Source organism: Glandiceps talaboti, chromosome 23 (genome assembly GCF_964340395.1).
Source record: "Glandiceps talaboti chromosome 23, keGlaTala1.1, whole genome shotgun sequence".
NCBI lineage: Eukaryota > Metazoa > Hemichordata > Enteropneusta > Spengelidae > Glandiceps > Glandiceps talaboti.
Window position 1 is genome coordinate 3007566 of NC_135571.1, and position 72089 is coordinate 3079654.

Below are 72089 nucleotides of genomic sequence, written 5' to 3' on the forward strand. Positions count from 1 at the left end.
ACAATACCGACGCGAGTCTGAAATATTGACTTTTGTGAGTCACATATAGTTTTTCACGGTTGTGTTTTTTTTTCAAATTTGTAAAGTTTTTATCAATTTGAAAATATTTAACATCTTAAATTTCGCAAAATATATTAAGTTGATTGTGAATTTTATCAATTTGGGTATTATGGATGATAGGGTGGGGTGGCTACAGTGTAGTTCAGATTTCTTGAGCAAGACTGGGCAGTTCTGTCCCCAAAGGTTACGAACATGGCCAGAAGTGTGTTGTTTGTACATTTTCTGTGAGAGGCTTAGCTATCTGACCTGACAATGTCTTTCGTCAGAACAACGAAGATCTGATACCTTCATCTTGCTAGCGCAGAAATTAAATCTTTTCTAAATTTGACAAGGCACGTAGTTAACCTACAGTTACTTTACCAGAGGGACGATTTTGTGTGCATGTATCAAAACATCAATACACATGAATCACGTTCGTTCACTTTTTCTTTGTATGTTCGATTCTTGTTTCATCATCAGAATTAATTATTAAAATCATTATCGAGACATCAACGTAACTATATAAATGCTAGCTACGTCACTGAGTCACCGTGAACCGTAAAGTCACTTTGTCATCACCATAGGCTTCAAGCTACAATTCTACTTATAATGCCAGTAGGCTGTCGAATTGAAAGACGCCAAGCGGCAGGATTTATATATTTGCCGCCAAATCCAAACTCGAGCTGCCGACCCGACTGCCGATACCCCGCCACCACGTTTAAACTTTCAGAAACAAAACAATCATTTATATAGATAAATTATCAAAACATGAAATATCCCATAGTTCTGAAATAATTGACGAGTTAGACTCTACGGACGTACATCATGAGTCGGCTGAGCAGTAATCATCACAGACAAGTAAAAAGATTGCATGTAAACTTCGGCGGGAGAGTGTAAACCTTGGATGTATTACTAATACATCCATGTGTAAACTCGGCCCCGGGGATCGGGGACTAGGATTCGAACTCATCTCCCGTACGTGCGTACGATAGAGGCTCAGAAGGAAGCATACAGTGAATGAATTTAACGCTAGATATCATAACCTACTATGAATACTGGGTGAAAAGTTATAGGAAATAAATCAATGCGCACCTGTTTTCAACGAGAACTTCCCGTATTGCCTATCGATTGTTTACCGTAGTTACGTAAGTAAGCGAACACTGTTGATGCCACTTGACCTTTGACACGACCCACAATACATCGCGGTTCTCAGATTCGTGATTCTTGACTACTAGGATTCTTGCCCCTCCAGAGGGCGCCGTGATCACTGCGTCATAGAACTACGTCCATTTTTCCATCACCCACTCATATCCGGATTTTTTTTTTAAGCAAATCCATTTGGCATCTTTCCCCCCCCCCCCGAAATCTTCCAAGCCCCCCCCCCCCCGGCCCCCAGGATATCAAATGGTCCACCCCTTACATGTACACACGAAAAAACTTACCGCTACAGATTTGTTTTCTCCACATTGTATTCTCGTCATCCACTGTTGATCGTTTCAACTCCAAATACAGGCTGTGAAGTTGTAGTCAGTTTCAGTGTTGAAAGGTGAACGCTAGGCCTATCTGAAAACTTGTACTTCATGGATAACGGCTGCCATCTTGCTTTTAGGACTTCTGACTTTCAGCGAATCAGCTTGCTTCCCCTGTTTCGAACACCAATCTCGCAACCTGATTCGCTCGTCGAAATGGATTTGGAGAGAGGTCTCGGCGGCGACAGTAGGGAGCCCTCCACGACGCTCTCAGGAGAGGGAACTAGGATTCTGGATTATTCTGAACGCGTTCGAATTTGAAATTCTTGAATGCATAATGAAAGTAACCGATTTTGTGTATATACTTCAATGAAGTTTTCAAACAATTATCTCATATTATCGAAAATCCTCTAGAAATTTCTTGTTTCCAGTTATGAAACTTCTAAAAAATATTATTTGCTTTGGTTATGAACGTGTTATTTTAATATTTAATAGTTGCAACAGAAAATTAATATGTTTCAACTCTTACGTAATAAGTCGTTTTGACACTGCAAACTGACAATTGCATGTTTTTTGGCATTTGTGGAGAAAGATACTTTGATTTGATAATGTATGCTGCCATTTACAGGCGACCTTATATTTATCATCGCCTTGCTTAAGCAGCGCTGGAGTCAAAGTTCGCTTCAGAGCCAAAAATCTTCAATATGCTATGCATTATTTGGCACTGGAAAATGGTCTTTTACCCAAAGTTGCTGTATGTGTATGCACACACACACACACACACACACAAACATACACCCATCCATATAAAGCATACACACACACACACACACACACACACACACATACATACATACAGACAGACAGACAGACAGACAGACAGACACACACACACACACACACACACACACAGCTGATCGACAATTCTTTTATTATTTAGCATAGACTTTATTCATAAAATTTCACCTAGCATACATACATTCATTCACACAGCCTGTATTCTCTCAGAGCTATCCTCACTATACAAATATCATCTCAACTTGACCGGGTGATTAAATCAGACCCTGTCTGATTAATAACACAATTGCTGTATTTCATACCTACACTTTTCAATTGTATATAATAAAGTTCATCTGTATTTTAAAGGTCTTGTGAGTCATTTTTGTTCCATTTTACATTAACAAAATTGTACTAAGTTCATTTTCCTTACATCAAATATTAATCCAAAAATAAACCAATCGCATGTCATATCAAAAAATAATACCAACATGCTCGAGTGCAATAAAATACATTATTGACCCTTTCCCTGCATAGTTTTCATGTAATAAAATTATTGTCGACTTTCCTCTTATATTTTGTATTGCCTAGCTAAACAGCTGCCTGTTATATAAATTCTTATATTTGTGGTGTGCAATAATGTAATACTGTCAACACAGATATGTAGAGAGAGTGATATAGTTTTTTTTGACCATCTGCAAAAGAAGAAAGAATTTAACCAAGTGGCCTCGAGTGGGCGCACTTTGGAATAAAATCAACAATTGCACAGAAAAGCAAACTTTCTTGCAAGTTCACTTGGTTATTTTATATATCTTACAAGTTCAGTCGATTTAACTAAAAAAAAGTCATTTCATGTTTTTTTTAAAATAAAGATTGTCAGATAGAATTTGGCAAATAATTACGTCCAGTACTTTATATGTGTATGAAGGTTAAGATTTCCAACTTGTTTTTCATTCTACAAAATCATACAACCGATTTTTAAAAACAGATTGTACGAAAAGGCGTACAGGCTGTGTGAAACATGACTGATATGCAAATCAAGGTGATGTCAAACCAGTGAAAAGTTCAGGACTTGTATGTATGTCTCCTAGCAACATGGAACGCAGTGAGTTGTCTACCATTTGTTTTTGATATTCAATTGTACTTATTTCAGAGGTTGAGAGGTTATGTCAAAAGTCACCACCCTCCATTTTGTTTTTGATATTCAAATGTACTAATTTCAGAGGTTATGTCAAAGGTCACCACCCTCCATTTTGTTTTTGATATTCAAATGTACTAATTTCAGAGGTTATGTCAAAGGTCACCATCCTCCACTTTGTTTTTGATATTCAATTATTTCAGGGATAAGGTCAAATGTCAGCAGATTAAACTGTCAAACTTGGATTTAGATAACTCTGCGACTTTAAAAGATATAAAATGCTGAAAATATATAAATTATTTTACATGTCAATGTAAAAAAAATTCAGCAATATAGGTTTCAAGCTACGCAAACAAAGTGCATGTCTCCATTTTTATGTGGTCATTATAGTTGATATAACCTTAGATTTCAGTTAAACATCTCATTGGGATGTAAACTTAGGACCAATATAGAGTATTAAGCTAGTAGGTTTTGTAGGAATCTTGTGAAATACTAACAAATGACTGCTGTAAACTTTCTCTGCAATCAACAGTGCAAATAAATATCACACTTTCAATACTTTTGACGACTGGCAGTCATCTTTATCTGGAAACGAGGCCCTGACCCCCCCAAAAAATTTCTAAACTTTTTGTAGTAATTTGAAAATTCTATAAAATATCAAAGTAACCATTTAAGGAGGTAATACATTTTGTTTCTCCTTGCCAATATTTTGAAACTTGACCCCTCTATGTGGAGTGTTCACGCTATTTTATTTTTGACTGATCTCGGGAAAAACCATACAGGATCACTTCAGTCAGAACTTTTCTCTTATTTTTGGTAGTAATTTATTGATGTCTGTTACTTCATTTCATAAAAATTCAAAAAATAAATATAGTGTGTTTCAGTTTGTCTTTAATCATGTTTTCATCGGAGTACATACATTTTCAAACCCTGAACGTATCACTGGTTTTCACAAAAACGTCGTTTTTGATATGTGAAAACTAGCTTCATTTTATTCACGTAGATAATATTATATTCTAGATAGATTCTTCAAGAAGATAAAAATCAAGCCTAGATGCATGTTTTTCAAATTAGTTAATCTTTTTTCGCTAGATGTTGAGTTTGAAAGTAGATAATATTCGTTGTCCTAGACGTGTTTTCAGAAATTTGTTAATATAACCTAGTTCGGTTATCTAATTTTGATAACCAAATTCCTTGGCATCGTCATCGGTAAAGTCACCATAGCGCCATAAATTCAACTGAAAAAGAACAGACAAATGCAAACATTAGTTTTAGATGCATTCCTCAACTTAATCTGGAAGCCAACGTGGTTTCTAAACCACCAATGAGATCTCTAAACCACGTCTGGTCAAAGTCCCTTATTCAGCACAAAAAGTTGTTGATCTATTTAGTGAACCCTAACTATTCAAGTGATGTAAACAGTGTATTAGTAGCACCTTGAGCTGACAAATATACCATTACATAACTGCCCCAATAAACACTAACTCTATGGGGGACTGTGTTATTGGTTAGAATTTTATGACTGATTAACAAAGACATGATGTTAATGACAGTGTGTGGGTGGCTGTGGATGAATTTTCAATTGCATCTCATGCATTTCAGGACTTCTAGACTTTGACTATACGTGAGTGCAGATGTAAATCATAACGATTTCATATAGGGACTAGTCTATTCTCAAGTATACATTGGATAGTAAAATACGGTTCAGCGGCTCTGTTTGAATCAACTACACAGAACTCAATAAACTGGCCATGCTACACTCTAATAGCAAGATCGCAATTTATTGCTACACTTATATACACTTATATTATGTTACTGAAATAAACCAGTTAAATCGAAGTACTGCAACAAGATGAAGACATGCAGCCACCAATGTTTTGATGTCTGCATCTGATTGCATAGTGGCATGACAGTGCGTTTCTGTTCGACAAAATGTTGCAAGAAACTGTATTCATTCAATCTTGCTATCTGAAAGTCTAGCATGTGTATTTTCTTATTAGTTTCTGTGTGATTGTATCAAAAAGCACCGCTGAACAGCATTTTGATATCTGTTGTATTAAAGATGTAAGGCATGTTTTTGAAATATTACAGGTTGTAGATCCATGTAACATATAAGACCCATAGAATATAAACTAGTCACAGACTTTCTCATCTAGCGATCATACTCAGTACGTACAATGGTGTTTTTTAACACAACGTTCTGAGCTCAATTTTAAAAACCCACCATGAGCTGTAAAACTGTAATTGATTGAGACATGAAAGATACATTCTTCTCAGCCTGAATATCTGAAACACATAATTTGACCTTTAACCTTTGACACTCACCCTAGCTTTGCGAGCCACCTCCTGGCTCTTCTTGTACTCTGAGACAAGAGGCTGCAAACGTTTCTCACGTCGATTCTCGGCCATCAGCAGACCTTCCGCAACCAAACCCTTCACAACGTCGTCTTTACTTTCTGGGTGTATCATGGATACAAACTCTAAACCACCAACACGGTATTCAACATTTAGCAAGAAATTGTTGTTTATAACTTCTCTCTTGAAGGCTTCCCTGGCTTCCACATTTGCTTCAGGCTGGAAAGAAGAACAAATTTCTGTGTTATGCCATAGAGGGCAAAATATCCAGATTTAATGAAGACATGTATATAAAGCTCCTCATTTTGGTATATCTGACAGAGATTCAGCTTACACTTTCACTTGAATGTAAAGAAGAAAGAACTGCTATGTTATACCATAGAGGCTGCAATGCCATATTGTCACCAAAGAAATAACTGTAGTCTAACTTAGCTTCATTTTGTGATTCGTATTTGGAAAGAAGAAAGAATTGTCATCTTACACAATAGAGGGCACAATGCCAGGATTTCACTACTGCAAAATTCTAAGCATACAAAGTTGTTGGGTCTTGAACAATACTTATGAATAAATGTATTTGACTTTGTCATCAGGGAAATATTGATAATGTGTAAGTTATAGTGAAATCATTGATAGTTCGTAACAACTTACATCCTTTGGTAAGGTGACACAGGCCAGAGCATAGCGATGTGCTTGGGCTGGTAAGCTGTGGTAAGATGGTGGTAAAGTTGCAATATCTGCAGAACTGACGAATTCACTCTGAAATATAAATATCAAAAATAATGATTACAATCTTAAATCAAACGACTATCTCTGATTTTTCTGATAAAGAAGAATTTACAGGATCTAAGCAATCTTGTAAGATCACATATCAACATATACACCTGGTTATCAGAGATATGACAGCAAACATTGATGAACAGAACCTGTTACAAACAAGGAAAGTAAACAAAATGAATTAGATAAACAACACTTGGCACAGCATATTGGAACAGCAGAGACTTGTATTACACACCATGGTTTGATAAGAGCAGTTTTATTGTCTCTTTATGTTTGAATGATATGCCAGGGGAACTTCTAATATGTTTGTAAACGTGAACTATTGTGGAAAGAGGCCAGACAGCTGTTCTTATCAAATAATGAAATGTAATAGCGAAGCGGAGCGGCCATATAGTTACTCAATGGCTAGTACCCCATGCGTGTCCTATATACTATGCAATGTTTTTGGTGGTTTTACCCAAGGATGCATTGCAGTGCAATGCATGTGCGTTCTATATACTATGCGCATTCTCCATGCGGAGGGTGCTATCTACAATATCATCATGAGGCAGCCAGTTACAAATGAATCTACCCTGCGCGAGCTTATCGGCTTTGCCTAGTTATGATATTACAAGTCTACGTACTTCCAACATGCTATGCCAAGTGTTATTAATCCAATTCAGTCACAGGTCCAATTTTTCAATGGTCTGATGTCAGCAGTTGCAAAAGATTTCATGGTTTGGCCACTAGTAGTGCTGTTCGCAAGTCATTTTACATCCAAAGGGGAGAGTCAGAATAGTTGAGTAGTGTAGTATAACGACAACAACTGCAGCATTCAAAGTAACAGCTGAACAATTCTCGCTACCTGCAATACAATTCTACACATCACTGTGGAGTCAAATGGAATGAAGTCGCGCGACAACGCTTTCTAATGTCGACAACTACACTTCCGGTCGGCTATGCTAATACACATGAATGTTTCTTTCCCATTTTCAGTTGTAGACATCTCTTGTAATTTTGCTCTGGAAAGATACTGTACATATTTAAATTTCCCACCTCCATAATTATATGAGCTTAAAACTTGCGTTTATCTTATTTGTTACAAATTAAACTGTTTGGAAGAAACATTCATGTGTATTGACATAGGCGACCAGAAGTGTAGGTGTCGACAAATGCAAGCGCGGTCGCGAGACTGTGTTCCATTTGACTCCTTAGCGATGCATAGAATTGTATTGCAGATAGCGAGAATTACAATCTTTTACTTACATTTCCATAATCAATATAGAGTACATGAGCCTTGCCAGCAGTCACTTTATTAATTGATGCTCTGTACCAATTACCATCAGCAAACTTAGCGGCAACTAATTCACCTTTCTTTGGTGTGTGAGAACCAGGTAATGGTGGGGATGAACTAAACTCATTGTGAAGCTGTTCCATTAACTTCTCTAGCTGTGGTCCTTTACGAGAAAAAACACAGTAATAAAAATTAATATAGTCCAATAACAGTGGTGTACTATAGAGACTTTCTGTAATACAATCCATAACACCAAAGTAAAGCGTTTTCTGTTCTACAATTGTTTATAGCATCCATACAACCCACAACACCAAAGTAAAGAGTTTTCTGTATGTACCACAATTATTTATAGCATCCATACAACCCATAACACCAAAGTAAAGCGTTTTCTGTATGTACCACAATCATTTATAGCATCCATATCAAGTACAACCCATAACACCAAAGTAAAGTGTTTTCTGTATGTACCACAATCGTTTATAGCATCCATACAACCCATAACACCAAAGTAAAACATTTTCTGTATGTACCACAATCGTTTATAGCATCCATATCAAGTGTAAACATGAGTATAGCATATCGAGAAAGTGCTTTCCTTTAGTGTTACTTATTAGATTGAAGCTGTAGTGAAAGCTTCACTAGCAGGAACTGCAGTATAATTTTTTCGATCAGACAAGCAGCAATATACAGCTATTCACTGGAATTGTTGAAATACTGATCATTATTGTCATTAGACGTGAATGAGGGATCTATTTTATCCACAAGTACTGAAATCATGATCACATTGGGGTTCTGATTTTAGGATGCAGACCCAAGTTCTGCTTTGTAAACGCTTGCATGTCTCCTGTTGTATTTATATAGTACACTCATTCGTTTACCTTCCCTGTTTGTCACAAGTTCTGTTTGTTACTGATTGCCAGTCTCCTGTTGTATATGGTACACTCATTTGTTTACTTGCCCTGTTTGTCACAAGTTCTGCTTATTACTGCTTGCATGTCTCCTGTTGTATTTGGTATGCTGTACACAACAGAGACAATATCTTGCTAGAATTCCAACGAATCAATGACTTACCTGTATCAACACTCTGTGCATAGAAGTGACAGTCTTCTAATATTTCTGTTACTACAATTGCTTTGTAATTAGTTTTTCTTTCAGTCTCTTCAACAATGACAACATTCGTTGGTTCTTCAAACTTTTCCCACACCTGGAATTAATCAAAATGATGATTTTTTATTTTCAAAGAATGCACAGAGATTATTACGATATGAAGATTCTATTCCTCCATCCATCCCTCCCTCTCTCCTTTCCTCATACCCACAACGCACACACTCATTCAGGGTTTCTTCTACCCTCCTCGCCACTCCTCCCCTCATACCACCTACTCAAACATTCACCCTGAGTTTCTTCTACTTTCTCTTTCGATCCCCTCCCTTCCTTCCCTCATACCCCTACTCAAACACTCACTTCTACCACTTCTCAACCTCACACTCTCCTGTCATACCCCCACCTGAAACACTCACTTTGAGTTTCTCCTACCCCCCTCTCCCCCTTTGAGTTTCTCCTAAACACCCCTTCCCCCACCCCACCCCCACCCAACACCTCCCCTTACCATAACCATTACTGAAACACTCACTTTGAGTTTCTTCTTCTTAGCATTTTCTTCTCCTAGAGACAGATGTCTGGCATAGGGACTACGTTCGGCTGTGAAGTGAGTCATAGACAGGGCTTCTTCTACCAAACTAACAGACAAGTTAACACCTTCAACAAACAACCAACCAATGAAATTACCAGCTTTATCCATAGCTTCTACTTCCACCTCAACCTGAAAACAAAATAAAGTTTCATTTAGACTAGGTCTGTGAAACAACAGACTAGGAGAAATGAAGATGCCTTGGTGTTTTCCCTTATTGGACATGATGTGCTTACACAAAGATAGACACAATTCAACTCAAGACTAACAATAACAGAGACACAATAAACACAGCAGGATCCTTTGCCCAATCACATTGAACAGTGATAAGCATTGCTATTCTTTCACAATGCAGTAGAAACAGGCTTCTAATGAAAACATTACACATGGACTTCATGATTTTAATGATTTCAATTGTTTACTTTTCAACTGATAATCAACATTCCAATTTGACTACTTCTACATCCCCTACTGTACACAGCACCTCTATAATTCTTTCTTTTGCATTTGAAGTTATCTGTGTGTTTGTGTGTGTGTGTGTGTGTGTGTGTGTGTGTGTGTGTGTTTGTGTGTGTGTGACATCGTGTCTGATGAGTGAAGAACCAAGGCATCTTCATTTTTCCTGTAATATGACAGAATATGACAGACCCCCATGATGCCCATGTGCAAATGTTGCGTACTTTAAATATTTACATAAAACTCAACAGTGTACTCCATTTGCAGTCATCCTTTCAATGTTTGTAACAAGTTTCACTTGTGAATGCTTTCCTGTCACTGGTTGTAATCCTGACTGGATATCTTATTTTGCTGACCTAAATCCATGTACAATCTGTGAAAAAACACTGATGCATTTGCTCGCGTATGGTAAGCAGGAATGAGACAAGTTTCAATCTAAGACATATAACGTAATTAAGGTCAGTAACTTATCAAAGCATAAACACCACAGGAGACAGACAGAATCCCATAACTCTGTTTGGTGATAAGAGTGCTACATGTTAAAACAATTGAGAATGATTGTTAAATTACAACTTCCACAGATGTAAAACAAACTAATAAAATCATCACCTGAACAGACATCAGACGCACCCCTGTTGTTTTTGTATCAGTGTTGAGTTGTTGTTTTGTCATTGTGTGAAGTCTTTCCTTAGCTCACTTTATTTACACAAATGCACCAGTATTTTTTCACCAGTTGTATTTTGATGTCCTGTGGTACTATTACTTTGACACCAAACTTGCAGAGTTTCTTGTTTTGAAATTCATTGTAATGTGCTTGTAAATACTTACTTCTCGTTGTAAACACAATTCCTTGGTATACTGCAGTGCTTCTTCTGAGTATGGTTCACTAGATGCGGGACCACCAGGTCCAGTACGTGCCATACGGGGACAAGTTATACCTACAAAATATGAGAAAATGTAAACTTTACTTTTCTCTCCATACTTTCTGAAACATTTCATTTGCTCACCTAAATACCGAGGGTTCGTTTGTGCTCTCATGGAACAATCATCTCCAGAAAATTTCGAGGACAGAAATATCTGAGTACCCTTCATCTTTCATCTGAATGCACAAGTGAATTTTTTTACAATGTTTGCTTTTTTAATATAAAATTATGTATTATTAACAGAACTGTGTGAATGCAAGTGTGGGTGCTCAAGACATTGGCATTCATGCTTGTGGTGTGTTCTTCTATGCTTTAGCTCGCTACAAAAGTATGACTGCAGACAACATAGCAAGAAATTGAGCAATTACTTAGAGTATGTCATGCTAGCATTCATGGAGTTGCCATGGTAACTGCTCAAAATCCAAAGAGGGCTAAAGAGGGCGATGTTCAAGACAATCACTTTCTATCTGATGTGCATGTGCATGTGCATGTACATTTGTATGTAATACTTGACAAAGACAAGCCCAAGACTGGGTAAAAAAGACTAGTGTCAAAATACAGTATCATGTTTTCCCATAATATAACACAAGAAAATAAATACTAGTATTGTGTTTAATGTTTGCAGTTGTGAACGCCAAGAAAACACTAAAATGTCAGCTTGGTTGCTTAAAACTGCAACAACAAATTGTGAATTATACAAGTACTACATGGGGTGGGGTATTCTAAATTCTAAATACATGAACATCATCAGTATCTTTCATCAGCATTGGAATATTGTTGCAAAATGGAGTCACAAGAGAGAGAAAAACTTTTCCAACAAATATGGCCGCCATTCAGCCATATTTGATTCAAGTGTCATTCATTTGTCTCACATAGTATTTTATCTTTGTGACAGGTTTGGTTGAAATCCATTGGTGCATGCTGGAGATATGAGGGTGAACACATGTATGCTAGGATGGAACCCAATGCAATAGCCCCTCTGGGTGGTGCCCGTTGGGCCTAACTACCGAATTCAAGCAAATCTTTCACAAGTTTACTAGCAGGGCTGACATTTTACATACCTAGAGAGGGCGCTGTTTGTTTCAAATGGTCTATTTCATTGATACTTACCAGCCAATAGGAATGTGATAAGGCAAGTTTCCTTGGGTAGGTAGACACGTAGACGAGATCCACTAGCGACGAACTCTACAATTCCTTCACAGCGACCAGCACGTTGTAAAAATGGTAAGAACTGCTTGGCTTTTTGGGGTTCCTAATGATAGGATACACACACAGCAAGACTTGATTAGTTTTCATGATACCATGTACAAACCAAGATATTGTCTTCAGACAGAAAATATGGACAATATACCCTGGTTATTCTACGTCATAACACCCTGTGTCTACATCACTGATATGCCTTTCGGGGGTGTGGCTAACGCTATCAGTTTGAATGGCTATTATAACAAGCTGAGAGTTATCATAGCTATCACAGTCACATATCAGCACTCTAGACAGACTACCCTCTGTTATCAGAGTTCTCAAACCTTAGCAAAAATACTGAGTATATTTGTATTCACCCCTGACAAGTCTGCAACTCTGTGAATAGGAGGATCCTTCTTGCTGTGAAGTCCTTTACCATTCTTGAGAGCTCTGGCTTCTGCTGCCAGTAATTCATCAAAGTGGGCAGAACGTTGATCATCGTCAGCTCTATATCTTAGTACTGTAACAAATCCTTTACTGACCAGTGCCTCGGCAACATTGCTGTACAAATAAATCAAAAGGTGGAAAATCAGCACTGACCACTGTTAAACCCCAATGTTTGCATCCCATGTATAGAAAGGAAAATTTTGCTCAGAAGACTTAAAATTAAATCAAATCATGGAAACACTGAGTCACAGCAAGATCAGCCCTGATCGCAGTGACACTCCAATCTTTGAATCTCATGTATTGAGTAAAACTTTCCTCCTAAGACGTGCAAAGAAAATCAGACTGGCATTATTTCATTATTCCACTATTCAGAACATGTGACCTTGCAGTCCAGCGGGCCTAAAAAATTGTCATAGGTGCTTGGAAATGTGTATTCTACGTTCTTACATTAGTAATATCTTATAAGAAGAACTATGAGGATATGAGGTCTCTTTTTCAATAGCTCTGCAAGACAAATATTTATTCAAAACAAAAACTGTTTATTCTAGTCCAACATTGGCCTATAACAATTAAGGTAATAGTCTCAAGACTTTTTGAGTTTACTTACATGTTAGATATAGTTACTGTAGCACATGTTTTCTCTGGGAACCCTTCGTTGGCTGGTTTGATGTAGTCTACAGAAACATTCACTTTCTTACCAATTAACTTCTTACGTAAAAACTCACGAGCTTCAAACATGTATGGTATATCATACAATGGACGAATACGACGGTTGTCCTACAGGAATATACAATGAAGTTAAGAACAATAAGACAAACTGAGAACAGTTTTAATTAACATTAATAATCTAAATAATTAATGCAGAAATTTGAACATATCACTTATCTTTATGCCTTCCCGGTTGACGTCTTGATCCATCCTCCCTCCCTCCATACATGTTATACATCCACACATGCACATTATCCCTCCCTCCAAAGTCCCTACATCCGATTGTACATGTAAACACGTACACACACAAACACACACACACACACACTCATATACATCTGCAGTGTACAAAGCTGCACACATAACCATTTACAAATGCAAACATACTGTTATATACAATATGAATATCCATTTAAACTCACTCACAAACATATTAAAACACAAATACACACATGCTCTCCTGCTGTATTCACACATAATGTATGATTCAGTGTGACATGTGTATCTTGCCCTGACTAATGCAAACATAAAGTATACTGTCATATGTAACTACCAGTGGCATGTCTTAGTATTAAATGTCATGTGATCAGAACTGTCACAGACAATTACAGTGCACCTTATTTTGTGACTACATCAGTTATTGGTCCAATACCTCAACATTATTATAAGTACAAAAGTTTCTAAATTTGTTGTTGTTCATTTTTCTGTTTCAATTTTCAATACGGCGTATTCCGGTTATCGAACTTCCGGTTGTTTCGCAGGAAAGTATCGCGAGAGGGCGCACCATATCTGACAAAGTGAGGGCCAGAATTTTCGTCATGGCATCTAATAGTATGGCGATGTATGAAGCTGTCAACAAAATGGGCGTAAAGGAACCCCGTGCATTCATAAAAGAGTGGAAAATTACTACTTCTAAATCTACTAGATATCGCCAGAAATGCTGTCAACCTTGGTCTTGAAACACTAGAAAATGATAATTTTCTGAGAGAACGGAAGAGGAGACGAATAGTGGATGTCGGGCATCAAAAGATTACTAATCGACAGCGGAAACATTGAAAGTTGGACGGATGACCTTCGAAATATACCTGATGTAGACATGATAAACATATTTCTTTACCTTACTGGTGTCTGTTGCTGGACAAAAGAACGATTAGAAAATTACAAATCTGACAACAGCTTCCAATCTGATTAAAATCCGATGTAGATGTTGGCTGATCGTTCATTGCTATTTTACCTTCGTTATTTTGCCTGAATTGACCTTCTTGGTACATGTTTACATTTTTTAGCCTGCCTGATCGCCTCCTCTACGATCAGGCTGAAAAATGTAAACATGTACCAAGAAAAATAATATCAGGCAAAATAACGAAGGTAAAATAGCAATGAACGATTAGCCGACATCTACATCGGATTTTAATCAGATTGAACAGCTTCCAGCTACAGTCATTGCAATATTGAGAGTTCGGTCGACAATTACCAAGCCACATGTTTATATTGTAACTGATGTCGCCGCATACTTAGGCCTTTCTTGTTTATTAGAACAGTGGTGTAGCACCACGGGTGAAATCATAAAACTTTGTCCGGAAAAAAACATTTCATGTACTGGTTATAAGTTGGCATAAACATATGTGTATTGATATACTCAACTTTACTATCACACTTTGGTTAGCTTGCTATTCTTCATTCAGGACCATCAGTGTATAAAAAAAACCCATTGAAGTCGGCAACGAATCATAAATATTGTTATTGTGATTGATGTACCACACCGCCCACCCCTTCAATGAATTGGCCTTCCATGTAACGTTTACGTGGTTCACTCATCATACCATGTCTTATACCGATCTGATTAAAATCCGATGTAGATGTCGGCTAATCGTTCATTGCTATTTTACCTTCGTTATTTTGCCTGAATTGACCTTCGTGGTACATGTTTACGTTTTTGTCCTGATCGGTAGAGGAGGCGATCAAACATGTACCACGCAGGTCAATTCACGCACAATAACGAAAGTAAAATAGCAATGAACGATTAGCCGACATCTACATCGGATTTTAATCAGATTGGTTTTATACAAGCTGCAATAACTGTAGCGTATATTGTGATTTTGAAGGTTCTTTCCTCTGTTTTTGTACCTTTTTCCGTTCCGATGTTTGACTGGAAGCAATCACTACAATTTCTCCAACGGTAACGCAAATGGACGAGGTCACACTGAAAACGTGAGTGAGATGTCAGTGTACTACCCGTTTCAAAATGTTGCTACTTTTGGGTTTTCCTCACGTTCGAATTGCAGAGCCAAACTTACGCGAAATATTAGGAGAACGAGAGGTTAATTTGCTATTTCGTTATTTGATGGGCGATAATGCAATATTATAGCGTAAAGTTACGGGGAATGACAGACAATCTTTAGTCAGTGGTTACGATGCCTATAGACTCTATGCTTTGCAACAATGCTCTACAATTTCTGGCCCTCACTTCCGGTTCTAAAACAGCACCCCTAGTGGCCAAACAATCATATCTTTTATCTTTTCGGGGCTTTTTCGATAACCGGAATACGGCGTATTGTTTATTTTTTCTGTTTAAACATTACTGGGACAAGCCATTAGCCAAGCAAGTGGACTTGTTATCAAAGAGTACCAATATTTACACATGTGATGATGGGCTCTTACATAACACAAGTAAACAGCTGTAAAACCTCTATTCGGCCGTCTGCATGGACTGCAATTGAGGCAAACCCTATCTCCGTCTTATATCAGTTGTTATCAATTTATTAGGCTATTATAAGTAACGCTACAAACAGCTTTAGAGATGCAAACAACTTTTATGACACCCGTTTTCGCCAGGCAAGCCCGCGGGTTTGTTGCACTTGGACCGCTAATGGTTTGTGACTGTCATGATTTGTTGCTGTTCAATTTTCTGTTTACCTTAATTGGTGACTCGTCTTCCTTTCCAGGCATTGCTAGCTTAGGTGGTCTAATACTGGACAGTGTTATCTTACGGAATTCACCACTGCTGGTTTTAATCACCATAGCATCAGCATTCACCACTTCTACGACCTAAAAAAAAACCACAAAAACATTCAGAACATAGTTAGCTGAGGAGGCAGGAAAAAGTCAGAACGGGAAAGATAAAATTGTTGTATGTGTCTACATTTGTATATCTTGCAGAGGATGATTTATGTACATTGTAATACAATTGCCACATGTGTCTGTCTTTTTGTTGTTTGCTAGCTTCAGCATAACACACAAAGCGTACCTGTTACAACTTACTTAACATGTAATTTATATGTGTCTATCTCCCTCCAGCCACAAAGTTTACTTTTCTCATCTCTCACAATGTCACAATACGGCATGTTTTCTCACAAAAAGTAAAACATTGCAAAAAAAAAAGTACTAGTATTGTGTTTTACTGTATGCAGTTGTGAACGCCAAGAAAACACTAAAATGTCAGCTTGGTTGCTTAAAACTGCAAGAAATACACACAAAACAGCTACAACTTGACCTAAACTCGTAACCTTCCAGTGGGCTTTTCATCCTGGCCATTTCATATAATAATTGTGTTACACAACTTGCCAGCATAGATTTTATCCGAGACATTTCATATAATAATTGTGTTACACACCTTTCCATCATAGATTTTATCCTGGCCATTCATATAATAATTTTGTTACGAATACCTTTTCACTGTAGTTTTTATCTTGGCCATTTCATAAAATAATTGCATTACACACCTTGCCAGCATTGATTTTATCCTGGCAATTTCATATAATAATTGTGTTACACAAACCTTTCCGGTGTAGTTTTTATCTTGAATATCTATGGTAGGTGTACTGGCTGTGTAGTCCTTCCAGATTCTTAGTCTTTTGTCCTTGGCAAATCTGCTCATCAAAAAAGAGAAAATTTAGTCAGATTTGGAGATTCCCACCTCACCAAGCTCTCCCTCAGGCAAGGAAGTTGTTTTCAAAGGTTACAATGAGAATCTATCAAAAACATTAAACAGGATTAGGGTTATTGATAATGTTCTAACAAGACCTCATTAAATACTTCATTTAGCCAATGAGAATGTACCTTACTGTGGTTCATTTGGACAGTTCATGCAATCTTCCAAAGTTAACTGTAATATGGGATTTAATTGGCTATGCATACATGCGAGATTTATGAGAATTGGTCAAATGTAGGGACAGCGACCAAGAGAAAAACATGACATATAAACTAACAGTAATACAAAACAAAAACAAAGATAGTCGATCAAACCGAACAACTTGCTGACTACACATGATTTAATGAAATTGCTGCAACACTTTGTTAATTAAAAGTTTCCAACATCAGAAAGGTTGTTATCAGAGATCAATCGAGCGCTTACTTTTCTGCTGCCCTCAACTTTTCACGCCCTTGGGTGACAAGTACCATACTCCAATCAATACATCTAGCAAAACCTTCACGGACTAACAACTCAGCAATATTACCATTCTGTAAAAATACAAATACATCATTCATTTCTAGTCATATAGATATATACTGGGTTTACTCTCGCTACTACATGTTAGACTAGAGGCTTATATGTGGCTTTGAATCTGGAGATATCCTTAGTCTGTCTAGAGGACTGAGAAGTCATGGACCAAAAATTGTTCATGCAAATAAGTAAACCCCAAACTGTAAGAATGACAGTGTGTATGTATACTAATCTAGAGGCTATCAGAGGCTTGGAATCTGAAACACAACAGGATTCTTTGCCCAATCACATTGAACACTGATAAGCATTGCTATTCTTACACAGTGCAGTAAAAACAGGCTTCTAATGAAAATATCACATGGACTTGATGATTTTAATGGCTGCTTGACTTATTCTACATCATCACTGTGCACAGCACCTATGTAATTGTTTCTTTTGCATTAGAAGTTGTCTGAGGGTGTGTATTAAATGTCAAGTTACATGAATGAAACACCAAGCCTATAGCATCTTAGTTGTAAAAGAATTTCATTTTTTATCCTACATTGAACTATTCTAGATATATGATGATAGTTGATAGTACTTACTGGATGTATAACACTGCCGATAAAGTTCATATTGGACACTCCTTCTAAGATGACTTTTACATCTCTTTGTAAAAGACGACATTCGGTGAAGAATTTGGCTTCTTGAGCAAATGGTTCTGGCACTTGTTCAGTACCATTACTTTCTAACTTGAACATTGGACACTGCAAGACAAACAAAAATAACAAAGGCTTTATATATAAGTAATCATGATCGTGATTGAGCATTTTGTTAATAACCTTGTTTCCAGAAATGACGTCAGATTAATTACAATCATGATTGTGCAAATCGAACGCGCCCCTGCTCTATCCAAGGAGGTTAACCAATGTGTGAGGGTGCCCCATCAAGGAGTACCTTACAGACTACATGTACTAACCATAATGACTGTAAGATATGTCGTGTCACTCCGCCCTCACTGGCCTGCTCTATCCAAAGGGATTGACCGATGTGTGAGGGCGCCCTATCACTGCATACCTTACAGCCTACCCTCCAATGAAAGACTATCATTTTATATTTACAAGTGATCAGAATGCTATAAAAATCAATGGGTTCAAGAGAGTACATGACTAATATCACGTAGCCCTCCCTGAGATATCTGAACCAAACAACGGACTCACTGCAAGGAACTTAGGGGACCAGTAATACACTAGCACCCCTAGGTTAATTAACTGTGTTCACAGCCCAGCTAATGCTGGGTGCTGATTGGACAGATAAACACAAAGCTCAGAGAATGGATTAAGCAATTCTCATCATTTCACTTGTACTTCAAAATTTTTTTTTCAAAGTAGAAAAATTGTGATGTAACAGCCAATTTGCAAAACTGAAGCTATACTTAGGCCTGAAAAAAATTATTTGGTTACAGTTACCGAACCCCACCTAGTTTTTCACTGCTGACCCTAAACGTTTTTTACGTATTTGAAAAAAAAATTAAAAAATTAAAAAATCATAAAAACTATGAAGTCTCATAAGAAATAGTGAATGTGGAAACTGACATTAACTTAAAAAGACAATATAAAACTGTTCTTCCAATCTGTAATGGCTGTATATATAATTGAATGAAACCAACAACACAGAGACCATATGGAAAACAATGGAAAACATAACTACCTGAACTAGACACTCACATGACAAAAACTGTTTAAATTTTTTTTTTAAAAATTAAAAATCTACCAACCCCACCTATTCTAAAATTGAGTGTAATCGGAATCACACAATTTTTTTCTCAGGCCGTATTAAACTTCACTAATAATCCTATGATGGATACCCGGCAAAAGCTTTGTTGAGTTACAAATATTTGTTGGTGCAAAAATGAAGTTAAATTTATGAATATTTTATATGAATCCATTCATGTCTGATGGCTTAATACAGTTTACCATATGGTCTTATACACAGCATGCTTAGTTTATAATGTAGTATACGTATATGTTGTGAACCATCAATCTGTTTTGGATGTCAAACAAAATAAAACAACACAGTGACACCATTGTTGAACATATGGAAACTGAAATTTCACCACTTTTTATCCCTTTTTGTAACTGTGGTTCGCAAACATTGGCAAACACTGCAAATAGTGTAAACTTTACCACTAGACAATTTTGCGATTTTATAGTCTAAAGCTGGTTCACAAAGACTAATTTTTTACTAATTACCAGACTAGTGCACCATGTTCATGTACAAGAAGGTATTTTAATACAACCACTTATTTTTCCATTTTTGTTTTCCAACAAAATAAGTGAATATTAGTCTGAAAGATTCAGGCGTTCCTTTTGCTTATATAATTTGCCCTCTTGTGGGGTAGCGAGTGATTAAATAAGCGGACAAACAGCTGAACCTTTCAGACAAAGAGAAAATAAGTCTGTAGCGAAAAGGTCAAAGTTTACAGTATAAGCCATAGTCGGGAGACTATATACTCAACTACAGAGGTTGCTGAAGAAAACAAATCTACTGTACAAATAATACTGTCACTATTTTGAGACATGGGTATTATGTTTTTAAATTTGTATTGTTACATTTTTTTTCGTGCAAGTCTTAGAATCCGCTGACCGTGTATACCTTCATTTTAGTTCCTGTCTATATTTTCATATTTTTATGATTATGAACTTCATCTCAAAATAAAAATTATTGCAATTATTGCATAAAAATAAGTCTATTGTACAGATAACAATACTGTCATTATTTTGATACAAGGGTATTATGTTTTTTTAAATTTGTATTCTTACATTTTCTTGCTTACAAGTCCCAGTGTCTGCTGTGTATACATTTATTGTCACTATTTTCATAATTTTATGCCTATGAACTCGTTCTCAAAACAAAAAGCACAGCTGTTATAATATAATTTAATTAATATCATCAGTAAAACGGAGTAGTTGTGAATGTCTTACCTTAATACCTGACAACATAATAGTCACTTGGTGCCAAGTATCCAATAAAAATACCCTCATTGTACATCCATCACGAACAAACTCAACAACAGCTGAAATGGAACAAATACTCAGTTATAATACTTACTAATTAATATTCAACTTCCATAATTAATTTGGGTGATCAACAGTGCAAAGCGTGTCACAATTTCCTTTAAAAAAATAGGATTATTTGGGGGAAAATTGTGGCATTTCAGTTATTAGAGTGCTAGGTTTCACAAGCAATTTTGATTAAATAATAATAATAATAATGTTAGTTTTGATATAACGCTTTCCACACTGTGCTCAATGTGCTATTACTACCCCACTAGAACAGATCTACATGTACACATGTATAGAGGCACAATGGCCCCCGTTAAGCCCTTTACTTTCTCAACTCATTAGGGAACATACAATCCATTGTAGCCTTTATAAGCACATAGGATGAATTGCATTTACAATGCAACCTCTATTGTATCTTGCCCAAGGACTTTAGCCATTCAGGAACAAACGGCTGTGGTGGCAATGCAACCTGCAGATTCCAAGCTGACCACTCTAACCATTACACCATAATGACTTCACATTTATCATAGTTTTAGCATGTCGACAGAAACGTTATCAAATGCACATTGCAAAACTAGTCTGATTTACTGGAATCACCAAACCACCAAATATACAGGAATGCTCTCCTTTGCATAATGTGAAATTATCAAATAATACTTACCATCTAAAGGTTGTTGGTGATGTGAATCAACATAATTCCTTGGGTTGTCACACAACCATTTGATGTCTCTCACCAAATGATTATCATCTTTGCTCCATCTACCCTTCCCAGCATTCTTTGCAGCTTCCTCTAACTCAATCAGACGATGTTGTGCATCACTAAAACAAAACAAGGTTTATGTATCTGATTTGTAGTGATGGTCAAATTACAAAACTTATCAACACTTTCTGAGAATGATATAAAATAACAAGGAACAAAGATTCTTAAATCAAAATAACATATATGTAGGTTGGCGATATTCCATTCAAAGATGTGTACGTAATTAATTCTGTTTTTCCCCAACTTGTAGTTTATTGTGTGCAATCAAATCCCCCCCCCTCCCCCCTCTACCCCACCCCACCCTTATCCCCTTGGTAGAAAGAGGATTAATGAGTTTAAATTTAATGATATCCTGTAACGGTAGCCATTGGATCTCTATACGCCATGGATATATCAGTGACCATATGGATGAGGATTTGGTATGTATTTTTGATAATCTAAAAACAATTTTATCATGGCTTCCTATTTGGGAAAGCAGTGTGAAACAACATATGCCAAGTCCTTGTTTGTAACTCAATAAATTGCAAAAGATTACTAAACGTGTAAAATGTTTGTTACATTGTATTGTATGTACAACAGCAAATTTTTTACACATTTTTTTTATAGCTTTTTTACAATTTTTGGGGGTCAGATAAGAGATCTCCTCAAGAAATCTAAAACATTTCAAAGGTCTTCAAGACGTGACACTTACTCATTAGCTTTGATGCCTCCTCTTCTTACTTCAACTAAACCTTCTGCAACGATGGATTCTGTCACATTTTCACCGGTGGTGTCTAAAAATAATCATATCAGGTATTGGACCACACACACTTTGGCTAAATGACAGTTTTCAAAGTTCCAATTGTCTACGGTACATGTACATATGCACTGTCATTTCAGACACAGTGTGCCCGCTTTGCCAATTTGATGCATGCATCACTGACACACAGTAAGTTATTGTAAGTTGTAACACACCAAACTTTGGCATTCCTAGATACCTTATTCAAGTTACTGCATGTGGTTACTTATGAAAAATCTTCATTCGTTTTCATTTTTAACTACCAACGCTGTTATTACATTTAAAACCAGTCTCTGTACAATGCTTCCATTTGAAGTACAGAAAATGTAACTAATGAATAATGAACAATTCATCAATGCTACATGGAATTGATTTTCTTCAAAGTCAATCCTATAGTATTCCATAGGATATGCTAAAATTTGATGTTGACTTACCTTTACCGATATAGACGATGCCATATTCACGGCCACTGCCAGGAACACGGTACTCAATAGTGAAACACACCTCTTTGCCAACTAGTTTCTTGCGTAAAAACTCACGAGCTTCCCATGCCCATGGCTGATTACAAAGGTATACAAAATTGAGTTTGTTAGAAACAGGCTCTACCTCACAAATACCACTGAATTTCAACCAACTCAGTTGATCAAAATGCCACGTGAGATATAATGACCTTTTCTTTTGAATTGAACCTCTAGCATGAGGTAGAATAATGTTGCAAGTAATTCTCCAAGGGACATACGAGTATCTAAATTTGTTAAAAATCTATTTGTCCCCAAAACACATCTCATTACGAGACTCTCAGATACAAGTTTGAAAATTTACTATCAAATCTTCCCTAGCTACAATGTAGGTAAGGAGAGAGTGAAATATCATTATTTATTCCTCTATTTACTACCATTCATTATCAATCAACCTATACAGGATTATTTACAGGGGCACAAGCTGAGTTGATACATGTACAATGTATTTGGGGCGTAGTTTTTGCTGCATATTTAAAAGGTACTCACAGTATTAAAGTGGCCATATGGATGAGGATTGGGTATTTATTTTGGATTTTGGATTTACAAAACAATTTTATCATGGCTTCCTATTTGAAATTTCAAAGTGACACAACATATGCCAAGTCCTTGTTTGTGGTTCAATGAATTGCAAATGCATAATAAATGTGTAAAATGTTTGTTACTGTACATACAATAACAAACATTGTGACATTTTGTGGCTTTTTGCCATTTATCAAGTGACAAACACAGGCTTAGACAATTGATTTTTCAAGTAGGACGCCATGATAAAATTGTTTTTTAAATTAAAAATCTAAACTAAATACCCCAATCCTCACCCATATAGTCACTTTAACCATCTCTCTCAATTAACTGAATTCAAACCTGGTATCAAGATATAACTCATAAACAATCCAATGACATAATTTATCATACTGTACGTATCAAAAAATGTTCAGGAAATCTCTATAAACTATTCTAACGATGCCAAAGACAATTGCAATGTTATAGAAGATATGCATCAACATTAACAATATCCTGGAATGTGGTTTTATTTATAAAGAATTTTCACTGCAGTAATATGCTTACAAACACAGCTTGTGTTATTTCAACAATTAAGATATTTCTAACACACAAATCAAACCGAGTGAAAATATTCTGGCTCATTAATTTGTAACTTACTTCATCTTTTGTATCAACTTGTCCTTCGATGTTAGGGTTGGCACGTCGTGCCATTCGAGGTGCAGTTACATTGGACAGGTTGAGTTGTCGTTCTGGTGGGGGTCCACCTTTGGGTTGGCCTCGGATGATAACAGCATCACCCGATAGAACCTGTAGAGTTTAAACAAACACATTTTATCAAACAACTCTTGGCCTTTACCAATGAATAACAGTGCATGTACATGTATGTTATTACTCTTAAAATGGACTTTGGAACTGACAGCTGTCAACCCCTAGTACACATGTGATTGATACTAGTTGATGCTTTTACAACCACATGGAAAATAGCTTAAAATTTCTTGGACATTCATTGCCATTAATATCAATATGAAAATTATTAAATTTGATGGCTGTATTTGATGGCTGGCATAAATACAAAACAAAGTGTGCAAATAATTTAGTTACTGTATATAATTAATTACTTCTGTATACATATATTGTATATATATATATGGTATATATATACATATACATGTATTGTATATATATAATTGGTATATATATATACATACATATAAATACACAATGTATATACATGTACATGTATATGTGAAAATAACATATAACTTAAGTTACATTTTGTATATGTGGGAAGTGTTTTTGTTAGTGTGGCAAGTACATGTAGGTAAAATCACCCAATTTCTCTGTGAGTTTACATGGTTCCCTACCAATATTTTGGTATAGAATGTATGGAGAACTATTCCAGCTTTACCAGATTTCCCCCTTCCTGTTACCAGGGTTCCCAGCCCTTCGTACAAACACCGGGGAAATGTACATTCTGTTTTTGTGGCATTGGGTATCCATTTACACCATTTAAATAAAGTCCAAAAACACATGCATGTAGTCACAAAGTTTATTGTTGTACATGAATACATTGTAATTTGTATCCCAAAGTCATTTAGATCCTGGTCTTAACCTTATTCACAATTATCATAAACTCCTTTTTTTCTTACAATATCAAAATTATATTTGGGTATGAATGACAACCATTTTTTATACAAAGGGAAATCTAAATGACACCGAGAGGGATTTCTGGAAAACTTCCAAATTATGACCTTATTCAAAACACCCACCCACATACATGGAATGCCTTCCTGTTTCCAACATAAAGGAACAGACTTCCCTATTATCAATATTTTTTCATTTAAAAAAGACAAATGTTTCAAAGAATGATACATTTAGTGTAAAGTTAATAGTCGTTTATTAGCTGATAATAATTTTTGCTTTTGCAAATGTATGTTCTTTCCTTTTATCAAAATCAAACTGAACCAAAGACATTGATCATTACATATATTATTTGTATATAATTTTCAAAGAATATTCAGAGCTTGTGAAGTCTGAAAAGTATCTCCTGGTGGTGAAAACGGACAATCTTTTGAAATACAATAACACCAACTTCTGTGATATGAACATTAACTACACATGTATAACTTAAGTCTTATAGTAAGTTGAAGTGTTTTGAATGGCTTCATTCATTCATTTATTCACTGATGATGCGGGGAACTGTATTCACGTTTGAAGAAACTACAGTTTCCACTCGTGACGGAAATTAAACTTCTCCAAAAATAAGAACCGATATTTGAGCAATTCTCACTTACTGTATGAAATATTTGGACGAGGATCAAATACAAAAATAGAACTCAAGGTCAAGTAAGTGACTTGATGAAGTTGTCTTTTAAATTTTAAAGAACTTAATTTCAACCATATGGTACGCAGGAAACGAGGAAATGTGCCATTTTCGGGAAGATTTTCGTTTTTCAAACAGGTTTTACTGTTAATGTGGTGTTTCTCTTTCCAAAGACATAATTTCAGTATTAAAGACAGTACTAATTTGATTTCTTACCTGTTTTACTATGCCACGTTGTACGCCTGTTGGTGCTCCTGGAGTAGCCATTTTGAAAAGACCCAAGCCGCGCCTTGCATGCTGGGAAGTAAGCTCGGAGTCATTTTTTGACCCCAAATCATTTAAAACAGAGAAAAATATCTTTACAAAATTTAACAATAGCTGAAAAATATTTTTCAATTTTAATTGGAGTCTAATATATTGTAAAATATGATTACATTATTTCGTTTTCGAGATTTATGGCAAAGTGTAAAGGTCAGGGGTTAAATTCCAAGATGGCGGTTCAAGCAAACAGAGGTAACGATAATTTATCTGTGCAATTTTATTCCGAAGTGTTCTTCTAAATACAAATCTTCTCATTAACCATTACGGAGAGCCGTGTTTCTTTTACAGTGAGTTGTTTGATCGCTTCCCCTGATCTTTAGAATTAGTCGGTCATGTTTAATTCACTAATAATATTACATACCTATGATTGCCATACAAAGTAATGTTTTCAATTTGTTTGTTGTGTTGATAATCATAAAATGCTGAATAGATTTTTTTGTTTAGCTAGAGACGATCTTTCGCCCTACCCTACCCTCCCAACCCCCTTTCAAAGCGATGGACCAACATTGAGTAATGGGGAGATTAACCAAATCAAAGGAAAACAGTCAGATACTATGATAGGTTGTGGTTTCGTCACTCGGTATATTATTATTAACTATTGTAACAGTGTAAGGGTGTGTGTTTGTGTGTGTGGGGGGGGGGGGGTATGAATAGAAGTCTTACCCACTAAAAGTGTTTAATGATATGTATCTTCATATCACCAAAATATATCACACTCTGAACAATAAAGTAATAAAGGGGGGAGTTGCCATGGAGGGGGGAAGTTACATTTGGAGATGCAGCGGTTTCGCTCCATTGCTCTTGGTCCTCCGCTTTCTTTACAAACCCTGTAACAAAATAAAAAATAAAAACGAACAATGTTGAGTCACACAAAGTAAAATATAAAAATGAAATAAAACAGTGTCATAAATAAAAACAAAACTACAATTATTGCAGCTAGGAGGGAGTTGCCTTGGGTTTGCCATGAGGGGACGGAAAATTGCCATCATGAAAATTTACCTTTTGAAATTACAGAATGAAATATCAGAATATTTTTCTTTTAAACATGTACTACATACATGTAGTCTAGAATTCTAAACTGGTAGAGTATTATGTTTTAAAAACTTCATTAAAAATTTACTAATACCAGTCTAGTCATGACGGTTACAAAAGGTGTTAAATTGTGGTGCTTCCCTGTGGTGAACGAAGCGCAAAGGGTACATGTCAGTAGTAATCCATCACAAACTGACAGGTTTTTGACCTTTATATAAACGTTTCTAGGACTGCACTGATATGCAAATGTCCAACCAGGACTCCACCTCCAGTCTGTTTAAACTAAAATCACGTGAAGACACAATGACGTCAGCCTGTTTATATGAACATGGTTGGGGGGACTCGGGAGCACAGATTTTTGTGTTCGAACAACCGTCTGGACTAGACTGGTATTAGTAATGAAGTTTTTAAAACATAATACTCTACCAGTTTAGAATTCTAGACTACATGTACATTGTAAGTACTACATGTACATGTAAGTTAAGATATTTATGTGTAACTCATTTTAATGTCACTGAATTTACAATGTACTTCTGTGTCCTCTTACAGGAAAAACTCAAGAAGTTGTATCCTTTTCTAGCATTTCAACAAGAAGAATTTTGCTGTTTCCATTTTAGGAAAATACTGTTCTACTGATTTTGCCATGGCATGTTGGTTTGATTGTAGTAATGAACACAGGTTTATATGTTTAGTAATCTATGTTCACTAGACTACTGCTAATTTTGTAATCTAGCTACAATGTTTAGTAGTCTATGTTCACTAGACTACTGCTAATTTTGTAATCTAGCTACAATGTTTAGAAGTCTATGTGCTCTGGACTACTGATAATTTGGTAGTCTAGATATGTAATGTTTAGTAGTCTATGTTCACTAGACTACTGCTAATTTTGTAATCTAGCTACAATGTTTAGAAGTCTATGTGCTCTGGACTACTGATAATTTGGTAGTCTAGATATGTAATGTTTAGTAGTCTATGTGTCCTAGACTACTGCTAATTTGATAGTCTAGATACAATGATTAGTAATCTATGTTCACTAGAGACTACTGCTAATTTGGCAGTCTAGATACAATGTTTAGTAGTCTATGTTCACTAGACTACTGCTAATTTGGTAGTCTAGCTATAATGTTTAGTAGTCTATGTTCACTAGACTACTGCTAATTTGGTAATCTAGATATAATGTTTAGTAGTCTATGTTCACTAGACTACTGCTAATTTGGTAATCTAGATATAATGTTTAGTAGTCTATGTTCACTAGACTACTGCTAATTTGATAGTCTAGATACAATGTTTAGTAATCTATGTTCACTAGACTACTGCTAATTTGGTAATCTAGATATAATGTTTAGTAGTCTATGTTCACTAGACTACTGCTAATTTGGTAATCTAGATACAATGTTTAGAAGTCTCTGTGCTCTGGACTACTGCTAATTTGGTAGTCTAGATACAATGTTTGGTAGTCTATGTTCACTAGACTACTGCTAATTTGATAGTCTAGATACAATGTATAGTAGTCTATGTGTCCTGGACTACTGATAATTTGGTAGTCTAGCTACAATGTTTAGTAGGCCATGTGCTCTGGACTACTGATAATTTGGTAGTCTAGATATGTAATGTTTAGTAGTCTATGGGTCTGGACTACTGCTAATTTGGTAGTCTAGATACAATGTTTAGTAGTCTATGTGTCCTGGACTACTGCTAATTTGGTAGTCTAGATATGTAATGTTTAGTAGTCTATGTGTCCTGGACTACTGCTAATTTGGTAGTCTAGATACAATGTTTAGTAATCTATGTGTCCTTGACTACTGCTAATTTGGTAGTCTAGATACAATGTTTAGTAGTCTATGTGACCTGAACTACTGCTAATTTGATAATCTAGATACAATGTTTAGTACTAGTAGTCTATGTGTCTTGGACTACTGCTAATTTGGTAGTCTAGATATGTAATGTTTAGTAGTCTATGTGTCCTAGACTACTGTTAATTTGGTAGTCTAGATATAATGTTTAGTAGTCTATGTGTCCTGGACTACTGCTAATTTGGTAGTCTAGATACAATGTTTAGTAGTCTATGTGTCTTGGACTACTGCTAATTTGATAGTCTAGATACAATGTTTAGTAGTCTGTGTACTGGACTACTGCTAATTTGATAGTCTAGATACAATGTTTAGTAGTCTGTGTACTGGACTACTACTATTTTGGTAATCTAGATACAATGTTTTAGTAGTCTACATGTATGTGTCCTAGACTACTGCTAATTTGGTAGTCTACATGGAGCTACAATGTCTAGTACCGGTTGTCTGTATGCAAAGGACTACTGCTAATTCCGAGCTCTGTAGTCTACATTTATTACATTAAATAATACAATGTTTGTAAGTTTTATCCTTAACTTGTAACTAGTTGTCATCTCTACCATTACAAATCTTGTTCTACTTGAATGGTTGGTATTACGTAGCATTCTGGATTTGTGAAGCATTGCTATTTATCTACAAAGGTAAGTGTACTCTCTCTTATTTATAGGTGCACAACTGTTGTAAGTTTCAACATTCTGAACGTCTTTAAAGGCACACAATCAACTTGATGTTTCTCTGAAATCGCAAGTAATTGTAGGTGATGTAAAATCATGAAATGACTCTCCAGAACCCATAATTTATGAAAATGTCTCTATTTCCTGGAGTGGCATTCCCCTTTGAAAAGTTTTATCTTCTCAGTTCTAGGTTACTGTAAATGGGTAATCGCCACCTGTGCTCTCTTTCAGCCTAAAGAATTTTGCAACATCTTGTCAAAAAGATGCAGTTAAGATATTTGAATAAGTCTTATTTTAATTCATGCATCTTTTCTTTTTAAATAGATATAGTTGTTAATAATGCAATTTCATTTACACCATTTGGTAGAGTTAGTGTAATGATAGCATTTCTCTATGATTTGAATACTGCAGTTATGTGTTTAGATGTTTTAAAGTGAACTGTAGTCTTGTACTAAGACCTTGTATCTTCACTTTGGGGGTTGCTGAATAATGCTGGCAGGTAATGAGTATCTCTGTCCTTTGAGGTAGCGCCCTCAGTGGTAACCTTCGGTTGATTTTAGAGTGAACAGTCTAGCAGCTAAGCTAACTGAAGTGTCTGATTGAAAGACAATGTGTCAATTGTTCCCTCAGTGTACATGTAATGTCATATCTGTTGATGCTCATGCCACAGTTCAGTAGCCATCTGGTCACAAATTAGAAATACAGCTGTACATGTATGTTTGTGTATGGAGGAGGGGGGGGGGGGGGGGTGTCATGTAAGTGTTTATTTGTGTGTTTTTGTTTGTTTATTAAGCTGTGTGAATCAAAGTAAAACTTGCATAGATTTCATACATGTACCTTGTACAATACCATTTTGAGGAATTCAATTGAAAGAAAATTAAAAGAATAACAAGGAACTCAGTAGATTTTATGTACTTACCATCCTTAGCAAACATTACATGTATGTTAGTGTGTTTGTTGTGTGTGTATTTGTGTGTATGTTTATGATATTGATTTTTGCAAATTTATGAGTACATATTAGACTGTCGACAGTCGCTCGCGCCTTTTTTTCCCTACGTTTTATCTAAACTTAAGTCGTTGCGGTGCTCAGATCCGGCGCAATACTACTATAATCGCATACTGATATCGAGGGGCGAGCTCGGGCCTTCAGCCTTCGATATCAGTATGCGATTATAGTAGTGTTGCGGCAGAACGGAGCGTGGCAACGACTTATGTTTAGATAAAACGTAGGAACAAAATGCCCGAGCGACTTTTGACAACTTCTAAGTACACATGTGTGTGTGTCTGTGTCTGTCTGTGTGTGTGTGTGTGTGTGTGTGTGTGTGTGTGTGTGTGTGTGTGTGTGTGTGTGTGTGTGTGTACAGTATGTATGTGTGCCTGTGTGGGTTTGCTGAACAACAATTTCAATCAGATCAATTACACATGTCAAACAAACTTATATGTGAACATTTTTATGTTATATATATATATGTCATCTATAAAATAATTCACATACCTACATGTATGTACTTTGTTCTGTATAATGTCTGTTCTTGTATTAAAGTAGTCATATGGATGAGGATTTGGTATTTAGTTTGAATTTTTAATTTATAAAACAATTTTATAATGGCGTCCTACTGGAAAAAATCAACATATAATAATCACTAATAAAATAATCAGTTTATTTACCCCAAATAAATGTAACAGTGGGTAAATGAGGAGTCAGTAAATAGCTTACAGTTAGTCTGGGCCTGTCACCTCACATATTTATATACAGAAATTCACAGCAAGGTACTCAATATGACTCATAATATATAATGTATTATGTACACACGATTAAAATTACAAATATACTGTTGATCAGTTATACTGCTCCAGTAGATGTTGCTTGAAGAATTGTTTGAAAAGATATAAAGAACATGTGGAACAACATACACCTAGTCTGTGTTTCTAACTAATGGCATTGCAAAAATCTTTTTAAAAATGTGTAAAAAGTTTGTTATTGTACTTATAATAACAAACATTTTACATATACATTAATCTTTACTACTTACTGAGTTACAAACAAGGACTCGGCATATACATTTGTGTGTTGTTTCACATTGATTTTTCAAGTATACAGCCATGATAAAAATTGTTTTCTTGAAATCAACTTATGTCATCACGTATTCCAATTCAACTTAGTTTTATTACGATATCAATGCCTTACTCTGTACTGTACAGGAGACCTTCACTAGCAAACCAAAAAATATACAAAAGAATATACCACAAAATAAACACATGGAACATAAAATACCAACACTGAACTGAACAAAGACAACTGGATGACATAACTAATGTGACGTCATCCACATATCATTAGTTTCTATAAGAACTCATATGACTACACTTTCTTGAAATAAACTTACATCATTACATATTCCAATCAACTTAGTTTTATCACAGTATCACTGCACTGAACAAAGACAACAGGGTGACATTGTAACAAATGTGACATCACCCACATATCATTAGTTTCTATAAGAATTTGTATGACTACAGTTTGTATATTAAAAATAATACAAAATAAATACCCAATCTTCATCCATATGACCACTTTATAGCAGTAAATTCTCTTTAAATATATATATTTTTTCATTGTAATCTGTGTAACTTGTGTCAGTGTATAAAAAAACTCTGGTAATGCATTATATTCCAAGTCTGCTCACTTCAGATTTATGTATTTATGTCATATTTTATAAATGTATGTAACTTTTTTCTTTTTTTTTGCCAACATTTATGAGTTTATTCTGGTTTCTGTCATGTATTTCATATGGTGTTTCTTGCATGTGTGTATCGTTTTATTTTCATGTGTGTATTATTTTATTTTCATGTGTTTATCATGTTTCTTTCATGTGTCTATCATGTGATCACCATCACATTGTCCAGGTGAAACTTTTCCGTATCCGTACTCTAACATTGTCGGTGAAGTATCTCTTTTGTTCCTGATTATACCTGTTGAAAAAATGAGATTGACACTGGGTAAGTACCAATGTTAATCATCAGACAGCTCACTGCACTCTTTTCTCTTCTTCCCCGCATCACCTAATTTTGCGTCCCTCAGGCAACGTTTTACCCTACCCGTCAGCTAACCTAATCTCAGAATGGATTCTGCTAGTTTTTATGGCTGCATTAGAGGCTGTTAGACTATTCATGGGTAAGTTCAGTCCAAAGCTCTAGATGTAAACATCAATGTAAATGTTCGTAATGTCATTATGTTATGTATAAGGTTTTGTTATGTACTGTTTCAGGAAATCTAATAATCTTTCTGTTCCTTTCATTCACTCTTCATTGAGTCAGGAGAATGCTTAGACATGATGCGGTTTTTTTTAATATTTCCAGGAATTACATGTAATTTGTCATCAAATACTACCAATACGAATAAACCACTAACTAAATGTTTGATACTAGAAAATGAGAATTGAACATGTTACAAGATTTGTAATTTGACACTGATGCTACTCTTTTTTATCAAACCTAATAATACCACCCATTTTCTAAATTGAGGGCATCATCTCCATCAAAAAGAACATCTACCAAACTTAACTATTGATTGAAATTTGTGTTAAAATATCGTGAAATTGAACAAATTACGATCATAATCGTAGGTCTATCAACGAATTCATAACAAGTGACCATCATATTAACTTTAAGACAAGCACAGCAGTCTTTTAATTAGTATAAGTGAATATTAATGAGCCTCACATTGTGCACTAGATTTTGCAGGAATCAGCCACACATGTACATGTATGTACATGTACATTATAAGCTTTGTTGAAATTAAACTCAATAACCTAGTACCAGAAAAGAAGACTACAAGTTATAATATAACTGTAACTAGCATTGTAACTTGTACATGTTGTGTCAATATAAAACGTGATTCCTTGCACTACAAAATCACATGTCTGAGCAATCTCTCTGACTATTTAAATGCATGACTTCCTGTGTGTCCGAATAACTTAAATTTAATGTCATAGTTTAAATATAATACACATGTCTCTCATCCACTTGGTAGATATCCCACTATAAACATTGCATGACTAAAATTATAACATCTTAGAATAGATTCTACCCAAGAAATGCATCTTTCCATTTTGGTGAATTTTCCAGTAACTATCTTTTCTTCTTTAGTGCTAAAAACAACTTGATATAAAAGCATGGTTGTCATCTGATTCACACACACCTCTTGGTGTCCCATCCTACAAAAACCTATGGGTCATCGGGTTCACACACACACACACACCTCGGTGTCCCATCCTACAAAAACCTAGCAGTCATCGGGTTCACACATACACACCTTGGTGTCCCATCCGACAAAACCCTACCTGTCATCAGGTTCACACACACACACACACACCTTGGTGTCCCATCCTACGAAAACCAAGCGGTCATCAGGTTCACACCTAAACACCTTGGTGTCCCATCCTACAAAAACCTAGCCGTCATTGGGTTCACACATACACACCTTGGTGTCCCATCCTACAAAAACCTAGCAGTCACCTGATTCACACATACACCTCACAGTCCAATGATACAACAACCTAAACCATAACTAACAATCCTCAAACAGAATTTTGTTTCTGAGCAGAAAGTTACAAACTTACATGATTTATGTAAGATTTAGCGCCTAAGTGAACCCCGACTTCATTCTAAAAATGCAAATGTAACTATGGTGGTCAGAACATTGGATCAGTATGACCCCCCCCCCCCCCACTACATGCACATGTATACAGTGATTGTAACATAACACATCATTATTGTCAACAAACAAAAGGCACTTCAGCCAGACATTTATATCGACCTATGAACTTTAACGTCTGCATTTCTCAATCTTATTTAAGGTGGCACAAGCTGAGATTATAAGCTTTTCACTTATGTGAAAATACTTACAAAAATAAACTTTGATAAAACTATTCTACTATAATGGTTATGCCGATGCATACCTTTTGTGACATTACAATTTGTATTCTGGCATTGTAAGAACTGTCGATTACATTGTATGGAGTTCCTGTAAATTTTTTAATACATATAATAAATTGGAGCATTTTATAAGTTATATCTTGAGACCAGGTTTGAGTTCAGTCAATTGCAAGTGATGGTTAAGTATACATCAGTAAGTAGAATACTGTGAGTACCTTTTAAAATGCAGATAAAAACATCCCAAAAACATATAAACTCAGCTTGTGCCCCTGTAATTTTTGAATATGTTCATATGATGTACCATATATAAAATTCTAATGTTTTGAATTGATAGTAATTTGAGTTTTTACTCACATTTCTTTGCAGGTAAGAAAGGTAATTTGACGGAGAGAGTGGTGTCGCTTCTACTGTCGGTGGTCCTTAGTATTGCTATGATATTCTGTCACATTTATCTGCTGATTTGGCAAACCTATGTACTTAGAGCTGAGATTATTTTGAACTCCATTCAGCTGACATTCCTTGGTCTTGAGTTGATCTTCTCCATCATTGCTATTATCACTTTTGCCAGGTAAGGGACGATAACACAGTGTCACACCAGTTCAATAAACAAACTTTGATCAGTTAGGCCAAAAAACCCCTCTCCCTATATTAACATTCACAAGCGCGACATCAACACGTTTATATATGATACAGTGTGTAAACCATGATGTAAATTGTAGTGGTCACACCACTATGATTGATACAATGTAAACATATAAAAAACCCATTTCTGACTTCATGTCACGTAAACTCCAAGCGTTACAAATATTTCCTTACAGTGCACCCTCTAGTGATCTAATCCCAAAATGCAAGTTAAGCTATATTCTGTAAACTTTGTGCCAAAAATTTCGCCGAAATACATTTAATTTGTAACAATGTCTTGTAAGTTATTGAGTAATAACAATTTCTTGTAAGTTATTAATTAAAACAATTTCTTATTATTTTTACAGAGCTGACACCTACAGTTAGAGTAACAGACAGGATTGAACGACAACTGAATTTTGTATATTGTACAAAAGATATGTATATTTTCTTAGACGATTCAACCAATTTGCATAAATTTTAGTTTTAATACATACTTAACTTTGACCACCTGTATATATCTAGTGCATGATCCGAGGAATATTAGTATTTATTTATGTTTGGATATTGATATACATGTTAATTTAATGGTAGAAAAACTATAAAGGTGAAATGAATGTAAATGAAAGACGTTCTTCATGAGCTCGCATGTGATTATTTTTTTGATAGTTTCCTGGTATTTGTTTGACTTTTAGTTTAAGGGAAATGTGTGTAGGATCTTTCTTTAAAGAAGCCATATGGAAGACAAACGGGTACTCATTATGAGACAACTCTGCTGTGCTTTCCTGCTTGTAAAAACACTGCGGAAGAGCATCGACCAAATGTGCTTTTGAAATTCAATAAATTACAAAAAGCTAAAAATTGTGAATAAACTTTGTTATCATACATACTTTAACAAATATATAAAATATTTTAAGGTTTTGCAATTTATAGAGTTACAAACAAGGATTTAATATAATAATTATGTTATTTCACTTCTATAAAAACACAGTAGAGGTGTTTTTTCATTAAAAATCTAAAATAAATACCCATTTTTTATCCATATTGCCACTTCAAAGCAGCTCACCATGTTCTGGTAGATCATAAATTATAGATAATGTTCGTGTAGAAGATTTGTGACGTTTTAAGGAAGTATGTACCGAGGAGACCAATTTGTTCGGAAAATCAATGTAGCTTGAATCACTTGAGACTACGATAAGACCGTTTATGCCTAATCCTCCTGAAAAAAATTTCATCTTGTTTTTCAGGAAATTGTCAATCTCTTTTCCCATGATATTTGGTGTCATTTTGAATCCTAAAAATAGCTTTGTTTTAATATTTGATGTACTTTTAAAAAATCTGAAAAGCGAATCCTCATTTTTTCTTGATTTTAACTGAGAATAAGTTTAGTTCTCATTAATAAAACAACAGCAAATGTGTTCTGAAGTATTAATTTCGTAAGAACCCGAACGTCAGTTTGCCATGGATAATCTGGGGTCACAAGATGTGTTACAGGGTCATATATAGGATCACAGGAGGAATTATTAATCACAAGAGAAGTCACGACGTCAGATAAAAGGTCATGAAAATTGTCATCTGTACAGTACTAATAAAAAAAGGAAATTGATTCGAATCTCCAATTTTGTAGATAGTTTTCTTCTTTTCCATCATATGTGCAAACATACATACAACATACATGATTGTACATATACACACACATACATACATACATACATACATACATACATACATACATACATACATGCATACAGACAGACATACATGCGCACACACACACACACTGAATCTTCAAATTTATAAAACGTCAAACTGATCATTTCATTAATTTAAAAGAGAACCGTACTTCGTTTTGTATATGTACATAATTGCTTGTTATAAATATACCATTTTTCTAACATCTTTGTAGCTATGTTTTTGTAGACAGACATTTTCATATGTATTTGTTAAGGAGGCCAAAACAGTATTTGAGAAATATTGAAAAATACGTTTGGAATTTGCTCAATTGTCAATCATAATAATGTATATTACTAGTACTCTGATGACTTAAAAATCATCTTATGAATTAAGAGGATAATTATGATTATTGTATGATATTTTATGAATAAATTACAAATTTAGAAATTGTAATATTTAAACATTAGATGTTGAGTGTGTTGTCATCTTTGCCACATCACTAGTACATATGAATATATTAATTAGTGTACATGTGTGTATGTATGTGTATATGTGTATGTATCTATGTGTGTAAGTATGTGTATATGTATGTATATATGTATGTATGTATGTGTGTGTTTATGTGTGTGTATGTATGTGTGTGTGTATGTATGTATGTATGTATGTATGTATGTATGTGTATATGCATATAATTAACAAACTAATTTAACAAACACATAAATTAAAAGTGGATGTTCTCAACAAAACTCAAGTCAGAGGGTTTCTAAATGTTCTGACAAGTTTCTGCCCTGATAACTGAGCACCATTAAAGTCAGTTAATGAGAAACCAGAAATAAATCTAATTAACATATAATTAATATTCATGAATCTGATATGCATGAATGTATATAATGTGTATACATAAATCTGATTTAACCAAAGAGGGGCCATATTTATGCAAATTACATTGTGCCCACTAGTTTCACAGGGGCCAGCGAGCATGTAATCGATTGATCGATTTATTGATTGATATATTATTGGTTGAATGATTGATCGATTGAATGATCAATTTTTATGGTGCAATATCACTTATTTTGTGTGTGATATTGATCAATTGACTTGTTTATTTTTTGGGGTTATATAAAAAAATTTCTTCTTCCCCTGGCTACTTTTCTCGCTTTCAGCTGTATATAATTCTCTCTTTATTGACAAAATAAAGACACCTTGTCCATTCTTTTCCTCTTATCTAAATTAAAACACCCCTAATCTTATAATTGGTGAGAAATCAGTTACATTAACAGTTTGCTTTATCTCTTATCTTCTGGGAGATTATCACACTCATTTATGCATAAACTAGTACAAAAGAAAGCCCTATTTCCTACTAGTGTGTGCATGATTGACTGTCCGGTGTGATAATCTCCCAGAAGATTAGACATAAAGCAAATTTTCGCGTTAACTGATCCATGCTAATTAGGGGTGTTATAACATCACTTTATTTCATGGCCTTTGCAATAAAGACCGAATGACGGCCATTTGTTGTAAAAAAAAAAAATTCAAAATATGAATGCGAAACTTGAAACGTTTGCGATTATATCTTTGACTTGATCTGGGTGATGTGTGCAAAATATAGGATTTGAACTAGTTACTAGATGTCCTTTGTGAATTCAAACTCATTTCATGTACACGTTAACTGGTACCAGGAAGTCTAAGGGTAGCTCTCAAGGAGAATTCTTCTCCTGTCCCTGATGGCAAGACATCAGAAATTTAATTTTCCTTCACATTATGCAAATTAGCCTTCATAATCACGCCATGCTGATAACTTCACATCACATCACAACCAATTTATCTTTGTATTGTAATTCTACAAAGAGGTCAAACTTTGTGTAGTTTCTCAAGCCCGTTGCTAGGGAACAAAAGAAAAAAATCATGTTTCGGGTTAAGGAAAGGTGTGGGTTCCCATTTGTTTTGTGTGAAGGAGTTTCGTGAACATTCTGAAAGACATGGACTTTCATACACATGCACACTATATTCACGATGAACCGATTATTCAGATATTCTGTTTCAGTTCTCAAACCTGCACTAGAAACTGGAACGGGTTTTGAAACTATTTTGGTACATATAAAGATTTCATTGTATGCCAGTAAAACTTACTTTGGGACGTTTCAATCCGTCTACAACGAACCTTGATCACGCTATCATATTGAATTATTGCCTTATTGATTCTTAAAACCAATGAACAATATGTTCTCCATTGATTTTATTGTAATTCTGTACAATAGCATGCAATATGTCCAATCAAATAGATTTTGGGTCCGCACCTAAAAATCAGCACCCCAATGAATCACGATTCCAACTTACTACAATACTATTTATAGGTAAAATAGACCTCTAATAAACAGGCATAATGTCTAATCATTGATATTTCAACAATTTTCGGTGAACATATTGTTGGTTGTCTGATTGAAAAAATAATATTCCAGTTAAAACTAGTGTACCTTTGAAGAATGAGATTTTTGATAAAATAGCACTTTAATGATATTGAAGTTTTGCCTGTGTCACATGTACAGTGTATTAAACACTCGTGCCTCTTTCAAGAAATTCTAGGAACATTTGAGTTAAAATCTTGTATTACGGATTACAAAGATTACAGTAAAATCCTTTGAAAACAAGATTTCGTGAATATATCGGTTTTACAAACCCATGGAGGGCCAGCTGGAGATCGTATTACTAAAATATTCCATTATATTTTTAAAGATTACCTTAAGAAACAAGGTTTCGTGAACTAGTTTATTCTTTTTGTGTGTCAAACTCGTGGAGGGTCAGGAGATCGTAATCCACGTAATACGGATTTACAAAGATTTACTCTAAAATCCTTTAAAATAAGATTTGGTGAAGTTTTTGTTGAGTGTATTGTCTGGGTGGCAGTATTACAAAGTCGTGAGGAATAAGGAGATAGTATTAAAATCTTGTATTACGGATGTACTATTCGTCAAAAACAAGGTTTGATGAACTTCTTGTTATATTATTTGAGAGTATCAATACAAAATATTTATGGAAGTATAATCTCCCAAGAAAGTAATGAATTGAGAGTTAATGTAAAACTCTCGAATTTACAGAGGTTACACAAAATCCTTCAACAAAAAGGTTTAGTGAATTTCCTGTTTTATCATTTGTGTACCTGTGTCAGGTATAGATTTAATAATCCTGGAAGTATACTCTTCCGAGATAAGTGGATAATGTTATAATCTCGTATATATAATTTAACAACGATTTTTTATTACTAATATCGCTTTCTTCACATGACTGAACTTGGTTTAGCTTTATGCCTTACATTTTTAATGAATGTTAATATATACGAATACCATTAGGCCAAAATAAAAAATAAAAAAACTGTGCTTCAGATAACCCGACCCTATTTTAAGCCCTGGATCCTAAACATTTTTCTTTGCATGCAAAAAGGTAAAATGGGGACAATTATTTCTATGTCTATTTTGATATTCATGTCTTTGCCTCATTTGTGGTCAATTTTTCGTATTACAGAGAGAAATTAGGTCTTTTTAGACCATAACAGTACAGTCTGCATAACGTGTTCGTCTACTTAAAGCCTAAAAAATGTGTGGTTCCGGTTAGTGCCAATTTTAGAATATATGGGGTAGGTAGATTTTTAATTTTATTTCATTATATATATTTTTTTCATGTGTGAGTGTCTAATTGAGGTTTTCCATTGTTTTCCAAATGGTCTCTGTTGTTTAATTTTTCCTATCAGATGTACAGCCATTATAGATTGGAAGAATAGGTTTATATTGTCTTTTAAATTTGATGTCAGTTAACGCATCCACTATTTCTCGTGAGACTTCACACAATTTTCACGATTTTATTTTTTTTTCTCGAATAAGTGAAAAAAGGTTAGGGTCGGCAGTTAAAAGCTAGGTGGGGGTAACCGGAACCAAACATTTAGGCCTAACTTGTAATTATATCATCATTTTACTTCTTTTACACCTCTTCAAATTTTCTTGGAAGTATTGTGACCGACGAGTAATTTTTAAAAATTTAAAGTAAAATAAAATAAAATATTAACCTACCTACTCTATTTTCTGAAGTCATGTTATCGGAAACAAACATTTTCTTTTTGCCTAATCAAATTTAGGTAGCGGCAATTCTGTGCACTGAGAGAACTGAAGAAGTCATCTTTCATGAAAAGGTAGAGGCTCTATTCTTTGGTAGTCGATTTTTTAATTATTGATGGATTCCTATGAAATATGTCTAGCAAATCTAAGATAAGGATTGAGGAGGTCGCCCACAATCGAGGTGCCACAAAAGGACTATTTAGTCTACTATTTATCCAAATAAAGCGTCAAGCCAACGGGGGAACTGATTAGGATTAATTAATTAGAAATGGAAGTAATTAGTAATGAAGTTAAGTGTTCTTTATGGTAAAATGAAGTAGTAAACAATTTTGTAACATATAGCTGATGTACAACTTTCTCTGATGGCGAAACGAACAGATGCGTGTGCAATTGATACTTGAAAATAATTCCGGCTTTGATATGAATAATTAATTGTGAGGTAACATCCGAGTTGTTTGGACAGAGATGGTGACGTATTTCTTGTTGCAAGATTTCTCAGTATGAAATAATACATCTACTTATTCAATAGAGATACTGGTCATGCCACACGCAAGCCAAGTTGAATGCGTTCGAACAAAAAATATAGCATTTATACCCTGGCCGTTCGACGTCATGTCACGACAACATAAGCTGACATCTACTTCCTTCCTTCTGTAATGGGGGACTACGAAAGTTCTTGGGTTCATTTCGGGGAGGGGGGCATGAAATGTTTTGAGAGTGCGAAGGGGGGAGGGTTTGCAAATAATTGCAAATAATTTCTCCCAAGCCCCCCACCCCAACCCTCCGTCGCCGCCCTAAATTCTGGCCCCAGCCTAAATATTGTATTTTCGGTCGTGTATTCTGATATCGCACTTGTTAAAGTTTCATTTCGAGGAGTGAAGGGAACTTTCATCTAAAACTGAGCTCGAAGCCTTTCAAATCGGCCCTAGATCGCATGTGATATTCTTAGGTACATAAAGTCGCTAAGTCGGGACCAGCTCTGGAAGTAAGCATTCGCCTAAATGCACTGGCATCTATGATTTATAAGTACTAGAACATGGTGAGGGAGTTTATAGTCTGGTTTACACACTTGGGAAGCAAACTTGCGAAAGATATTCAGACGTCGAATCTCTAAGGACTCTAAGTTCAGTGATTCCTTATAGGTACTAAAAGGATAAATGATTATGAAAGCTCTCTTTTGAATGCTTTCTATCTGAGATTGTGTGATATTTTGCGATGAATGCTACCAACTTCGTGCGACGTGATACACCATAATAGATCCACTAAATAGTGAATATTCCTATCTTTAAATCTACCATAAGACTCGCCTACAGAATAAACTAAGAGTCTCTTAAGTTTTCAGTCTAATCAAAGCTGAAGTCTCTGTTTCCATGGAGACATTACAATCCTACATGTTCCATCTTCTTTAATACTTTGGGTGAAACCTCCTGGCTATCGCTTGTAGGTGGCGGAGTGGTTAATCTACTGTCTCCTTGCACTACTGCCGTTGGGGTCAAGACCTAGCCTCGATTTGATGAAATTTGTGATTGTGTCTTCTTTGACATCCCTATGTGAAGTCATGTCATTGCGTGGTCTAAGTATCGAACAGGCTTGAAATAATCCGATGGGGAGCGACTGAAAAAGTCATTTTAAGGATTGCATAGCCGCTAAGTTGAATATTGTATATGTAAATATACTTTGCGACCCCTTGTTTATCAAAATAGCAGTGATCGACATCATCTTCAAATCTACCATATACCTCCCTTGACACTCTGGTTTCCCCCAGTCTTAAAGGACCCATGATGGGGTGGGTCTAACTGGACTTCTTGAAAACAAGCACTGAATGATATGCTCATATCTTGATCAATAAGACATGTTTTCCAGGAATTAATAAAATTTTCGTCTTCATTTCTTACCGTGGAAACATAGGTGGAGCTCATTTTATCTTACAATAGCTGTATATCTCTATGCTTAGGGGACGATGTAGGGTTAGTTAATGTCACTGTTCTGAGTCCCCTAGGCATAAAGCAATGCATCTAAGTTGAAATCAGCCTCGCCTTTGTTCCCTTTGAGAGTGACTTTTCATCTCCAATACTTGTGATCGTGCCCAGCATCTTGTGCAATTACTCGGTATGCATGTATGAATGACTGATTAAAGTTTCCACTTATACCGCATTGCAGGTTATTTTTCACTTTCTCTCCCCCTGCTTGATACGATCATTCAGAAACCTATACATTCTACACTTTAAGATAAATTAGTGCAATTTCTTATACATTTAGTCTAGATGAAATAAACCATTTAAACGAATTGCAACTCGATGAAGACACACAGGCGCCACTGTTATGATCTCTGTATTTGGTGTATCTGCATGATGCCATTGGTGGCACTTTATAGTTCATATCCTTCAGACAAAATGTTGCAAGAAACTGTAGTCGTTCAATCTTGTTATCTTAAAGTGCAGCATGTGCACTTTCTTATAGGTTTCTACGTAGTGGTATCAAATAGACGGAGGTAACAGTAATCTGCATTGCACTGTACGACTCAAGAGTATTAAAAGCTTTTACAAAGGCGACATCATGTGAAAAAAACCTCGCTGTAAGTCTAAGTGAACCAGACAAAATAAAGGACTGCTTTAAATTGAGCCTCTAAGCAAAACTGAGTACACGTAGTTTTTATATCAGACCGCTGGCTCCGTCAAGACAAAATGTTGGTCTCTCTTCTGTTGTTGAAAATGCAACCTTCGATGTATGCACTGCAGTGATGTGAACCTTGCATTCAGTTTTGCTGTTGTACAATTGTCCAGCGGGTTCATCGATTAGCTTCTGTGGAGTTCTTAAATATACCTACAGCAAGTTGAGTTTGTGTAATACCGAATATTAATACTAGCAACATTGGTTCTTTTTTAGAATAAAGCGTAGATGCATTATTTATGGGGCAGTACACTTGTCTCATAACTTCAAGTTTACCGTTCTATTTCAGTGGTCATTTTTAGCAATGATTTCGTGCCATCTGTCTTAAAAAATGTGACACATGCCGATTTCAACTAAACCTCGCACAAATGTCAGATACTGCAGTCAACTGGAGACTGAATGTTGAGAGCGTCAGGCCTCTGTTGTTGAGCTGAATATCAGCTAACTTGGCTGAAAAACCTAGCATTTTAAATCTGTCATTAATTTATCTATTTAGTTAGTTAGTTAGTTAGTTAGTTAGTTAGTTAGTCTGTTAGTTGTTTGTATGTATGTATGTATGTCTGTTTGTTTGCCTCTGTCTATCTGTATGTTTGTTTGTATGTATGTATGTATGTATGTATGTATGTATGTATGTATGTATGTATGTGGACATGATGATTTTAATGGCTGCAATTGTTTATTTTCTAACTGATAATCAACATTTCAACTTCACTAATTCTACATCCCCACTGTGCATGGCACGTATGTAATTGTTTCTTTTGCATTAGAAGTTGTCTGAGGGGGTTAATAAATGTCATGTTGCATGAGTGAACCACCAAGCCTACATCATTTTAGCTGTATCACCTTCGGCCTACTTTGAAATTGAAATTGCCTTTCTTATTCTTATTCTTCTTCTTCAAAGGTCAGGCACATATTCTACGAGCATTCTGTCATCAATAAATCAATGACATAGCTTAGACATTTATATTACCACCATTTCATGAAATGAAAATTCCTCCTTAAGCCCTATTCCAATTTCAAAGTGTCCGTTGTTAAATGTTACATTTTGGTCTTTGATATTGGATATGACGCACAAAAGTCTACTGACTTATACAGCTAAGTTACTATATTATTCTATGACGTGAAAGAAACCTTATAGGTGTACAGATTGGGCATCAATATATATTTTATCATGAAAAAGAACAAAAATTACGCATTACCTAGTGCTTCATCACACTTTGTCACGACTCACTAATGTATGCAATGTAAATTTGGAAGGAATGGGTAGAATGTATTACTTTTCTTTTTTACCAGCTTCTTCATACTCTGTTCATAATAATATGATTCCAAACTGAGCAGGAACAAATTGTCGTCAGGATTGACAAATATCTTACTAACATTGCTACAGTTTATCGTCTGACTAATACGCCAAACATTATTGTCTGGTTCAACAAATCTCTTACTGATATCGCTACAATTTATCGTCTGCCTAGTCGAAATCTTACTAACATTGCTACATTTTATCGTCTGGCTAGTCGAAATCTTACTAACATTGCTACATTTTATCGTCTGGCTAGTCGAAATCTTACTAACATTGCTACATTTTATCGTCTGGCTAGTCGAAATCTTACTAACATTGCTACATTTTATCGTCTGACTCAACAAACATCTTACTAACATTGGTGCGCTAAGATTTAACAATAGTAGTGAGATATTTGTTGAGCCAGACGATAAAATGTTGCAATATTTTGTAAGATTTTTGTTGCGCCTAGCCTGACGATAAAATGTTTGACTAAGTAAGACTTTTGTCGAACTAGACGACATTTGTTTTTACTCTCAATTTTCATTTTGAAATGAAATTTAAACTTACTCGTTGCTCAGTGTACTTCGTGAATGTTTGGATGTACAGGAAGGTCACTCTGTGTTCATGTTATCTTTGGGACTTGATGAACAATATATATCCCAGTTGCAGTTAGAGCAGGTTTTATTACTTGCCAGGTTCTTCAAATTGATGTCAATTATTACACTCACTATGTTAATGTTCGGAATACAGGTAATACATTATATTCATATACACCTCACTGTGAAACTGATATAAAGACTAAGCACGCCGCAAACATCTTTCTATTTAAATCTTCAACAATCATATGAAACTTAAAACCTACTGAGTGCAGTTTTAGATTTCACGATATGACGTTACATACTTACCTTTCATAGTAATAGTTTCAGTTTTGATGTCATTTAATTCAAAACTGTATTTATACAGCTATTTGACAAAGTTATGTGATCTGACTGATGTACACGATATATTTAATCTGCAATGCGATAGCTATGACGTCACGTGAACAATGACGTGACAACCTCGGTAGAAGGCAACTGAACTTTCAGCTATAAGACTATTAAAGATAGATCATCCGGGCAGGAGGAACAATATTTGCGAATCTCCACAGTTTTCTTTATATTTTTCTGCTTCTTCTTCTTTTTCCTAATTTACTCAATAAAGACGATAATATATACAACTGCTGACATCATACCGTAGACAAAAGGAACCTATTACAAACAAGAAAAGTAAACAAATGAATTGGATTAATAACTCTTTGCTCAGCATATTGGAACAGCAGAGATTTGTATTACATTCCATAAGAACAGTTTTATGGTTCTTTATGTGTCCATGAAATACCAGGGGAACTGAAAACTTTTGTGAACGTGAACTATTATGTAGAGTGGCCATAAAATTGTTCTTATAAACTGATGGAACAGGTCTCTGCTGTTCCAACCTACTGTGGCTTGAGTTATTAATGCAATTCAGTTGTTTACTTTCCCTGTTTGTAACAGGTTCCGTTCGTCCACAGTCTGGTGTCTGCAGTTGTTGACTAGTGTGTTTATTTCTCTTCATCCCCACTGTAAATACTCACTATAATGCTGTTTTATAGATGAAGTCCTCCTTCATTCATAAAAGACGCATGGCGAAAGTGTATAGAGGGGTTTAAGACCATTAGTGAATTAGCAGATAGCTCAGATGAAGTAGTGAATATAAAACCCACTAAGTCATTTATAATACAATGTATTGTCTTTAATGAGTAGTAAAAATATAAAAAATATATAAGGGATCATTCAGTAATTACAAGGGGGCAGGGGGGATTACGCTCGGACTATTGCATAAATGTGACCCGCCCCTACTCCGCCGTGTTAAAAAGTGGCAATCCCCCAACTTTCTTTCTCTAAAACATGACCCTACCCATTCGAAAAATGGGTTAAATGCTATCAGACATGTAAAGGACACGAGTCCTAACCGGAATGGCAGCAGTGGGATTTTGAACCGGTTGCAGTGATGGGATGACAAATAAAATATTATATTAGGTAATATCGTGGGTTCTAAAAGTAACCCTCCCCAGAGCCGATTTGTAAAAGGTTACCCCTCCCTTGCCTCTCTGTCTGTCTCTGTTTCTGTCTGTCTGTCTGTCTGTCTGTCTGTCTGTCTCTCTCTCTCTCTCTCTCTCTCTCTCTCTCATACACAAAACACTACAGAATTTCCATATTGTAGTATAAAGTGTATTTGAACCACATAAAAACAAACGATATATAAGAAACATTAGAAATCCAACTTCAAAACACTCTTTCGAAAATCACAATCTAATCAACATTATTACAGCTATAGACATTTCTACTGTTACAGTATGGAAATTTCTGTCTTCCGTGCCCATCATGAGTGTTTCCACAGTGATTAATATTGTACATAATTACCCTGCGTAGATAATGTAAAATGTCACGTTCCAGGTAAAAATGGACACGTGTCAAATACAAACATATAAAACGCCGACAAATAGATAAAGGTAACTATGCTTGATCGACGATAAGTGGAGTACTTTTTCTTTCAAAGTACTACATTTTAAGCGTCATAACCCTTCAGCAAAATATGACACCTTCGCTTACGTGTACTTTTGTATATGTAGCTACCAGAAAGTGTTCATGCAAGGCTCTAACGCTTGTCACATGTTTATGTTCACTGGCTCTGTTTGATACAACCACGCGTGCTGACATATAGACATCAAATGTAGACATCAAAACATTGGCGCCAGAGTGTCTGCCTCTAGTTGTAGTATGTTTATTCATTTAGACAAAATGTAGCAGGAAATTTTAACTTGCTATCTTGTAGTGTAAAATATACAGATTCTAACAGGGTTCCGCATGGTTTTATCAGACAAAGCCAGTGAACACTAACTTGAAACGGGCAGTAAAATAGTCTTAGGATTTTGAGCTACGTAAAATCGAATTTGAAATTATTGATGAGTAATTTTATCATGCGAGAATGCTCTTTCAGAAGAGCTATTTCCATGAATTAGTCTATCTAGATATACAAACCATATCGTATTGCTGTTAGACAAGATGGAGCTGCGTGGTCAAAACTCATTTGAAACACAACCCTCATATTAAAGACGACATGGAGTACAATGTCGAGAGTCTGGTTTGAACTCCGGTTACAAAATAAAATGATGGTACACACATCTGGATGCATGAAATGTACTATTTGCGGTTGAATCGAGTCTTTGTTACCCATTAATCTTTGCGATAATTCTACTGTCATGGAGGGGGGGGGTCGCACAGGAGGATGGGGAATCAAGACAAGTTTATTTCGTAAGTAAAATATCTAAAGTGAATACCTTACATCTTAACACGAAACGGTACACTTTCTATTTTCACGAGCCATGATATTTGTACCGCTTTTGTGGAACGAGCTATACAGTTGCCGAAAAGCGAACGACACTTCATGGTAAAGGCGGCCTTACTTAATTTTGCGTTTCTTATGACCCAACCAACCCTACGTTTCTTCATTCTGTCGTCTTTTTAAAAAAATTAAGACCCTCTACGGCAGAATAAGAAAAAATCACAACGTCAGTGATCGTCAAATGGCAACCCCGTGAATGCGTATCGAGCGAAAGTGATCACTTAATTGGTGAAATTCGAGAAATTCAACAAAACACGTGGTTCTAAGATTACTTCTGACTTTAATTGTCATTTCTGTCATTCAGACTGTTAAACTACAATTGTGAATGTTCATCTTACCACATCGTCGTAAAGCACATGCCTCTTTACGGCACCGACCTGTTCGTCATGTACGTCACGTGACGTTCCGTCAGCAGAAATGTGTGCTCTGGCCTTCCAGAATGATCTTATCAGAGAAGGACTCAATGTTGCTTAGCAACCCTTTTCTTTCAATTGGCCACTGGCTTAATTTCTCAAATGGCAACTGGAACATTTGCATTCTTCAACATCGAACATTCATTGACATTTTGAATGACGTCATCAACTACAAAAATATGACAATAAAACGACACTTCATTCCTAACCTACGTATGAAAATTCACTTAGTCATCAAGTTACGCATTCAATGAAGGAAATAAATGGAGTCGGAAAAAGTCGTTCCCATGGAAACGCTGTTTTATGCTGATGACCACGTGTAGGATATTTCAAAGATACTGATTTTTTTTTCAAAAATGATGACTGTCAGGTATATGTTATTTGAAAGATGGTGCATTTTCAAAAATCAAAAACATAAAATCTGCTACCCACGTTTGATATACATCTTTATCTTATCAGCAATGTTACTTCGCGCCCTGGAGGTTCTCAAAACAGAGCTCTGCAACTGAAATAATATAATCTAGGATACAATACAATGGCATCGTGATTGTAAATAAAGGCTGATACCGGTACCAAGATGCATTGCGCGTCTCTCCATTAAAATTACTCTCTGTCATTGATGGTGTTTTGTCTTTGTTCTATAAAATCACTCATAATCAAAAAGGTCAACATGTCTTAAAAACACTATATAATTTGATTACCACTGTTTGTGATTAGGCCTAACAAAAAATGATTGGTTCAAAATTGTAATATATATACTTGTTGGTACATTTTTATCCATAAATAGAACCTTTGTAATTTTTTTATTCGTAATCGTACTTTTGGTACATATCATTCAACTGTAATTCTTTTGCTTAAAATGTTAAGACATGCTGATTATCTCGAAAGTTATAAAATAAGGAACATAGGAAACATCCAAGCATACACATCAGAGTGAATTGTGGGTAACATATTGTATATCATTCTACCCAATAATTTGTTTGTTTTTTATTAACTTTGGTGATCCTGACATGGAAAGGTTTCTAACAGAAATGAAAAGAACTAACCCATACCTGACTTAACCTCCCACGTCCCACTATATAGTCACATCATGTTTCGCATTCACACCGAGAAAGACGGGTACACGTTTAACGTACTCACATGACTGCACGTTTTTGAAGTATACGTCAGCGAGGTTTACCCATTACCTTGTTAGACCACGGGGCAAATAAAAAAAAATAATGCTTGTGTGACGTTGTGTAAGACAAACGTACGTTGGGGAAGTCCTTACAACGAGGTGAACGTACACATATTCTAAAAATAAAGGTTACACCAATTAAATACTTTGTTTACTGTCATTGAAATTCCCTAGAACCTACCAGGCAGACAGGCAAAAAAACACAATGTTAGCATATCATGTAAAATTCACTTTTCTGTTGATTCATTTTCTGTCTGTACCTAAATTACTACACGGGTGAAACATAAATGTCAAAGTCCAAAATTTGATTGTCTTTTTCTTTCTTTTTTTAAAGTATATAGATATATGTATAGTTATTCTGAACATATTTGAACGGTCTTTCTAATCACAAGAGTATGAAATATGACCTTGCGCAAAAAGAAACGTGTTTTTTTTTTCTAAATATACCGACGAATCTACCCGCACGTAAACGCCAAACGAAGAAATTTAACTGATGGCGCCAAACTTCGAAGTCCAACATGAACGTCCTTAAATAGTTACTAAATTTTAAAGAGAGTTTTTTATAAGTCACATGTATTTTCATCTTCAACTACTATTTTTGTTACGACAATCTCACTACAGACGATGACAAAAGAAACACAGTAAAATGATACATTGCATCATGTTATGAACCCGTTTCAACATCACTCCCCACCCCGAACATCAGGCTGGACAAAGCAAATTTACGCGGGAAGCCAGTAGAGCACGTAGAAACAAATCGTTGTTTGGCTCGACAATAATCTTACAAACATTGTTACATTTTATCATCAGAATCGACAAAAATTAAATACACTTGACTTGCTACTTTTTAATCCACGGACAGGCCACGAAAGAGTTGTATGTTTGGCCAAACACTATCTTGCTAAAATTGCTACATTTTAACGTCTGGCTTGACGAAAATCTTACAATCAAACCAATTGCAATATTTTCTTTGTGTAAGATACCCTTATCTTAGCAGATATATACATTGTAACAACATATCATTTTCCCCGGCATGCCAATATACTAAAATGTACCAAATTTACATGCACATTTTGTCCTGTCAGGACAATAAATAGTGAAGTTGAAATATAGTGAAATTGATAAAGTTTTTTGTTGAGCCAAACGATGCAATGTAACAATGTTACTAAGATTTATAATACAGATGTAGAAAGATAGTGTCGAGCCTGACGTGGGTTTGTTTCACTGGATTTCACAATAAATGACAGCAACAAGAAGACCTTATCGGTCATTTTTTGTAAACCTTGACTCACAATCTTTAAGTTGAAACATTTTATTTTCCACTCAAACAAACGGTTCTGAATTAGCTGAAAGCTGAAAAAATGTAACATCTTTACTATATCGTACTAGCTATGTACGATACCATACAGCTGGATAGTCTGTTAGATACGAGTCGTGCAACGCTATCCGTCAACACTCACCTCTGTACTAAAGTATCGGTCTGTACCGGCTAGGTCAAATGATTTAGGCCACTCCTTGAACATGTGATTAGAAGTTCGAACAGCTACGAGGTCATTATGTAGATTTAAAAATCAAATTGACAAAACAGTTTCTGTTTCTGATGTTAAGAACGATTGTTGTTATGGTGATACTTGTTAAGTGTTTGTACTTTGATAAAATACTTTGACAGACTATTTATGTTTACTATTGATGTAACATTAGAAGGGCTGGTCTCATAAATCAGCTTTAAAAGACTGATGTCATAGCATAGACCATACACGTGTATGGTCTATGATCATAGTCAGTTTGACACCTTTTAAAGCATAACGATATTTGATTGGCTGCAACCAAATCTGGTTACACTATGTAGAGTATTGGGTAGACTGGTCCAGTTGTGGTTGAAGCCTGATAAAGCTGAACAACACGACGTATCTTACAGTCTAGCCCAAGAGCTGGGGGCGACAAAGGCAAATAAAGACAGAATGGCATACGTCTATCAAAGAATACTTCTAGACTACATGTCTGTGAATATCTATCTGAAAAATTAATGCAAAATATTTCCTCAGCTTTTTAAAAATCACGATTCTTAGAAAAAACGCCTCCATTTTATCAATCTCTCAAAGAACGCTTCTAAACTACATGTTCATATACCTATGTATTATCTTTGAAAAAGGTGAGTGTCACTTTTTTCTCTTTCATCAAATCCAGCCTCAATTTTGTCTACAATGTATTTCAAAATGTCAAAGTATTTGAAAATAAAAGGTTGCCACCTCTTTCGAGAACATTATTTTACAATCATCTTCACTATGTCACCTCTTTCTAGAATATTATATTTTTTACTATCTCGCCATCGTATTGACAATAATAACATAAGCTTTATGAGATATTTGATGTATAAATCTAGCAGTGTTGTGCAAAATTCATTTCATGGCTGCCTAGTGCCACATTTAAAATCACAATGCCCCAAAACGAATGGCATTTCTTGGAGGTACAACTTGCTGACGTCATCACCTTCCTCTCAATAGTTGGTGAAATGATGTGACAGTAACACGAACTTCAAGCTTCCGGATTAGTGATACATTCGTGGAACCTTTTCATCAAATACTCAATTCAAATGTTGATATTTCTGCGTCATTGAGCTGCATCCGTAAAGGCTGTTGTATTTTGTATAGCACTGACGTCATGGCTTGCTTGTGACTTTCCGCGATATGGAAATGTCACGTGACACAGAACACGAAGTACGATTAAAATCTAAAAATGGTAGTGTTCATGACATCTATTAAATGAAAAACGTTTTCTCTAGTTTTTTCTCCTTTCTCGATCTCTACTCCCGACGTGTCCACACCCGTCTGTGTACATTCTTTCGTTTATTGACAGTGGTGTAAAGCAGTTTCAAACTATCAAACTCAATGGATCGTCCGCCATTATCGACGAGCTAATTTCTCCATTCTTTGTAAAGAATCGGAATTTGGTCAATTTTCATTTATACTTTGGTCAAATGTAGTCATCACATGTGTACAGTGTGAATGGCAGTATCCTACTAATCTGACACAATTCAATTTACAGGAGAAAACAACATGAAAATAATGAGAAAAACACAGAACTCATCTGAGAACTTGCTTCCGGGCTATTGCACTGAAATTTGCTTTCTAAGTATGTTAATATATTCATGAAAATGGGATGTATAAACCATGTAAGTGTCATTATGAAAAAAAAATAGTCTCATTAAATATTCATTTACATTTATGCTAATTAGTAATCAGGTTTGCTTCCTTGCGCAGACAAATTTCCCGCGTCTTATGAATCTGACTACACTTTTTAGAAATTATTTGATGGTCACAAGAGAGACGTAAAGTTATTTGACCTTTACTCAGAATATAAACTTTTTAAAAATAATACTGGTGTTTCGATTTATAAACTCTTTCGGGAATACTACAACATTCAGTCGTATGGTGGCGCTAATCCGTGCAACTGATTCCTTGCTTGATCTAAGTAAATAATCCAATCCACTGAAAAATGAATATGAATCGTTGATAACCGTACTTCCAATTCATATTTTAACTTATTTTGGCGGGAAAAACCACATCTTCAAACAAAATTCTCAGTTTTTGGCAATTTAACATCTAATTTTAGATTGATGTCCGAGAAATAATGTTCATGAATGTCTTCATGCAAAACTTTGAGATCATAAAAAATAAAAAAAAATACTAAAATGTAATCCTCTATAGAGTACTAAGTTTCGATTATTTACAAATGTGTGTGTAAGGAGCGAGTTGAAAGTATATTGTTCACACGAAATTTTCTTTATGATCTGTCCAGTGTCACTTCAAGATTTCAAGAAAATCGTCTTACTGGCAACAAATAAAACCCAAAATTGTCTTATAATCATAAATTGGCACATTATTAGAAGAAAAATAAACTACAATTTTACAAAATCTGAAACACTTCAGTTCGTATGATTGCAACAACCCCCAAAACTGATGACGTAACACTCAATTTCAAAGGTCGTCATCTAACATGGCAAGTTTTTAAACCCATGCCTGTTGAGCGGCATTGTGAGAATTTCCCTGTACCGACTTTTGTGTCTCCATATCGAATAGGAAAGATGGCGCTTTTCCAGGGTGTAACTTAAGCTCGAGTTTTTCCAATGATCGTTGAAATCCCGAATTCATATGTATACCTGGTCGTCGTTTCTTGACCAAGTGGTAAGCATCGTACAGGTTCATGTGGCGACATTGCAGGAGGTACTGTACAACGGCAACGATACAACGTGACCGACCGTGGTTGCTGTGGACCAACACGTTCCGATCTTTCATCCTCGCGGCTTCCAAAAAGTTATTTATTTCTTGAAAATATGGCACGATATCTTCCTTTTCACAATTACGGACAGAGATGTTCAATCTTGCGCGGGAATGTTTCCATGGTGATGGACAGGAACATGGGAAATCTTTCACCTTAGATCGAGGTATGTCTTTTGGTAGAATGTTACTCATGTCAATAATACTGTGGATATTCAAACGACAGAGCAAAGGTTCATTGTACGCTGCTTCGATGTTCCCCAGGTATAGAAAATCCAGGACTTGCGACACGTTCTGATCTCCGTAATAAATTGGTATCTGTTCGACCTCGGTTATGCTTTCTGGTGGAACAACTTTCTTACCGGGCAAAGTGGCCGATGGCGGCGGCGACTTTTCTTCTGGTTCTCTAACGGACATGAAATTCCACGGCGAAGAGCCAAATTTTAACTTTTCAGTTGGTGAAGTTAGCGACGGAATCGTGCTGGAGTATTTTGACTTGGGTGAATCATCGATTCGAATCGTCGGAATAACTTTACTGAGATCAAGAACTTCATTCGAGCTGTATATTGACGTCACTGATGACTTGATGGAGTCCTTACTGTTCGATCTGGTCGAGATGGACGAAGTGTTGAACGGTATGATATTGATTTTTGGCGGGTCGCTACTCGTGCTCGACTGTCGACTCTGCCATCTTGAAAAACTGTCCACTCGTGAACGGGATACAGTCGTAGCTCCGTCGCTCGACACAGACATTTGTAACTTCCGATGTGTATTTACGGTCAACATGGAGTCCCCATATACAGGCTCGTTCAGCAAGTTCGGACATGATGCCACAGTGCGAGAGCTAGTAAACGTCTGGCCCGGCATTTGGATACTCTCATACGAGGGATCAATTGCACCGTCGCTGTATTTTTTCCTCGGAATGTGCGTCAAAATAAGATCTTCTCTAATCGGCGTCACTGCCATGACATCCAAGAATAAATATTTCGTTCACCTGTGTAAAGAGACCACAAGACACAGAGTCAGAATAAAATGAAATCCTATCTCGATATCAATCTATCCAAGTTAATAATTTATAAAAGGATCATTTGTAGACAAAAAAATGACGAAAACGCAGAAATCTAATCTGTATACACTAATGCGGAGTTCAGATACAGTATCAATACAACGCGGCTCTTCAGAGACGTACATATCATGCATAGTATACAAATCGTTGCAATCGTTGGCGGGAAAACCCATAACTAAATGATTAGTTACTAAGGGCATAGTCATGAATTACAGGGGAAGGGGCCAGTATTTCTAGAAGTCCAGAGTGTGAAACGGATTGCCCTGTCCCTCCTATATCACTATATCACTGATACTTACTGTGATCAAATGATATCACTGCACAAAAAACAGTGACTCCCTCCCCTTACAATTTGTGTCCAGTCCCTAGAAATATTGCTCAGTTTCTTCTATTATAATACAAATTTGAATAATTTGTGATTCGTTCTTTCCAATTTATCGATCTTTGTATGCAGAATATTAGCTCGAATAACCAAGCAAACCAATATACTCGAATCATGTATATTACCACGTATATGCCCTTAAGTTAATGGGATCAGATGTTGCCATCAACTGAGCAAAATTAGTATTTTACTGGGAGCAGTGATAAAAGTATAATTTATCTTTGTTTTGGTCACATTCACTGTCGCATTCTCCACGTTCAATTTATTAAATGATACTATCGATTTTTTCAGCACCTGCTTCCATCGTGCAAACAAGACATACATTTTTAAACTAAGACTGTCTGTCCTCTTTATGGCAATACTACCTCACATTTTTTGTTGTTATTGTAAAAAAAATGTGCTCAAACTAGACCTGCCAGAATGAAATTAGTCAATGATTTCTTTCTGGGGTTTTTTCTTCACATATCAGATAGGTTGAGAGATAAGAAACAACGCCTTTATTTATTTGTATAAGGTTATCTTACAAACACCCCCCCCCCTCCCCTTGAAGGCACTATATATACGTCTCCGAATTATACTTTCGTTTACGGCCAGAAGTGAACTGAGGATGATGGGTAAATGTAAAATAGTGACACAGCTGTAAATTGGTGTGACAAGCTGTAAAGCAGTGTGTTAACATGATTAAAATAACCTGTAAAACAGTGTAACGATTAACTAAGGCTTATTACATAACAAACATACGACTGTGATATCAACTGTGTTTCATAATAATCACAACACTATCTTCGTACTTACAACGTTTCTGAATAAACCATTACAAGTCGGTCCGTGACCGATCGCGGTCATTTCAAATTTTCAAAACCAAATTTGGAAATAGGTTGGTCTCGAACGGTCACAGACCAGACCCAAGTCTATCCAAATGTACGATTTCATAAACTTCATTACAGAGCGCATTATACCATGCATTGTATACATTCGAACAGGAAATATGAAATTTATACCCAGATCGTTCTATGTCATAATATGTTTTTCAAGTTATAGCCTTCGCAAATGTGAACTTATTATTCTTCGTTATTTTTCTTCATTCAGCTGGAAAATACTCCTGACCTAACACTTTTGTCACTTCTCGTCATCAACTCATAGTGACAAGGCCCCTTATGCTACTCAGTATTTCCCTCGGCTGAATAGAGATACATATTGGGCAATAATACATAATTATGTACTGTATAGACGAAAAGTGTTTTACTGGTAGTTGTATGATGCAAATATTGTCGACAGTATAAAAATTAAATAACACTACCTTCACTACACAAGCAGAAGAAAAGTTAATGTTATAGCTTTTTCATTCTGTCAGGTGTCACCAATTCACGACCTGTAATTTAACAGATCACCAGTCGAACTGAAGAAACGTCCAGGATAGGACTTAAAACTGTTGCCATTCAAAACAACAGCAAGTCCGGTCGGTAGGATAGATTATAATTACTTCCTTATTAACTTCATACCCGGATGATTGAGAACATTCATAGACGTTGTAGCTTCGTCTCAGCATATGTTTCTCTATCTATCTGTCTGTCTGTCTGTCTGTCTGTCTGTCTGTCTGTCTGTCTGTCTGTCTGTCTGTCTGCCTGCCTGCCTGCCTGCCTGCCTGCCTGCCTGTCTGTCTATCTGTCTGTCTGTCTGTGTCTGTCTTTCAAGAAGTAGATGTTTACGGAAGAAAGCATGCCTTGATAAGGAGATGAATTACAGGGATAACGTCAAGATTCTGAAAGAGCTGGTGAGGTTGATAGACAAGAGAAAAACGACCTTGGGGCAAGATTCAAAACTTCAATCTCTTCTGTCTTGAATCGCCTTACATAAAATAGAATATATATGCAAACCTGAATAACTAAGTACAATGTTTTTGTCCAAGTATAAATTCACACTATGAGTTAATCTTTTCAATCCGTTGAAGCTCTCCGCGAGCAATGCAGTCATGATGACAGGATTTTTTTTACTCCATTTGCTGTTAAGTCCAATTGAATATAATCTCGCCATCAATGTTAAGTCAGTTCAATAACCTGAACTTGATCACCGCCTGGACATGACTCAACAAAAATCTTACTAACAATGGTACATTTTATCGTCTGATACGACAAAAATCTTACCAACATCTGCTACATTTTATCGTCTGACTCGACAAAAATCTTACTACTAACAATGCTACATTTTATCGTCTGATATGACAAAAATCTTACTAACACGGCTACATTTTATCGTCTGATATGACAAAAATCTTACTAACGCTGCTACATTTTATCGTCTGATTTGAAAAAAAATCTTACTAACACTGCTACATTTTATTGTCTGATACCACAAAAATCTTACTAACAATGGTATACAACATTTTATCGTCCTTCTCGACAAACATTTTACCAACAGTGCTACATTTTATCATCTGACGCGACATAAAATCTTACTAAGTTTAACATTGCTACATTGTATCGTCTGATTCTACACAAATTCGAACTGAATCAACTAAAACATATTCGACTGGAAAAAAAATGAATGAAGTTATTTTTCTTACTGCTAATTCTGTAACAACATACATTAATTTTAATAGCTGGGTCTAATACAGGCAAATAAGTCTAAGAGTAGACCCTAATAATATAAACTACTCCGTCTGCCAACACGACTATAAATTGATAAAGTTGTAAAAACTGTCCATGATATACTGCTTCAGTTTTCTCTGAGATAAGTGATTTATGCCTTCGATGAGATTTACAATGATGGTCTTGATGCTGCTAGGAGTGTTTTTAGAAGAAACACGATACGATCGTTTCAGGAATGTATTTTTCATGGAATGTATTAGATCCTAGCAGTTTAAAGAATATTACACATTGTACTTGTGATCTTAATTCATTCCAGACAGATACTGTCATCACATCCCATAATTGATATCTTGCGAACGATTTTACGACAACCCCAAGGGTATGTTTTTACGACAAAACCATAAGGTACGTTTTACGATAAGACATTATTTACAATTACTTATTACATGGCGAACGATAACCACTTCCTTTTAACTTTACCATTTTATTACCATCTGAAGGACAAGACACCTGTCTTGCGAATACATAAGTAAGCCAGGTACAAACATAGAACAGTGACCATTCATTGCTATAGATACAAATCAGGCTTGTGCTAGAGGGTCTTACACTATTCCTATCAATAACTTAACTATAGGCCGAACTACCTAGATTTGGTAGAAAACTGTATTTTTGTAGTATTAGTCTCTACACTTTTGCCGTGAGCCGAGTTTTTAATAGCGGAACTTGTAAATAATTGTAATCCCAGACATGCTCAAGACTCCGGTTTTTTTCCATTCACACTTGTGAGGTCTCGCAAGAAATTGTGGATGCGGAAACTGACATCAACTTAAAAAGACAATATAATTCTTATTCTAATATATTGATGGAGATGTTTTATTTGCATCACAATGTTCATAGACTACGCCTATGTGCACATTTTGTAGAAAATGGATAAAGATTATATATTCAAAAACTGACCCTTGATAACGTGTTATACAGTTGTAATAAATATCTTAAAAATCAAATTTGCAAAACAGTCACTATATAACATTGTTATCAACCTTTGGTGGAAATTTGTTGTACAGACTATTTTCAACGAGTTGCTTCCTTGAGACACCTATATGTAGTGCATATTATAGTGTAGTTATTATGGCCATTTTTAACACGAAACACTTGTTCCTCTTTCTTCCTTCCAAACCATATCATTAATAAGGCAAAAAAAACGTATGCGGCATAGCACTTTCCTTACGCGCAAAGTCGGAAGTGACTAGATGTGCGATTTGTTTTCATTAATAGAACAGAATTTTGAGGGCTATTAATTATGATAAAGTGTGTGGTAGACCAAGATTTGATGACAGATTTCCACTTAATTTTGTGATAACAAACCTATAAATCATTACACTTATGACCTACTCTGACCTTTGACCTCGTCGATGAAATTTCCTGATAAAATGGCGGCCACAAAAATAGATTAATGGCGCATAGACACGTATAGAAACTGAATTCCAGTAAATGGTTGTTTGACGTCTTCTATATTGAGATATTTTGGCATTATCTCAGTTGGATAACGTGCGTGTACAGGATTTCAAGTCAACCTGCCCAATGTGGTATGCTCACGCAGACGACGATCGAACATGTGGCGCCAAAACAACCACCCATAGCTACACGTCAGAGATGGCACATGAAAACGTTAACATTTTAGTGAAACCTACCTACAAAGGGTATACTGTTCACAGATATCGCATATTCCAAGCGCTCGTCTGACGTCAATACAAACGTAAGCCAAAAAAACTTACCAGTATTACTACAACTTCATGAAGTAGAAAATGGCCTTGGTCGATATGATTGCATGACATGTATACTGATACAATAACTGCTGATACAGTACAGTTGAGTATAAATACACACCATAAAACGTCAGCACTTCCCGTCAGTGTTGTCGTTTTTATGGACCTTTGAGCTGATGTAAACGTAAGATAAACAGGCAGCAGCTGTCCGGCCGTGTTTAGTATCATATCAAATACCACTAAGAAGATTACATTTATCCCTTTGTATACGAATTGATGCACATATTGTGCAATGTGGCTTAAATGGGTATAAATTAGGCATTTTCTTAATGTTTTACTGTAGTTATTATAGTTTACCGGAACAAGTTATCTTATTGAACTGGACTTTTAATAAGTCGGATGATAAAAGCTCACAATCATAAAGCTCTATCAAGCTTTTACTGAAGGTTTCATTAACTTTGAAAATCAACCAAATGTACAAAAAATTCAATCTTTCTCAATTAAATGTTTGTCGGTCAATAAAATATCTTGTTACCCTATAGTGGCAAACGATTATATAAATTTCGCGCGTTGGTCATTTTCATGGTTACAATTTTGAATAATTTATGTACGGATCTCTTTTGTCTATAAAATGTAACTTTTCTCTCAGTCAAAAGTGTATTGGTCATACATGATATTAGCATATGGCGGGAAAATGTTACTAAATGGCTCAAAGTCCATACATCAGAACATCTACCCGCCCCGCCTATTCTAAAATTGAGTGTATTCGGAACCACACAATTGTTTTTGTTAGGCCTAAATCAAATAAAATTGATTTTTAGGTCCACACTCAAAAATCAACGCCCTCAACAGCGATTACGATTTCAACCTATATAATGGATAATACCGACCACTGATTAACATACGATACCTAATCATGGTATTTAAAATTTTCAGTGAACACATTGTGGTTATCTGATCGTAAAATGATACTCCAGAGTAGTATAGTTTTAACATGGTCGAAAACTGAGCTTCTGCTCAAGATTTGAACTTATCACAACACCATCTACAGATAATATTGACCACTATTTAACAAATACTATGTCTTGTTATAGGTAAATGACAAGTTTATAGTGAATATATCTTTGGTTATTTGATGAAAAAAATGTCCCAGTTGCAGCTAATGCAGGTTTTAAAACCCTGTTCTATCACCAGAAGTAGTAAACAGAGTAAAAACATATAAATTTATAAGCTTTTTATGACAATTTCGCTGGCATATATATGGTGGCATTTATATGTTACTCATTTCCGTTTTTCTGACAATTTTACTGGCATATATATGATGGCAGAAACACCACTCATCCTATAAATTTTAACTGATTCCAAAGCAACTTTAATATGTCATAAGAACATAAATTTGACGATAATTACATTAATATTTCTGCGTATATGTTTGTTAACTCGTAAAAAGTGGGTAAATACTAATTGCAAAGCAATAATCCTATAGCTATTAGGGTTGCGATTTCCAATTGAAGACATATGATATTTTATGCGCTAGCAAGAACAGATTCCATTCGTTCAATTCAATTCAACATTCAATTTAACATTCAATTCAACACAACTCAACTCAACTCAACTCAAATTCAATTCAGTTCAGTTCGGTTCGGTTCAGTTTAGTTCTGTTCAGTTCATTTCAATTCAATTCAATTCAATTCAATTCAAATCAATTCAATTCAATTCAATTCAATTCAATTCAACTCAACTCAGCTCAGCTCAGCTAAGCTCAGCTCAACTCAACTCAACTGAAATTCAAATGAACTCAAATTCAGTTCAATTCAATTCAATTCTATTCTATTCTATTCTATTCTATTCTATTCTATTCCATTCCATTCCATTCCATTCTAGTCCATTCCATTCTATTCCATTCTATTCTATTCTATTCTATTCTATGAATCTATTGCAATTTTCAATACAGAAGGAAAAGACACATCCCTGTAAAAATAAAATGTGACACATGATATCCTAGACGGATGATAAGGACATAAATCCTACTTACTTTGTTTCAATGCCAGTCTCACTTTATTTTGATATTAATTGCTGAAATAAATCTTTCATTTCTGTCATTATACCTCTTCAGGACAAGTAATTCTATACAATTAAGCAAGGTGAGTTGTACCCGCATTTATATACTTAAAGAGGCTATTATGTTACACAGAATACATACACGCCTCTTTCATACATTTGCCTACTATGGAAAAATTGGGCCATTACGCATCTTCTCTATCTAAATAGACTGTTACATTATCAAATTATTTCTAGTCATTCTAATGAAAGGTCAGTTGATAGTTGTGAAAGGGGAAGGCAACTCCAGGAAATGAAGTTTTTTTCATAAACTGGATTCTGGAGAGTCATTTCATGATTTTACATTTACCTACACTTACTTGCGATTTCAGAATGACATCAAGTTAATTTTGCTATGGGCTATTACATCATGGGAGTCAGCAGAAATAATGCATTTAAGTTGCACACTGAATATTCATACAACAAACAAACAAATCGTTTAAGTCCAAAATGAGGAAAAAATCACAGAAAAACACAAATTTGTGTACCAATACATTTTTGCTTTAAACAGTACAATAACTAGTAAGCATAGTAGGTGTATTTGCCGTGGGGATCGACGTACGTATTCGTTTGCAGTATGTGTTTAATACAATATAAGTGTCCACAATCACAATGAGTGATGTCGTTATCGTTCCAATTCATGCACGATTAACAATATTGGTGTGTGTCTGTCGAAGCGGCGTGATTCATAAGGATATTAGATGTTCAAGTACACACTATGTGTTAACAAAGAACTACTAGGGAACCTTTGTAACACTTAGGGATCCTTGGTAAATTTACTCTCCAGTACAGAACTTAAGATTGTCACACATTTACGATTTACACAATGGTTAAGTAGATTTAATACTTGTTTTATACTCACTCCTGATAAAACAGGGTGCTATATCAAGATTGAAAACGCGTTCAGCACAGAATTAAGAAAAAATGAAAAATATGTCTAACAATAATAATAATGAAAGATTAAATATGCCGAAGCGACTTCAAGTTGGTAATGTATGCAAAAATAGTCTTAGACGTACCGAGAATTTACTTCCTTGATACTGCTATTCTTATTTCTCCTTTGAACAATTTTCCCGCTCGGAATCATAGGTTGATCAAGAACAAATGAGACAACATCGAGCAACTTAACAACAGTTTTGATAGTCTTGGGGTAAAGGTTTTCATCAACGATGCACCGTACAACACAGAGGATAATGGTGATAATTATGCTCGCACAGTGTGATCTTATAGTGATTACATAGGTGTGATTGTCACAACAATTGTTACACACCCCTGGATATGTTACAGTATCCCTTGTCAAAAGTAGTTTGATACAGTTATACCTCTTCAGACATACACATATCAATTGCATCAAAACGACAGTGGTAGGGTTCCACACTATGTGGTTGTTATGATCACAAGCTGAACATTTCTAAAGAGGGGAATTATTATAAGTAAAGCGTACACAAACATCTATGTGAACGTTTCTATTACACACATAAACATACACAAACAGACAGACACAGAAACAGACACAGACACACATTTGTCGTCTGATTGCAACAGCTTGAAACACTGTGTAACGACTCAATCCTGAGTGTATTGCTTGATATTGTGTTATATATATCTTATACATATACACATATATATTTACATATATATATATATATATATATATATATATATATATATATATATATATATATATATATTATATATATATTTACATATATACATTTTCTTGAATACACACACACACACACACACACACACACAATTGAAAACTGAATGTCATTTTTAATGTGCCGATCAGAACGTCTAAACAATACCGATTGTTTCACATATTTGTGAAATGTAATTTATATAATGATCTTTTTAGGTATAATTAATTCCCTAAATAAGTGCTTAAATTTACATAACACCTGAATATTACATATATTTAAAACATTAAAAAGTTGAAATTATGTGGGTATGTTTGTATAAAAATATATCTAATGAAATTTTTCGTGAATGATTATTTCTAGTTATTCCTAACCAAGCATTTTTTCCCAAACTATGGTCCAAAATAAGATCTAGTTTTGACTAAAATCTACTGAAAATATAATAGTGAAGACGTTTTGGCGGGAGCATTATCATCAACAAAGATGTGACGTAGTACACGAAAGGCTAACTTACACTGCACAGAAACCAGATCTTCCTGTTGTCCAACAGCTCTGTTCACACTGACAATAGATTACGCCACGGGTACAAGCTTCCTTTTTTTCAATAGTTGAACACGATAGCGATACTTGAATACGACAGCGGCAGCTTGAAGCTTGAAGGAGAGTTCTCGAATCGATCTCTCTGCTGAGTACTGATGAGATGACAATACTTCTCAGGTGAGGTGATTCGGATCTAGAAGGATAATAGTTAAAATTAAGGGAACATTTCACAATGTTTTGCTCCATACATGAGCTATTAATGCACTGAAACATTCGTAAATATTTATCCAAGCTGTATTTTCAGAATTGCATAGTGTCCACGTTATATTTCTATAGTCACCCGACACATACATGTACATGGATGAATTCTATGGTAAACCAGAGAAGTTAGTGAATTGTAGTCACCTTATCACGCTGATCGCATCTGTGGTTATTCCTTTTGTACGCTTACTTATTAGAGTCAACGTCGTAAACTGAAAACCAACAAGTCTGTTTATAGACAAATTACACGATTTACGACAGGGCAGTTATATATATATCTTCTGAAATTGTATGCAAATTAGCACAAATTGCATAAACATTTCAATGTTCCTGAATCGGAAGTATCATCTAACAAATCCTTTGACTCCATCTAGAATGTGATCAGTTCTGTCTTACGACAATTTCGACCATGTGACGGCAATCACCAGTCACCTCGTGAAGAAAGGGAATATTTGTGTTATTATTTTAGTAAAGATTTGTAAATAATTAAACGTTTGACGTCATCGGGGTTGGCTTCTACGTCTATAGGATTCCCCATGACGTAATCTAGAACAAAGATGGTATATTCTGGGATTTCAATTTTGTAAACCCTCACTCTTTTTCTGCAGTCACGTGATCGAGTGGGCTGGATACCAACGTACATTATGATGTATCATCGTTAAATTTTCAATATTGAGTACATTTTTCATCCAAGTTGGGAAATATCGCCGTCCTTTATAATATCAATTTCTAGCTTTGTAAAGGATTAACGCTCAATGACGACAGCTATGACGTCATTTCCGTAAAAAGTTGTCGTTGATAGAATTCAAGAAACAAGCCATGCATGTTATTTCTGTTCATGCCCAAATCGAAAACCATGAATAACTATCCCACTAAACTTGGTGACATTCAATGATAGTATTTTTATGTCTGCACAACATGTCGGTCAAATTACATTTCTCTTCAAAGGTTATAACTATTGTGTATATGTACGTACGTATTTATGTATGTATGTATGTATGTATGTATGTATGTATGTGTGTGTGTGTGTGTGTGTGTATGTATGTATGTATGCATGTGTGTGTATGTATGTATGTATGTAGGTAGGTAGGTAGGTAGGTAGGTAGGTATATATGTATGTATGTATGTATGTATGAATGTATGTATGTATGCTTGTTTGTATGTATGTTTGTCGATAGTCTGTTTGTCTGCTCGTTTCTATGTCTGTTTGTTTGTTTGTTTCTTTGTTCGGCTGTTTGATCGTTGGCAAGATATATCCTTGACTTATGGATAGATTTCAATGGATGTTTGTGGTAAGATTGACAATGGAACAACAACCCAAATGATACGATTTTGGTGGAAATCTAGATTTTAGTGAAACAGTTGCATGATCACTCATCGAGCGACATCGGCTGGGAACATCTTTCTTCGGTCTTTGTTCGGAGAGAAATGCGTTCTTTCGAGTGCTCTCCTGCAGTTGCGAAATTAAATTTGCCTTCAACAGAATACATCTGCCTTATTGAATTTCTTGCTTTCTAATAAAATATATCTTTATCGAAATTCGATCCCTGGTAATAGTTTTAACAAGAATCAAACGATGGAGAATCTAATACTCAATGATCCCTCAGGGTATGAATGTGAATATGCGTAACTTGCAGTATCGCAATCAAGAAAACTGACTGAGGAAAAAGGTATGTGTTTACGCATGGATGCTTAGGTTTTCCAAATTTCATCCTCTTGACTGTAGAAACTGCTTCTCTAATATACAATCTTGGGATACTCAATTTGCTGAAACTTTGAAAACACAATATTTCTCTAAAAGATCTAGAACACTAACCCACAATTTCATATAGCGCTTTTCAGTTGAAAACCTAACACTAGCATATGACATAAATTAAACTGAGTGGCAAGAAACTTGCAATTTGCATTTTGAATGGATTAGTACCATACAGACCTAACTACTAAAATGTTATTACATGTAGGTCTTTATGATACTAAGTCGAATTTAAGTCATGGTGTTTTCCGCATTATCTGCCGTCACAGAACAATTCTAGGTGAGATATGAGAAGAAACAGCAAACCATAGTAAAATGTCTTCAGGGTGTTTTAGAAACATATCATTAAATAAAAATAATACAAACGGGATATTTTCACAAGGCCTTTTTAACTCTGAACCAATTTAAATTAACGGTTTTAGCTATTTATGTTTAAGAATAAAAAGTGTTTTTTCTGAGATAAGAATTCACACATGAACAAAATTTGAATTGTTTTAAGTGAAAAATCACAAATATGGACTTAGGCGCTTTTGGCAGGAACCCCTTCATCAGTAATGATCATTAAGTTGTAATTTACCATCCTACTTCCCCAAATGACCATTTTTTTAAATAATAAATCATAATTACACGCTTATTCCTCATTTAAATTTTCATCCTCTTTCAAAAATAGTTACAGTATTGTTCGCCTTGCAAACTTCTTTTTTCACATCAGTTTCTCATCTGATTTCTTATATGAATAATGAAGAAATTGCCACCAATGCCGCGATCATATCACAATAGATAAGGTTACCATATCAACCAATCACAATACACAAGGTTACCTTATCAACCAATAACAACAGACAGGGTTACCATATCAACCATCAATCATTAACATCAGATTTCAATGACACTACAGATGCTATCGTCACAGATATCATTGATAACGAAAGTACGGTGATCTCTCATTGAATAATACCTTTCGGCAGTAGACAAGATTTTTCATCTAGTCCATTAAAAGTGTCAGCAAGTCACTCAAAACCAAATGCGTCAACACAAATGGATCCGGAGTGCGTGAACAAAGAGCTAAAAAATCGTTTTGTACATATAGCCTTCATGTTAAAGCTGCAGTTGATATACATTTGTCCATAAACACATTAATAGTATAAAATTGAAATTGATAACTGTCTTATGCCGAGACATAGAACACTGTACAGTGAGACAGACAGACAGACAGACAGAGATTGTCAAACTCCAGATAGAATGCACACCAGTTACTTTAATTGGGAAGTCAACTTTTGCGACTTTCCCTGATATTCAAATTATTGATTTTGGAAATGTACGAGGTAATGCAACACTCCCCATATGGTCACAGCACTATATTAGTTAGCTGTAATTAAAAATAATGACGTCTCCTTACTCCTTGAAAACCTCTCTCTACGGCACATAATGCCTTGACCAATGCCATCTAAACTCACTCCCGCATTGCACACAGTTTCCATACGCTAATTAGTTTCATTTCAGTCACCTCACGATCATTACAAATCAATTTGACGACTACAACAAGTTACTGCAACGTCCCCCGTGATGTTTTTCACTCAGCCTTGGTTTCTATTGTGATTGATGTTGGCGTCATTTGGTTCGGTAGACCGATGGGACTGCACACAAGAAAACATGGCAGGCATTCTTAAACGAAACAAAAATGACCTTTCAATAGATAACCCAGTTTTTCCACTACGATGTCTTTAATGTTCTATTTTCACACGACAGTATTTACCACAGAATCATTCTCCATTATTTATCAAGCAAATTGTAAGACAAGAAACAAATCCAACTCTAATTCGAATGGAGGGGGTCCTCCCTACATGAAAACTCTAGTTTGAATCGGGGAGGTGGGGTTCCTATCTGCATCGCCTTTCTTTTAAAAAAGGTGCTTTTTAATAAAATATTTTCATCTTTATAGACTTTGTCTATCAACCGAAAACTTTTAACAGGTACCTTAAGCATATCTTGAAAACTAATTACCAAATGCACACACGCACATAAAATGGACGCAAAGGCAAGTGTTTCCAACAAGTTGTCTTTCCTCGATTATCGATGTAATGCTGAGCGATATATTTTTGACTAGAGGTTTTTCAGAAGATTAACATAATTATTAATGTGTCCCTTTAACAAAATTACGGATGTGTCCCTCTAGTACAGTAATGTGATTAGTTATTGTAAAAATGAAACACCAATGAAATACTGTAACGTGATGTGCACAAAATGGTCGACTTTAGGTTTACGTTCTGCTGCCATAGTTATTATGGTATATGACACAAACAACACGAATGATATTAAATTCTTTCTAAATGTGAATTTTTGGCATTATAAAATAGTGTGTACAAATACAAGAATCACATATTTCGTAGTGAACGACAAATAGAGTGAAAATATGACAATATTGTATATGGCAGTTTGAATTTCCCGCATTTGCATAGATAACCCCCAATGCCCTTTACAGGCCCTGATGTGTGTTTATAAAGGTAAGAGCCGAGTTGCTATAACCATTGCACTATTTTCAAAACCATTAAGGAAAATATAGTTCAATCCTTATTATCTGAAGAACCTCTTTAAGAGTGAGTTGAGGGTAATGTGTGCATTCTGTGGGGTGTTAAAACAGCCTCGAATCACGTACGAAATTCGGTACTTTTTGTAGACAAATTACCTTGCGTGGTCGATCACTGGACGTTCGTATATGCCGTAACAAGTACAACAACGTGACTATGTCGAAACAGAGAACCAGAATTATGAAAAATAAAATTACATATACTAAGAATTGTAAAAATTGTCATGTTTGATGAAAGACACAGGATTGAACGCTCAAACTTGTGGGTATGTGATAAACGTGTACAACAATTCAAGAGAGACAGTCTGTTTGATGCAAAATTATTTAAAGAATGATATCATATTGCACATTATAGGCTTCTCTCCAATCTGTTCAAAGAAATCAGATAAGGCTAATGACGTCATCTTCTGATAAATGATTAATCAGCTAATCAATAACAACTGATCGATATGAAATTTTAATCAACAATTAAAATTTATGATAACTTAAACACAATATCATAACTTGGTTTGACAATAGTTGATATTCAATTATGAATTCCATGAATAAGTTATTGCAAACGTAACGTCAGCTATTAATTCCTTAACGTCAGAGGAAGGCTAGTTATTACGCAATAGCGAGGAAGCGCGTATATTGCACTGACTGTTTGCAGTTTGGTGACATTATGCTAACGTATTTAAACTCTCAAAAGGTTGACATTTTTTTAGATAGAAAGTACTTTGTATGATTGACAACATACGATATGAGATAAATACAATAGACACCAGTTACATTGAAACATAGACCTTGAGAGATGTCAGTGATTAAAATTGCCACGTTTTATCGTCTGGCTCAAGAAAAGTTCTACTAACGTTGCTACATTTTACTGTCTGGCACGACAAACATATTACTAACATTGTTACATTTTATTGTGTCGCACGACAAATATAATACTAAAATTGTTACATTTTATATGAGCACGCCAAAGATCTTCCTAACAGTTCTACATTTTATCGTCTGGCTCAACAAATGTAGTCTGACATTGCTACATTTTATTGTCTGGCACGATTGTTACACTGTAATCCAGCGAGGTGCCTGACAAAGTACACATTATTACAATGTATCTGATTTGGCGAGATCTTCACAGATAATTGGTACTCTTGCAAAGAAAATGTAGCAAAGTTGGCAAGAATTATATCACGCCAGACTAGTAGCACGAGTCAAGAGTGTAAGTTTTTATGTAGAGCCAGATAACGTTTTGTTTCAATATAAATAGCTTCCAAATTATATTGAAGTTATTCAAATTAGTTATATTTTGTTTAGTCACTTCAGTTGGATTAATATGCGAGACCATAATGCACAACATCTGTAGCTGAAGTGGTCAATAAATTAGATTCCTCATTAGCACTCATCTGTACCACGCGCATCAAATCAGTATTAATCTTAGGGATACAAGCCGAGTTTATGCGTATGGTTTGAGGGCATAATTGTTGCTGCATATTTAAAAGTTATTAGCAGTATTCTAACTACGGAAGCATAGTACGTAACAACCACTTGCTATTTATTATATAGAGAGGTTTAGATACAAGTTAGAACGCGTACGCGTACCGGAGCGTTAACGTTAGTCGTGCAGGATATACTAGGAGTACGCGTAATGATGCGCACAAAGTTGTGCTTAGTTACGCGTTTACTTGAAAAACATCGGAATGTGCACGCGCGCGTTGGCACCTTCTGTCCAGAAGGCCAAACACATGACTTCGTTTTTCTAAACATGTCTGTATTTTGTCTATTTTTCGTGCAACTACCCAAAAGAAAAACTGATCAAGTAGTTTACAGTTATACTTCCGAACTTTGATATGAAAAATACTACATTTAATAGAAGAAAATGACAAAAACTTCACACGTATTTACAGTTACGTGTAGACCGCCATTTTGACGTAGCTATTGCCTGATACAGTGATACAGAACGCCTGGGTTGCTGCGAATCACGTGACCACGACGCTATGCGTACATAACACACAGAAATAAGCACATCTAAACCTCTCTAATAATTAAACCACAATATGGCGTGAATATAAAACTTACAAACAAATCCCATGACGTTAAATATATAACAAAAACATACCTCCGAAGCTATAACTCAGTTTTTACCTGTCCAAGAAATTGAATGATTTTCGACTTATATATTTTTAACTCAAGATAGTGCTATTGAACACATATTGCCTGGCCATGAGGGCTATATCACCCGTTTATTACACCCGAGGGACTGTGAGTTACCAGAATCACATGCTATTTCCCGATAAATATGTTGATAAACATAAACACACTTTAGAGACACGCAACAAACATCGTGTAAAGGCAGAAACATCAGGCGTCTCCAAATATGTACGGCAATGTGTTATAATACTAACACCTAACGTTTAGTCCAACCAATGAGAAGTAAACTGATTTTGGAGAGCATTTAAACCCTAATGTAAATACCCCGTATACAGCAATCTGGCACGTTCTCCTCCTGGGATTTGATATATACTTTCATGACTTTGTGTATTCACGGCCACAAAAGAATCAAAAACCATTCTTAACACTTATTTGATCATAACTGAAAAACATATTGAAGTACATATAATGTGGAAATGATTAACTACTTGAAGAAATGTTCAGGCCATAATTATTTATTATCTGAATAACTGATTCAATATGAATGCTTTTATGGCCCAAATATACCACATACAAACGCTATTGCAACCGGTTGACATCAAAGTCATGTTGCTATGACGACCAGATATAATGATAGACACACGTATTCGTTTTGAATAGTTTGTGGTCATTTCAAAGGCGTCTTCGTGAGATAATTAAGACATGACGGAAGTTTTACGACAAAGAACGGGTGCTCTAATGGTGTCTGAATCAAGATATGGAAAATATTAAACGATATTTTGTTAATAGAAATACTAAAATGGACACATGAAGGTGTGTTGATGAAATATGATGTTCTCCCTTAGGGAGTAAAATGTAAGAAGTAACATACTGTCTCTTGAGGCATAATAGTCACCTTTTCAGGCCTGTTAAAGCATTACATTGATGTCTCCTAGGCAACAGGATAAATGTACGCCATCAAATTCTTTAACAGTAAAACGCATCTGTACGATATTTTTTTCACAAATTTTGTGTTCTGTGTTCCGATATTGGTTTATATGAAGCAAACGGATCACTCTCTATGTGAGAGTGGGACAGACGGGCAGATGGATGGATGGACGGACAGGCAGGCAGGCAGGCAGACAGACAGACAGACAGACAGACAGACAGACAGACAGACAGACAGACAGACAGACAGACAGACAGACAGACAGACAGACAGGTGGATGGA

At 35.5% G+C, this 72089-nt stretch overlaps 2 protein-coding genes across 2 annotated transcripts; one reads left to right on the top strand and one right to left on the bottom strand.

Moving 5' to 3' along the window:
* Positions 1-2443: 2443 nt before the first annotated feature.
* On the bottom strand, positions 2444-25872 carry LOC144452575 (staphylococcal nuclease domain-containing protein 1-like). Its single transcript, XM_078143686.1, has 20 exons — positions 25822-25872; positions 23940-24089; positions 22695-22818; positions 22174-22255; positions 21384-21541; positions 20642-20733; positions 18263-18424; positions 17589-17695; positions 17013-17103; positions 16151-16282; positions 13134-13303; positions 12457-12640; positions 12008-12149; positions 10803-10912; positions 9462-9650; positions 8900-9032; positions 7801-7991; positions 6427-6534; positions 5749-5997; positions 2444-4661 (listed from the first exon to the last, which is right to left on the bottom strand). Exons 1-20 carry the CDS (start codon positions 25870-25872, stop codon positions 4596-4598), a joined length of 2691 nt encoding a protein of 896 aa, XP_077999812.1. The 3' UTR covers positions 2444-4595.
* Positions 25873-26096: 224 nt separating this feature from the next.
* Positions 26097-36735, top strand: LOC144453147 (transmembrane protein 216-like). The gene is made up of 6 exons (XM_078144426.1): positions 26097-26118; positions 27508-27524; positions 29353-29446; positions 32387-32479; positions 34784-34985; positions 35407-36735. Exons 1-6 carry the CDS (start codon positions 26097-26099, stop codon positions 35423-35425), a joined length of 447 nt encoding a protein of 148 aa, XP_078000552.1. The 3' UTR covers positions 35426-36735.
* Positions 36736-72089: the final 35354 nt, after the last annotated feature.

What these genes read in the sequence shown, in the direction of transcription:
- LOC144453147 (XM_078144426.1), top strand. Translation starts at nt 26,097, where the DNA reads ATGGCGGTTCAAGCAAACAGAG. An exon ending in ATTGCTATTTATCTACAAAG is followed by an intron (nt 29,447 to 32,386) that starts GTAAGTGTACTC and finishes CACATTGTCCAG; the next exon opens with GTGAAACTTTTCCGTATCCG. An exon ending in AAAAATGAGATTGACACTGG is followed by an intron (nt 32,480 to 34,783) that starts GTAAGTACCAAT and finishes ATTTCTTTGCAG; the next exon opens with GTAAGAAAGGTAATTTGACG.
- LOC144452575 (XM_078143686.1), bottom strand. Translation starts at nt 25,872, where the DNA reads ATGGCTACTCCAGGAGCACCAACAGGCGTACAACGTGGCATAGTAAAA. An exon ending in GAGTTGCAGACTTGTCAGGG is followed by an intron (nt 12,150 to 12,456) that starts GTGAATACAAAT and finishes TCCTATCATTAG; the next exon opens with GAACCCCAAAAAGCCAAGCA. An exon ending in AGGTGGCTCGCAAAGCTAGG is followed by an intron (nt 4,662 to 5,748) that starts GTGAGTGTCAAA and finishes GTTCTTTTTCAG; the next exon opens with TTGAATTTATGGCGCTATGG.